General features: G+C 36.7%; 1 protein-coding gene across 2 annotated transcripts; it reads right to left on the bottom strand.

Moving 5' to 3' along the window:
* Nucleotides 1-466: 466 nt before the first annotated feature.
* LOC138336082 (mucin-17-like) lies at nucleotides 467-34,704 on the bottom strand. Of its 2 annotated transcripts, none has more exons than XM_069285375.1 (8): nucleotides 34,290-34,693; nucleotides 27,103-27,245; nucleotides 26,655-26,869; nucleotides 24,984-25,192; nucleotides 21,629-21,772; nucleotides 20,289-20,429; nucleotides 9,650-19,527; nucleotides 467-6,477 (listed from the first exon to the last, which is right to left on the bottom strand). In XM_069285375.1, the coding sequence occupies exons 1-8, from the start codon at nucleotides 34,398-34,400 to the stop codon at nucleotides 5,286-5,288; spliced, it is 12,033 nt and encodes a 4,010-aa protein (XP_069141476.1). In that variant the 5' UTR covers nucleotides 34,401-34,693; the 3' UTR covers nucleotides 467-5,285. The 2 variants fall into 2 exon arrangements, with proteins under 2 accessions (XP_069141476.1, XP_069141478.1); XM_069285377.1 differs by having other exon boundaries at nucleotides 6,316-6,477; nucleotides 9,690-19,527; nucleotides 34,290-34,704.
* Nucleotides 34,705-60,948: the final 26,244 nt, after the last annotated feature.

The raw sequence follows: 60,948 nt of genomic DNA, 5'->3' as shown, positions 1-60,948 counted from the left end.
ACATTTGTAGTGGCTTTAGATAAGGTGGATTCCTGTGTTTTGAGGATTCCGTCGGACAATTGAAAATTAAGTAAGCATACACTTAGGGCTTCACTCCACTACCTAGTTTTTCTTTATTGTGTAAAACTAGGTTATAACAAGTCTCTGTACGAGGACCGACATCAATAAGTTATTACTTATATACATTACTAAATACAAACTAGAACTATTATCCTGGAGGCCCAACTTGAAGATGGAGGTATCTTGTACCTATATAGATTACACACCTACAGTATAAGGATAATTGTCACCATGTTTTACTGAAATCCCCCGGTAGGTTAGGAGTAGTCAATCCTTGTGTCCACAAATGGACAATCTGAATAGTGATGGATAACCTGAATCCAGGCTAGTAGTCTACCCCACAAGCTTTGTTGAAGGAGTACACAAGAAACACACAGAACCATTAAAAATAAGAAGAAACAAGAAATGAATTTGTCCTTTTGTATTTTAATGCTTAAGAGTCTCAAGTAACTGGCATTATTTCTCTCATATAAAGCAAAATACAGCGACATGATTGTTACATCCATAGATATTAATGATAATTTACATGGTAACTTATAGGTTAACAAAGCCAATGAAAAATAACATGTAAACATGCTTTGCTCAACATAATTTCTGAACGAATTTTATTTACACAGTAAAAATATGAAAATGAAATTGCCATTTTTGAAATAATACCTATTAACAAAAATACTGGTAATTACAATATTTACAACACATCAAAAATTCAATACAACTTGGAATGCATATTTGTCTTGTTTTTGATGCAATGACTGTACATGACCTCATTTCGATAAATTGTTGCAACACATAAACTACAGGACATGTACATGTACTGCAGAAAGGCATATACTGTATATATGGTTATGATGGGAAATGATGTTGAACTTATGATATGAATTGAACAAAACAAATTGCATTTACACCACTAATATGTTTTTATAGTCATGATTTCACATACCTTTTACTAAAATATGGATTGGAATTGGCAATTATTAAGAATAGCATAATTTTTGCATAATATGTGCATCACTGCCAATATATTCACATTTAACTATTTATCTTACAAAATACAAAAGCACATTTATAGATCGTTAGTTACTTCTACTTTATTTCTATTTATTTATTCAACATCAAAAAATGTTTTATAGACATATATACTTTTCTAAAAATCAAAATGTCACGATTTTTGAAATTCATACTGTTATGAAAAAAAATACAGACATTGAAAATAGAATGAAGACATGTTTGTTACCTGGCAAGTAACAATAAAAGAAAAAAATATCAATACTTATAAAGTATTCAATTACAGTATGTTGCGCTATTTCACTATTTCACAGGTGACTTTCAACACAACGGTACAAAATATTCATTTATAAAGACATAAACCAGAGACTGATTGCACAAAAGCTGCCCTAGAGTTTAGTTATGGACAAAATACATTTTATACAGTACATTAACATTTCACCTGGAAATTGTATAGCTAGAAAAACATGTTCTATTCTTAGCATTGTTTTCCATCTAAAGCAAACTTAGATCAATTCCACCCATTATGAATACTGGTCCTAAAAAACACAGGCTTTAATTTAAACAGGGAAAATTGAACTTCATCAATCATTATCCAACATTGATAAGTTAGCATTGAAGTAGATCTAGATTAGTGGTATACAGCAGAAACCAGCCAGAGCAAGGTCTAGATCTACTGAATTGCCCTATCTATTCATTTAACCTGTTACACATGTACACTCAGAACATTGTAGGGTTTTACAGAATTAGTCCAGTGGAAGGTTCAAGACAGTCTGACAAAACAAATACAATCTAATTAAAATCAGACTTGTCATTCCGCTCCACTATGAGGCTCTACATTACGCTCCAATACAAGATCTAACAGAGCCCCGTTAAGGGTCACCTCAGCATGACCTCTGACCTAGAATCCGAACATCTCGGGACATACTCTTAGCCGTTTACACTTCCGAATGAATCAACCACACCGAAAATTCCGTAGGCGACACGCTGATTGGCTAACCATAGGGGTCATGCTGAGGCGACCCCAAACGGGGCTCTGTTAGATCTGGTATTGGAGCGTAACTTAGATTATTGTAGTGGAACGGAATTACAAGTCTAATTTTAATTAGATTGATTGCAAATATGGCACAAAACAAGTCATAACTGAACTGGAACAGGTGCTTGTCATGGACAAAAGCTGAGGTACCTTGGAGAAATGATGTATCACATGAAAATACCATTGCAGGCTTTCAACCAACAGATACATAATATACATGTCAAATAAACATGTGACAATCACAGGCCTTTCTTAGTAACAATCGTAATACATGTGCGCCTACCAGGAAACATATGTAAATTTGATATAGCATAAATTTCCTTAAAATCTTTCATACTTTCTTAAAGAAAAAAAATAAACAAAACAAAAGGCAAAAAAAATCCATACCAATCCAAAGTCAAAAACACCTAAGTGAAAAGTCACTTACAACTGTTACACATCTAAGTCACAACTGTTCATTACACATGTATACTATTATATGTCCAAGTCACTTACAACTCATTACACATGTATACTATTATATGTCCAAGTCACTTACAACTGTTACACATCTAAGTTACTTAAAACTGTAACACATCTAAGTCACTTACAACAGTTACACGTCTAAGTCACTTACAATTGTTTCCCATCTGAGTTACTTAATTCAAAGTGTTTCACATCTGAATCACTTACAACTGTTGCACATCTAAGTAACTCAAAACTGTTACACATCTAATTCACTTCAAACTGTTACACGTCTAAGTCAAAAACTGTTACACGTCTAAGTCACTTCTGTGCACATCTAAGTCACTTACAACTGCATATTGCATCCTTTTATACACATCACAGATCTACTGTAACATAAAATACAATTTGAAATAAATCACAGTCAAATATTCACTCAACATCATATACACTACCGTAACGATTAATATCCTTCCAAATGGAAACTTCCCCTAATAATCTCCATCAGCAGTTTAATATAGTGATATCCAGAATATTGCTATACTGCATTTGCTGAAACAATAGCAACCCCTATTTCTGTAAAAGCGCCCATCTCCCTTTCAGGGATGAAAATCTAACTATATATATACAGTATAACTGTAATTAGTTAGGGATTTTTGTTAGTAAAAAGTGGAAAAGCTGAACTTGGGTTCTTTACTTAATGTTGTTAAGTATCAATGAATCTAGAAATGTCAGTACCAAAATATGAATGAGGCGCAATACATTGGGAAGGGAAATTCTTGTCAAAAAAAAAAGATAAAATTTTTAGTATGATCTGTAGATTATTCTGAGATAGTGCTTAATATTTCAGAATTTTTTTCCCACTTTGTTAAACAGAATCTGCACTAAATAATGATATCCATAGAAATCTATCTCAAATCTATGCTGCATCAATGATTTAAATTGTCAGTGAGTGCATAAAACACAGAAACAATATTCTTGTACCGGTATCTTTCAAAATTAGCTTGTTTTCAAAGTGATTCCATTTCACTGCCTATTCAAAACACAAGTTCTGTAGTGATTTCCAAAAGTTGAGAATAAAAGTCTAGTTGGCTTGGAAGTTTTGATTCACATTTTCAGATACTATAATATGGCTTATAAACAATTCTGAACGTACTGGGTCTACTTGTTTCAAGCTACTTCAGAATAGCTTATAAACAATTCTGAACGTACTGGGTCTACTTGTTTCATACTACTCCAGAATAGCTTATAAACAATTCTGAACGTACTGGGTCTACTTGTTTAAAACTACTCTAGAATAGCTTATAAACTATTCTGAAGGTACTGGGTCTACTTGTTTATAAGCTATTCTAAAGTAGTTTTAAACTATTCTGAACGTACTGGGTCTACTTGTTTTGTAAAACTACTTTAGAATAGCTTATAAAATATTATGAACGTACTGGGTCTACTTGTTTCAAACTAATTTGGAATAGCTTACATGTAATTATAAACAATTCTGAACGTACTGGGTCTACTTGTTTAAAACTACTCTAGAAGTTAACTTTCCTTTACTCTTTGATATTGAATTGCTAGCAATTTTTCTCATTTTGAGATATATTCTATATATATATATATACAAGTAGATCCATGTATTTTGTATATAAACTCATAATAAACTTAGTTTAAAGAATGATTTACAAGTATCTACATCATAACATGAATAAATGAAGATTCATGATATCAAATATATGTAGCACTATATATGTGAAAAATCCTTTAGTATAATGTCAGAGTACCATATTCTACAGACAATAAGCCCCCTACCCAAGAAATAAATGGAATTTTAAGAATGTAGGCTTCCTTTTTTACCATTTTATATGTACAAACTGTATCTGTTAACGTTTAAATAACAGATAAATGAATTCTACAAAAAAAAAAAAAAAATTAAGATCTACATTGATTAATATAGCTCTACATTACAATTAATCACATTGTGCATTTTGGCTTCTTAATCATAGAAAAATACATTTGTAAATTTCAAAACAGTTGAAACTTTAAAGATGCTCCCCCGCCGAAAGAGTATAAATGATATTCATCATTTGAACAATAATTGGTGTTTAATCGTGTATATATATGCCTAATTAACACAAAAAATAATATAAAATAATTTATTTCGCATTTGGTGCATGCGCAATCAGTACTTCATTCCATATAGGATATAGTGCCACTGATTTTTTTCGGGATGCAATAAATTATTTTTCATATTTTTAACTTTAAGTAAAATTAGACGCTCAAACTTTTCAATGGTGGTAATGGCGTAAAGTAAGTAACTTTTGCAACTTCAGAAAAATACTAAATTGTCTGGTTCTGTTTTCGATAGTGAAAAAATACCATTTGTCAGCGGTGGAGCATCTTTAATGTTGGTTTGCTTTTAGTTCTGGAATCTGGTGTTTAAAGATACTAAATCCATCAGTTTCATTTTGTATCACAAAAATAATCCAATAATATAGACTGAGGTAGAAATTTTTCATAATTTACACTAAATTTGCAAACTTTCATAATTTTTTTCTATGTGAACACAATGTGTATAATGTTGACTTTTCTCAGGAAGCAAGATGCAGGACAAAAAACATGTCCATCTCAATTAATATTTTCATTAATGGCAAGACCCTGAACATCAGTATTTAAATTCCAGGAATTTCCGAAATTGTCTATAATAAAACCTTAAATCTAACATCTTAACTTTAATATGATTAGTTATCTACATCTTTCTGTTCTTTTTAAACACAAATGGAAATTCTTTCATGTTTGAGCTTTTGGATCGTTTTTCTGTTTTGACTTTCCACTTAGCACTTTTCTTTATATTTTCTGCCTTTGTAAGGGCCATATCCTCTGGGGTCACAGATGTGTAGGTATTCATTTTATCATATTGGTCTATTTCTGACTCATCCAGACGGACAAATTTATCTCCGTCATGTTTCCGGTCCACACGGATCATTTCCACATTTGTCGCCGGAATCTGTTCCATCTTGTGAGATGATTTAGACAGATGATGATGATCAGATTTTAATGCACGATTATCTCCCTTAGGTTGTTCAGTCCTAGGAATGTTAATAGGTTCCGATTTACCACAAACCTCCCCACAATCGGACATTTCACTGGCAGGGCTTGCTCTATCAGGTACAGAAATCACAGAGTCTGACTGAACAACTGAGACAGATTTAACAGAACCATGTCCAATTTCCCAGATCTTTCCATCATGGTAGATTCGGCGAACTTTGGTCTTTGAGGTGCAGTATTTTTGGGGTAAAGCACGTTCTACAGAGGACCTGGCGCTATGACTGGTCTCACTCTGACTTTCCTCTGTCCCTTCTACCTTACTACCACTCTCAGATGTTTCAGTCACGACACGTCCGAGTGTGGAAACCAACAGATCTATCCGCTCATCACCCGAGTCCATATCCCACGTGAAAGGCTTGCTGTTTTGAGATTTTTGTCCTCGTGATTTCTGACCGACGCCAGTATCCCCATCACACACAGAAGAACTACATGACTTCACATCCCCACATTCGGATGAGGAACACGAACCATGAGAAGTCTTTCTAATCTTTTCTGGTTTAGAGCCAAGATAAGTCATGAAGCTATCCTGAAATGTGGAAGCCATGGATTTGGAAATTTTGAGAGATTTTTTGGAGAGTGTTTCTTTGGAAGTAGTAGAGTCCACACTTGGAGTGGGTGAGGCCGAATTTGACATGCTATCTATGTAAGTCTGCAGACTTTCAAATGATGTCGGCCTGGCGGTGGCTGCATCGGTCTTACCGCCCTGCTCACCCGATTTCTCGTCCTTATTCTCTGTGATGCTGTTCACTTCCTCAGAACAATCCATATCTGCATCCTTGTCTTTTACCTCCTGTGGTTTTGGGTCAGACTTCTCCTTCACACACTTAGACTCACTAAATTTCAGAAACAAAAACACTTCATTAATTGTGAATAAGAAAATACGAAACTGAAACATTTTATCAATTGTGAATTAGAAATTATAAAACAACAATTTCAGCTCTAAAGATTTTATAAGGTTAAATTTGGAAGACTCATATTGGACAAGGAATGTAATGACTTAGAGTTCCTAACTGATTTTGTTGGTGTTTTTTTTTTATTATATGACCAAAAAGATCTGATGGCTAGGGAAAAAAACCATGAGAAAATACATATCTACAACTTCGCAGATGCTTCTTATACATGTAATCCTTGAACTAATGGACCAGAGGTTGAGGGTTTGTGTTGGAATTTTTGACACCTTAACCACTTAGCTATACAGCTCTTTCAGTATTTACAGAATGAGATTTTTCACTTTCTTGCACTTAATTGTACACTGTAATTCACATCTACCTAAAGTTTTTTAAGACTTTTTATTCACCACACAAAAATTATTTAAAAAATTCATTATTTCAACAAATTTGACCTTGAAGTCAAGGACACAGTTAATTTTTTTTCAACAATTCTATTAAGTCAGTTTATTTATTGACATACACATTCTGGTGTCCTGAAATTTTGGAAAATACTAGGTAAATAGCATTTACCAGATATGCATTACCAGTATGTGATAAATTAGCAAACCCTTTTTACGCAACACACCGCATACATGGGAGGCCGTCCTTATATGACCATAGCTGTTTATAGGACGTTAATTAATCAAACAAACAAACAAACAAACATTTGACATACCAAGATAATTAGCTATCTTGCTTCCAGCTCAAATTATATTAACTTAAGATTATAATTAGTATTTTGATTACTTTAATAATACATTTAGTATTTAATAAAGGAATGTATTGTTAATATTCAGTTACAAATAATGTATAAAAGTGGGTAAGTAAGGAGTATAAATGTTACATGATTAAGCAAATGAGAAAGCATTATGGTAAGCTATTTTGTTATACATACAGTGGAATTCAGTACCTGTACTTGTCATATAAGAACATTTTTTTCATAAAAACAAAACTATAAATATAAAGGATCTTAAATGAGGGTTCATTTCACATGAGATTTTTTGAAGTGAGTCTTAGAAGTTTTTATTTTTGCCAGCCTTGGTGAGACGTGTTTCATAAAATCTCGTATGAAATGAACACAAATTTAAGATACTATTTATCACATTACTACAACAAACTAAATTTGGAAGAATCCTAGGTAAAAATATTTTGCGAAAACACAGCAGTTGCCTATGTTTACATAATTATCCTCACATTGAGATGAACTAGGGGGGTGGGGGGGGGGGGGGGGTGGGTTTGAGATCCCAAAACAACGTGGGTAAAGTGCAATTTACAATTAGTTCCACCATCTAGTGACGTCATCATTTGACGCAAGTTTCACAATTTTATAATCACCTGAAGGTGGGACTAATCAACAGTAAATTGTACTTTACCCAGGTCATTTTGGGATCTCCAAATCCTCGTATTATCAGGTTAGAATTATCATAAATTATACGGAGATCAATATAAAACTTATATATATGTCACAGTGACATTTTTCATCTCTGACATCATTTTTTATAGGAAAATAAAATAAAAGTTTTCTTATTCTGAACTTGTCAAGCACCTCTATGTTTCCACTATATATATATATAAAAAGCAAGCACTATCTAGATAAGAAGCTGTATAAATATTAAATATAATGAGTAATAGAATCTGATAGGTACCTCTGGTGGAACTCTTTAAAATCTTCAAATTATGGTAAAATCAAGTACAAGATGGATAATTCAAAATTATCTCCCCTTTGTTTACAGATGTGAAATTTATAGCAAGTTGATCAAAAATAGGTTTGGATAAGGCGTGGGTAATGAATTTTCAGACAGAACTTTGAGAATACCAAACAATGGCAAATAAACAATACTAACAGTTACTTTTAACACATTTTGTATTACAAATGGAAATCAAAGCTTATAGCCATATATAAATATATATCATCCTATCTCAGGTAATGCACATCTATTAGATGCAGATAAATATGGTTAAATCAAAAGCTACTTTTTAACTGCACAAATGGTGCAAACATTATCTAAATAAAACAATTTAATAAGCATTGTCGAGAATGAAAAACCACAAAAGATACCCGACAGCATTTACACTTTTCTTCTTCACAGACCTTTTGATTTTGTTTCAAATACCACCTTATACAACAAACTTAAAACATTATAAATAACTTTCATTAAGATGTAGAACTTGTAAATGTTTTAATGAAAATAATTCAATCTCATAATGGTTACTTTTTTTCAACAATCCATTGAACACAGGAATGGAAGAAGAAAAGTGTAAAAGCATTCAACGTTGTGTATGAGGAGAATGTGAATAGTCTAATAGTACTTGTAAGTTGGACATATTGTAATTACTTCTGATACCTTTAAATGTTTTCATGTAAAAATAGTCAAAAGTAGCTAGTCAAATGCTACAGTCAAGGGACATTTGATGAAGTACTGTAAAATCATTTAATTACGTTGGGGTAAAATTTGGTAGCTTGATGTCTATAAACATTTTAGTTGGGGGGAATTTTCAGTTGTTCTTCTATCTAAGATAAAGATTTAGTTCTGGCTAAATTTTTGTTCGTGTTTTATTTTGTTGTTTTTTATGTACCCACAAAATAAACAAAATTTAATGGTTTTACAGTATTTGTCACAAATTTCAAGCACTTTCAAATTCTGTTTTGATATTGAGATTCCCTGACTTTCTTTTCTAATTCATTACAAAAATGTTCAATGCAAAGAAGAACGATTTGAAGAAAATATCAGCAATAGTTTTTCTGAATGGTCTTTTGACCAAAATTTAAAGTGATGATATATATTTGAGAAAGACTAAGAAGAAAATGGTCAAGTCTTTACCAATTTCACAGGACTACTAGCAAAATATTGTAATAATTGTTCATTTATTGCAAAAAAGATGGATTCAACACAAAAAACTAAATGAAGCCAAATGAGGAGGGAAAAAAGAAGATTTTTTTTTAAAAAGATGAAGTGAAAAAAGGCCATAACGACAATAATAATATCCCTTGACTGTACTCTCTAACATATTAAACCAGAATTCTGAATATTGTCATCACCTCCTCCACAACCATTGCAGATTCTATTATTCTCACCTTTGTCCCGAGTCCTTTGTAGGAGATCCTGGGACCTTACTTTCAGTGTTTGCAATAATCTTTTCTGGCTTTGAGATGACATCCGTCTTCACCTTATCAGGCTGCGGTGCTTGGTTTTTCCTTTCGCTCCCTGATGTCTTTTTGCCTTTCAGGACAGCCTCTAGTTTAGACTTTTTAGTAGTGCTTTCTGTAGGCTTAATAACAGCCGGCTCCTCATCATAATATCCCTTTAAGCGTGGACCATTATCACAGTGGTCTATGAAGGTATCCAGAAAGGATTTCTTCTTGTTACTGTTTTTGTTAGAGTTATTCACATCCTCATCCAGCTCATCATCAGCTTCATCCTCCGATGACAATCTTGATGAATTTACATTTTCCCTCCTTCTTTTCTGAACAAGCTTTGCCTGCGTACGACACACTCGTTGTTTTAGTTTTGATTTTGCTACTTTTAGATGAAAGGAGTTTGAATTTGGATGATGTCCTGGTTTATGGATGTATTTTTTAAAGCTATCTAAAAATGCTGCTTTGCCAGCCAGAGTTGCTGAGTTTGTTTTTTCTTTCCCAACTGGAGTGACACTAGGGCTAGAGAGTGGTGATTTGACATAGACAAACTCCTCATCCTCTTCACTAAGAACCAGAACAGACTTCTGATTCTCCACTGAAGATTCTTTTGTTTCAACTGTATCTTCCTTTTCATCACAATTTTTGGAATCAAAGTATTTTCCCTCATTTTCGGCTAACCTAATTTTTTTCTGTTCCTTCTCTTCTTGTTTGGATTTCATGACCATTTTTCTTTTGTTCTCAAAACTTTTGTGTTCTTCATTGTTTCGGTGTCTCATTGCATCATGTAACTTTACAACAGCTGTTCTTCTACGGCAGTTATCAATAACATTTCCTGAGGAGTCATTAAGCCTGGTAGATCTGCGGGTTGTCATACTGCTAGATGTGACACCATTGTCTTCCTTCACAGACAATTCCTTGCTGTCAGTTTTTGCTTCTTTCTTTGAATTTCGAAGCTGGCTAACCGAGTCACTGAAACTCTTTTTAGAATCAGATTCTGCCTTGGACTGATTACGTGTGACAGGAGTAGTCAATGATTTGTTTGTATCACCCTTACTAACTGAAGATGCCATTTTGTTTGTAGGTTTATTTTCAGTTTTATTTCTATCTAATGTCATCTGATCTGCATCATTGACTTTTGGGCCTGCTTTTGCTGACAAAACATTACCAGATCTTGTTCTGGTTCTCTGAGCTTTCTCAGGTTCTACATTGCTTCCGCTGAACTTCTTTAATTTCTTAGCAGCAGACTGACCCTCCTTCAGAGTTGGAGAAACATTGGATGCTAGTTGATGACGGGTGACTGGCCGATGAGATACTGAATCTTCACTCGTCATGGACTCTCGGTCTTCACTAAGTCCTCGCTTGTTGTTTTTCCCCTTCGACAGAGACGACTTGTCTGTAGCATGAGAACAGTTACTAGCCAAGTCATCATCACGGTCGAAGCTTGATGTTGACATGGAATCATTGTCACGTCTCCTACTTCTGGTAGTACGCAGATCCATCATCCCTGGGGACAGTGAACCACTGGATGGTAAAATGCCACTGACAGATATCAGATCTTTTTCTCGTGACTGACTCCGTTCCTTTTTGCCAGTATCTACTTTTAATTCAGACATATCTGTAGCAAGAGGAGGCTGTCCTCGAGCTCGCCTGCTTGTTCTCATACTTTCTACATGTTGTGACAATATTTCAGTCTCCTTCAATGGCGTTGACTCCTTTTTATTTGCAGACACGGTTTTATTACTTTTTTTAGTCTTATCGATGCTTGTTTTCTCGGTCTTTACACTTAGATTGTTCATGACTGTACCATGTCTTCTTAGTTGTCTGCTTGTGGAGCAGCTCCTCTTAAGCATTGCCAAGATCTTGTCCTTGTGAACCGGCACATGCTTTGAAAACTTGATGTATGTTGGAAAAGCATCTGGGCAGTACCAACAGGCAAACTGAAACTTCCGAGCCGTGCTGTTCCATTTCGATTTGCAAGGCGACATGTGAACACGGACAACATGCTGGATGAGGACATAACTACTGGAGAAAAACTGTCCACACTTTGGACAGTGTTGTGGTGATTTCCTCTTTAAGTTTGTATTGGCCACTTGCATTTTGAGGAATTCAGGAACTTCAAACTCATCTTGTAAGAACTTTCTGCCCACCTGAATGACACGTTTCTGGCGTATTGGTGGATCCATGGTATCATCTTTAGCCATATCTGTAACCTTAGACTTAGTAACAGAGTGATTGTGTACTTCTTTATTGTTAATCTCCTTCTTTTCAGACTTCACCTGATTTGATTTTGAAGCTATTACATTGTTGGAGTCCAATTTCTCTTTGGTTTCTATTACTGCATTATCTGAAAACACTTCTTTCTGTGTTTCAGACACATCTCTTGCAGCAGCCTTTGAAGATTTCTGTTGTGTCAGGAATTTTTCAACTGAATCTTCCTCTTCTTTGTCCTCTTCCTCATCCTTCTCAGCTTCCTTTTTGACAACTCTGTTCCTGAGACTATGATAATCCTCATGCCATTTGCGCTGATCTGCTCTCCTTCTTGCAGGATTTAACTTGTTCGAGAAATATTCAAATCCTTTCAGTCTAGATGAAGATTTAGTCTTGTTTCTCAATGACCATTGCTTTACAGGCAAACTTCTGCTTGATTCATGATGTTTGGCGCTCTTAACCTCCGTATGTTCAATATTTGAATCACTCTCATTTGTCCTCTCTTCGTCTGCTTTACTTTTACTTTTAGCTTCACTGAAAATTTCAGAATCTAAATCATCAACCCCAAGGGTTTGTTCCTCTTCGTTTTTCACAGGCTCCGTCACTTCTTTTTGTACTTTCTCTTTTGAATTCTCCTCTTTCAAATTCTCCTCCAAGTGTTTTTGTTCTTTACTGAACAAGTTCTCTACCATGTCTGACAGCGGCTTGGCAGTAAGTTCAGTCTTCCTGTCGAGTCTCTCCTGCTGTTGCTGCCTACATGACATGACTTTACTACAGAGCCGCGAGACATGGCTGTGTACATCGTCTTTATTGGTGAAGTATTCGCCACACATCTGACACATATATTTCACACTAAAACTGAGTGCCTGAATCACGTCATCGTCCTTACAGCACTCAGCCACATGAGTCTTTATGTCCTCTTTCATTGAGTATTCTTTCTCACATTTACGGCACAAATACAAAGTTTTATATTCAAAGTCTTTCAGGTTTGCTTCTGGCCGACTTGCATCCAGAGGACGACAGATATTTCGCACATGACATTTCAAACTTTCAACTGATCGAAATGTTTTTGCGCAGATCATACATTTATTTGCTACTTCTTTCGGTTGAGGTGGGTCAGTTGATTCTACAGGAGTTGTGGCAGGAACAAGTCTCACGGTAGACTTAACCTTAGCTTTTATTTCCGGTAGAGCATGAATTTGAATTGTAGCCAAGCTTTTACTGGGCCTCTTCTTACTTGATTTATGAGATGATGTAGCATTTGAAAAATACTCAAATCTTTTTACATCGTTATCCCTTCTCTGAAGAGGTAGTATCCTTGTCCCAGAACTGTCCTCATCCAGAGAGGATTTATGACTTCCACGACTGCTTAAACTACTTGCAACTGACCTTGAACTTGATTCACTTCCACTGCTGTCTTGTCTGGAGAAAACAGGTCTACCGCTAACTTTGGTATTGTCTGTTTTCACCATCTTCTTTTCACCCAGATTGTCAATGAAAGAAACAAATGCGTTTTCCCAATCTTTTTGTGGTAAGGTATCTTTTTCTACCGCATAAGAATTATCCCTACTTGAATACTCTTTCTTTTCTGAATCCAAATCTTTTACATCTACTTGCTTATTCAAATGGTCCTGTGGAGCCTCTTTGTCCTGTTCTGGAGGTTTCACCATTTGAGGCACATCTTGTGATAGTGGCATTGTCGTAACAGGGATAATATCTGTGGCTTGACTGTTGTACAACTCTGAATCAAGTTTCAATTCTGGTGTACTTTCCACAGTGTTGGCATTTTCAACGTTCATATCACTTTCCTCTATGGACGATTGCTTGACATCAGATGAAGAAGAATTCAACTCTGGTGTTGAGTTCTGTTCCTGTCCTTGCGAAGGCTCATCACCAAGCTCTACAGCAGGTGCAGATAAAATGGCAGTTGATTTTCCTGAAGCATCACCTAATGTTACCGCATTGTCCAAATTATCCTCTGTGTTATTGCTGCAATCTTCATTAGCTTTGACACAACCTCCACTGTTTTGTTCACTTTTTGACACTTCCGTCTCTTCACTTTCCTTAGAAATTGAAACAGAACCATCCTCATCAGGCACACAGGTTGGAACCATCAGATTTTCATCCTTGGTTGTGACTATCCCTGATATTGAAACTTTCTCAGTTTGTTCAGTACCAAAACTTGATATAATTGATAAGGAATTCGTTTTCTCATCAGTCTCCAGGGCGAATGACTGCGACATTTCTGATGTGTTAGAAGCATCGCCAGCTTTATCTGAGATGTTCTTTACTCCTTTCTCATTTAATGTAGTGATTTCTTCCAGTGTATCTGGTGCGGGTAAGTCTAACTGTGAGTTGACCACATTAAGTTGTTCATTGGTATCCTCATCCAAACAAGAACTACTGACGGTCTCAAATTCTGGTTTTTGTGACAGTTCAGAAATGTTATGTATGGCAGTTACTTCTGATGTTGGTGTCATTTGCCCAGTCAGATTGTCGCCTGCTGTGGTTGTCAGAATGCCATTCTGAGTCTGATGTACGTGTACATGTACTGTATCAAGCATTGAATTTAAAACGTTCCCTCCTTCAGATATTTTATCCGTCTTTTCATCACTGTTGTCTGCCTCGTTGTGGACACGTGTCAAACAGATGTCGATCACAGTAGAACTACTAATGGAGTCCTCCGCACTATCCCTCACCAGAGAAGTTGAATCTGGACTGATGGACCGATCTACTACTTCAGATGAAGCATCCGATTCTTTCACAGACTGATGTCCATCACATTTAGTCTCATCAATATAGCTGCTATTTGGGGACGGCAATCCAGCATCACCATGGTCTTTGTTAATTTCTGAACTAGAAGAAATGTTTGATTCAGAAGTGGTACTTTGACTAATAGGCTTTGAGTCGACAACAGCAGAATTACTTTGAATATCGCACAAAGTTGGAGTACTCAAGCTCTCAGACACATCCTTCACAATTTGTCTAGTGCTAGGCATGTCCTTACTAGTTGTTTCACTTCCAGCTGGTGAACTGAATGTGGTTGGTTGAGCACTGAGTTTGGTGTTACAAGACTCTTGCACTGTGGTTATATTTTCTGTCTGTGGTGATGTTTTGCTTTCTTCTGTCGTAGAAGGCACGTCGTTGTCAGAGCTACTTGATACAATTAGTTCACTACTGACTCCCTGTTGGTTCCCATTAGATGTCGTAACACTTCCAACATGTGCTGTAGAAGGTACATGGTCAATGCTAAGTTTTGCCGGATTCTTCAAAGTTGAGATGAGGTTTGGCTTCTCCACTACCTTCAGTGTTCCCAAAGGCATCTTCGGTATGTTTATTTCTTCTTCTGAAGACAATGTCTTTGGAATGAATGTTGGTTGTTTTAAGCCAGGTAGTTCACTAGATTTTGAACTTGTTTCAAGAGAAAGTTCTAAAGTCTTTCCGAGGTGAGCGAGCGGATCTACTGACAAGGATGTCGAATGGGTGGAAGGCCCATCCTTTGACACTGACAAGGATGTAGAAGGGGTGGAAGGCCCATCCTTTGACAAAGGTTTGGGGTGTAGAATTTTGGAAGGTGGATTGAATTGCCCTAGATACTGCAGTTCAACTGCTTTTGAATTCAGCATTAAAGTTTTTGATCCAGTAATTTGGAATGGTGTTGTGAAACTTAGCGAGGGCTGAGTTCCTAAAGAAGCGGTAGTTTGGATAGTATTGGCAAGTTGATCCATACTTGGCAATGATTGGCTGGCAGTTACTTGTAAACTGATTGGCAATGTCAAGGCAGGTGCAGAGGTCGAGCAGGCATCAGATGTTTGCTGAGCTTGAGAAGTCTGCACCAGTTGATTACCTGCATGTAGAACATGTGTTGAATTCTGTGTAGGATTTCCAGTCACTAATTCCATACTTTGAGACTGTTGAAAGGATTGACTATGAACCATTTCTGATGGTTGATTTCCATGTGTCAATGGAGAGACTTGACTTGGATGAGATAAGTATGGCTGACTTTGCTGATTTCCGTCTGCCAATAATGGTGGAATTGGTTGATTTCCAAATGATGATTGCTGATTCCCATGAGATGATGGTGGCTGATTTGGTCGATTTCCTTGAGATGACGGTGGAATTAGCTGAATCTTATGTGACGACGATTTTTGCCCAAGTGATGGTGTTGGTATAATTGGTTGATTTCCTTGAGATGATTTTGGTCGAATCAGCTGAATCTTATTAGATGATGATTGTTGAGTTGGTTGAATTAGCTGATTCGCAAGTGCTGAGGTTGGTTGAAATAGCTGATTAGTAGGTGCTGACATTGGTTGAATTAGTTGATTAGCAAGTGCTGAGGTTGGTTGAACTGGTTGATTTCCTTGAGATGATGTTGGTTGAATAAGCTGGTTCCTGAGAGCTAATGTTGACTGAATCGGTTGATTTCCCTGACCCAATGATGGTTGAATGAGCTGAATCCTATCATATGATGATTGTTGAATTTGCTGATTCCCAAGTGTTGGCGTTGAATGCATTGGTTGATTTCCTTGTGCTGGTGATGGTTGATTTAGCTGATTCCCAAGAGATGATGAAGGCTGAATGGACTGATTTTCTTGCGACAGAGATTTTTGCAGCATCAATTCTAAACTGAGTTGTTGCTCGGTTAATGATGACTGATTTTGGTTTTGTGACAATGACTGCAAAGAACTTCCATTTCCTGTTGAAGTCTGGATAAGTTGAACAACCTGTGTCACAGGAGGTTGGACAGTTGTTGGTGATTGTTGGACTAGTTGACCAACAGGTGTTGTTAATGGGAAAATCTGACCAACCTGTACCATAGATTGTTGAACATGCTGCCTGTCACTCGTCGTTAGCTGTTGAACAGGTTGGTTCCCACGTGTTAATGATTGTTGAACAAGATCACTGACATTTGTAACAGATGTAGAAGAAAATTGTGTTTCATTTGTTGTTAATGGTTGACTAAGTTGACCTACCAGAGGTTGAACGGTTTGCGTGTCAGTCAGCAATGGATTTTGCTGAACAAAGTTGTTTCCAGATTCAGCAGCCGAATTATTCCCTTTATTAAGTTCATTAGCCATAAGCTGTTGGATCTGTTTACTCAAACCTTTCTTCTGTTGATTTTTTTGAGCAGGATGTGTTTTTTGTTTGATTTTCTGGCGTTGACTTAATCCTGCCATAATCTTCTGCAGTTGTTCTGGAGTAAGAGATACAGGCTTAGAAGCTGTAGCAGTCGGCGATGTCACAATTGGAGATGACGATGTAACTATTGGAGTGACCACAGACGGTAATGTCACACTTTGGACAGTGGATGGGACCGAAGTGACTACTTGCTGTGTGGACAAACTAGACACTGGCGAATTCACTGGTGCTTTTTTCTTATCATCTTCAGTACCTGTCTGTAGCCAATCAACAATGCTCTGAAGCTCGTCAGCAGAAGGTCTACGGAATCCTTCAATCTTTGATGCTGTTGACGGCTGTTTAGTCACAGGTTTTTCTTTCGTATACATATTGTAGAAATCTTGATCAACCTGTGTTTGATTTGAAGGATTTTGGCTAGTTGTCACTACCATGTTAGCACCAACAATCTGTCCTGGAGATGGTGCAGTACTTGAAGCAGCTACCACTGAAGTAGAGTACGGTGCAAACTTGCTGTTACAGGTCGTCCTAACAGGAATAATTCGTGGACGATGATTTGATTTATCGTTGGTTTGCTGTAAATTTGTTGGTGGACGGACAGGAGGCACAGCTTGGGAAGGGTTCACTATGGAAGGAATAATATTGGCCGATCCAACCATATTGGACGATAGAAAGGAGATACTTCCATCTACCGTCTTGTAAGAGTGAGCAATTACAGTTCTGTTGCTAGTTGTTTGAACACTATTGAACTGTTCACTAATATTTGACGCTTGCTGGAGTTGTGCTGGGCTTATTGTAATGTTTTTTGATTTCTTAGGCGCTCTTGGTTTTTTGGGTGGTTTCTTTTCAGATGGCAGAACACTTGCATGTTCTAATGTTTGTGTAATCCCTTGTGAAACATCCGACAAAATGGCCGCCTGAGACTTTGGAATAAAACCAAGAACGGATGCGGCAAATGCTGCTTTTGTTGCCTGGACCATGTCCTTTGCACTTTGCAAGTTGCTGGGTGTTGGAACTTCTTGTTTTGATTTTTGAGGGATGTTTTTTGTAGCTCTTAAAAGATCTGCAGTGCTATATTGCGTCTGAAATGGCTTAGGTGCTACAGGTTTCTGCATTACTGTCAAGTTATAATCTCTGGCGGCCCTCAGCAGATCTGCAGAGGTAGGCAGAGACTGCTGAACTGCAGGTTTTGTAATGGTCATGGCAGCAGTATTATAATTAGACGAAGTTGAACATGGCATGACTTTTGTAGCTTCCAGCAGTTCTCCAATGCTATGTGGCTGACGCTTTTTAGGTTTTTGTACTTTCCCTTGTCCTGAAATTTGTAGTCCTGCAGATGAAGCTTGCAATGCTATGGCAGCATCAGCAATATACATATTTGGTTGCCTAGAGGCTCCTTGTGCAAGCACATGTCCACTTACTGTGGATGAAAGAGCAGGGTTTGCAGTTATTGGTACTTTTAACAAAACAGGCTTCCCTTTACTGTCCACTCCCACAGCTTGACACTTCACACTGGAGACCTGTGTGGCGGTCTTTTGGAGATTATTAATAAAATTGTTCGGTAGTTCAGAACCTGCTGCTGATACTTGCTCTTTGGTTATAGTGGACGATGCAAGTATGGGTCCACTTCTATCTGAACTCTTTCCTTTGAAGTTATACTGGAATAACTGTTTATCATGCTCAAACAAAGCACCAGATTTAGATGAAGCTGCAGCTGCTGCTTTCACTGGAGACTGTTTAGTTTTTGTTTCCTCGGGTTTTGGTGTTTGTGTGCATGAATTTGAACTAGGCGCTGATTTCAGTCTGAAGTTTTTATTTTTTGCTTTCGGAGCACTCTCCTTTGGCAGATAGGACACATTGTCATCACAGTAATATTTTATATTTCCTGGCGAAACACTCATCTCCTTTTTAGTGGACTTCTTTTGTCTAGGTTTGGACTCTTTCTTTTTTGGAGTTTTTGGAGGAGAGGTTTCATCTTTTGCTTCCACAGTAGCTTGACTTCTTTCCTTCATGAATTTCTGACACACAGGTAACAGTTCCTTCCAGGCTAAATCTGGATTGAGGTAGTATGGCCTCAGCATGTTCAGCAATCGTTCTACCTCATAGAGTGTTGCTGGGTTTATCTTCACATCGCCAACACAATGAGTCACACTACTGAACACTTTGATACATGCGGCACACTCCTTTTTAGAATGAGTACAGTACTTTCTGTTGAACATTCGCTCCACCAGACACAAGTTCACAAGTGATGCATCAAGTGAGAAAGCTGTCAATGAACTGATGCGAGATATCTTTGGGTTGAGCCCGTTGTAAAGGGCAGATAATTTGCGACACGTCTGTGCGATGGCCTGCTGTCTGTCTTTCACTCCGTCCATATTGCCCTGCAGCATCTGTTGCTCACAGCATCCTTTGTCAACATTAATGGCATACACACACAGGTCTGTGTAGAGTTGTATCATCTCATTACCACACTGTAATAAACAACAAAACAAGTTAGTACATTTTACACAAAACAAACTAAGGTCTACAGAAGTAAAACAATAAACCCATCTAATATTCATGGCACAATTCCATGGCAGAATGTGAAAACCCTACAACTATCATGTAATGGACCAATCCTTATACATATGTAATTGTCATTGTAATTACTCATAAATATTGGTCAAGACAAATCAATAGACACTAACAATATGATAAACGGTTACAAATAAGACTGCTCATGTAATAGTTCACATTTCAGCACTCTCAACACTTAAAACATTACTTAATATCATTTTGATATCTATATTGGTCAAGACAAATCAATTCTGTTATTTCACCTGCTTTAAAAATACACCAGTTCTCCACTGTGCTTACTATTAAAATATGTAAATGCACTAAATATAAATTGCTTTAAAAGTCAGTTAAAGATGTAAATTTACATTTGACTCATGAACACTTTTAGGCTCATCTAAATTGAAGGCTAGACCAGTCCATTATGACATTTCAGGGGTGAATGAGTTAATACTGTAAACGAACTTAATTCAATGTGCCATAAATTATTTCGTATTTCGCGGGCGATTAGAAATAATGAAAAACATTAGCTGCAAATACATTTAATAAAAAGGTACAGTAGAACTATTCAACTCTAAATCGCAAAATTAAATTATGGATTACAGTATGCCTTACAAGCTGTATTACACAATGCAATGTTAACTTGGAATTATCTAACATTTACAGCTTTGACACCTACCTCTCTTTGGAGCCCGCTGACAAGTAAGAGAATCTGCTGTGTACTGAGAGAGAGCTTGGCTATGGCCCATACGCTGTCCAGGAACTTCTCTTTGTTGTGATCAGCAATGTACTGGTGGCGAATCCACAACTTCAGCAATTCCTTTAAATAAAAATAAATACTTAAATACTACATATCTAGATATATCTAAAAAAGTATTTTGATAAGTTCTCAAGGGGCCCAAGCCACTTTGATGATAACTATAGGGCTCCCACCTAGAGAGGGGATACAGAGCCACATCCCCATCCAAGGTGTAAACTGTACAAACATTATTCACCTCTGGGAATATTGGTTACATTTGCTGCAGTATCTTAAATAGTTCATCACTAAAATCCTTCTAATTTGATTGATTTCAGCAGACAATGAGGCGGAAATCTTTGGTTTTGCCAGACAATGAGGCCGAATTGTTGTTCAATCAACATGACTATTTGGAACAATACAGACAACATGCTTCAATGGACACAGCCGTATCTTTTCTGTATAATGTTTTTTGGTTTTTCTTAATAAGTGTTCAAACGACTTACACACTTGTTCAGTGGTGTGCAAATTTATGAGTATTTATAAGAACTGCAGTTAATGCAGCCTATGTACCTAGAAGTATATAAATGTCAATGTGATTTATACCTAGGACCAAGGTTGGCAACATCGTAATTCTAAAATAGTTGCAAAACTAGTTATGAAGTCTTTGTGATAAACCAAAGATCATGTGTTCTGTTATTTCACTTTGACAAAAACTCTTCACATGCCAGTAATTTGATATGAATGATCCCTTGTGTCCAAATTTGATAAAACCATATATACTACCTGTTATGTAGGTACCATCTACTATGTAGTAAACACATAGTCAAATCAAACATACCTATGCACAAACAAACTTTAACTGGTTTATATTTTTCATGAAAAATTCATTGATACAAAGTCATTTTAATCCAATTTAGGATTAACAAAGGAGTTAACAAAGCAAGGGAGATAACTCTAACAAGCTTAAACTATAAACCATAGTGATAGAATTTATCTCAAATTGATGAAAATTCAAAAATTTCAAAAAACATCTAAGCAAAATATTATCCTGGGATGTGATTGATCTTTTAAGCAAAGGGAGGTAATATCTCAAGTAATGAGAGGAAACCCACCTCCTTATGTTTAATATTCTGTGATGTTTCAGATCACATCCAACATGATTTGTTTCTACTAAATATTGTTCAAATAGATGAAATCCTTTGCAAAGAGGAAGAATCACATCCGTGATTATAAACTTATCATCCAATATTTTGGATGTAACAACCTGAGTCCGTAATTACCTGTGTACAACATTTCTGTTCCGGTTTGATCCAGTCCTGTACTAGGAAGATCTGAATCAGTCGGACACTCAGCGCCTGGTTACACTCCTTTTGTTCCAGCTTCAGCACCAACTTCACTCCATCGTGACACACGATCTTCTCACACTGTTCACATAGACAATACCAACTGTCAGGAATAGGTCAACAAGCAAACAAATTTTCAAAACCTCTGTGAAAAGGTTTAAAGGTAGGTTTTGCCCAACCAAATAAATATTTTTTTGTGAAATGCGATAAACGGAAGATGAAAAAACATATTAAAATACCTCAATTTAATTTCTTAATATGTTTGAGATTGAGCAAATGTGTCTTGAATACAAAATTGAAAGAAATCCTTGATTTATTACTGTGTCCGTCAGGCAAAATAGTATGCAAATGAAGCTGTGTTGTCGTAGTTTCGCGCATGCGCATTGTCATGCACTAAAAGTAAACAAAATGGCTGAAGAAAAGTGTGTGAGATAAAAAACAAGAGATCCCAGAGGGATCTTGGCGCCCACCACAGAATGATCTATGTCTGACAATAGAAAGACGGATCTTTTCTCTGCTTTTCAACTTTTTACTAAATATTACTACATATGAAATTTGAGAAAGATCCTTTCAGTATCTCTGAGATATATAACACTGACAAACTTCAATAATCAAAATCAAAGATGTTGTTGACCGATCAGTCCCAATATGCAATATGCAGGTCCTAGGAGTACCTACATATAAAATTTGAGACAGATCACTTCAGTACTTTCTGAGAAATAGCGGTAACAAACTTCAATTATCAAAATTCAAAATGGTGGCCTGTCGGCCATCTTGTTGACCGTTCGGACCCAAAATGTAATTAGGGACCTAAGGGAACCTGCACATGAAATTTGAGACATATCCCTTCAGTACTTTCTGAGAAATAGCGGTAACAAACTTCAACTATCAAAATCCAAGATGGCGGCCTGGCGGCCATCTTGTTGACCGATCGGTCCCAAAATGAAATATGCACAACAAGGGCCCTAGGGGAACCTACATGTGAAATTTGGGAGAGATCCCTTCAGTACTTTCTGAGAAATAGCTGTAACAAACTTTAACTATCAAAATCCAAGATGGCAGCTTAAAGGCCATCTTGTCAACCGATCAGTTCAAAAATGAAATATGCACAACTAGGGCCCTAGGGGAACCTACATGTGAAATTTGAGAGAGATCCCTTCAGTACTTTCTGAGAAATAGCGGTAACAAACTTTAACTATCAAAATCCAAGATGGTGGCCTGGTGGCCATCTTGTTGACCGATCGGTCCTAAAATGCAATATGCACAACTAGGGCCCTAGGGGAACCTACATGTGAAATTTGAGAGAGATCCCTTCAGTACTTTCTGAGAAATAGCGGTAACAAACTTTAACAATCAAAATCCAAGATGGCGGCCTGGCGGCCATCTTGTTGACCGATCGGTCCTAAAATGCAATATGCACAACTAGGGCCCTAGGGGAACCTACATGTGAAATTTGAGAGAGATCCCTTCAGTACTTTCTGAGAAATAGCGGTAACAAACTTTAACTATCAAAATCCAAGATGGCGGCCTGGCGGCCATCTTGTTAACCGATCGGTCCTAAAATGCAATATGCACAACTAGGGCCCTAGGGGAACCTACATGTGAAATTTGAGAGAGATCCCTTCAGTACTTTCTGAGAAATAGCGGTAACAAACTTTAACTATCAAAATCCAAGATGGCGGCCTGGCGGCCATCTTGTTGACCGATCGGTCCTAAAATGCAATATGCACAACAAGGGCCCTAGGGGAACCTACATGTGAAATTTGAGAGAGATCCCTTCAGTACTTTCTGAGAAATAGCGGTAACAAACTTTAACTATCAAAATCCAAGATGGCGGCCTGGCGGCCATTTTGTTAACCGATCGGTCCTAAAATGCAATATGCACAACTAGGGCCCTAGGGGAACCTACATGTGAAATTTGAGAGAGATCCCTTCAGTACTTTCTGAGAAATAGCGGTAACAAACTTTAACTATCAAAATCCAAGATGGCGGCCTGGCGGCCATCTTGTTAACCGATCGGTCCTAAAATGCAATATGCACAACTAGGGCCCTAGGGGAACCTACATGTGAAATTTGAGAGAGATCCCTTCAGTACTTTCTGAGAAATAGCGGTAACAAACTTTAACTATCAAAATCCAAGATGGCGGCCTGGCGGCCATCTTGTTAACCGATCGGTCCTAAAATGCAATATGCACAACTAGGGCCCTAGGGGAACCTACATATGAAATTTGAGAAAGATCCCTTCAGCCCTTTCCGAGAAATAGCGGTAACAAGAAATGTTAACGGACGGAAGGACGGACGGACGACGGACCACGGACAAAAAGCGATTTGAATAGCCCACCATCTGATGATGGTGGGATAAAAAAAAAATATCTGAATCGGTAACAAAGTGGAGAAATTATAATGGATTCGGTAGCACCCTAGGATATCTATAGGGAATTAAATTCAGAGATGGCATGTAGCAATAGAAGAAACAGGAGCCACATCTCAAGTGGAACTTGCCCGGATCTGTTGGGACTAATGTAATGGCGTTGCACGTGGTGAGTTAAATTTCAACACATATGCCAGTGCACAAACAGACGCAGACGAACTACATGTATATTTGGTTTACAAAGCTAGCCAGCGTATGTAAGTAACATGAAGTGTTTTAGATTATATGACATGTATAAACAGTACATCGCACTTCGATTTGTTGTTGTTGTTTTTTTAAGTAAACATGCTGTATCAAGACTGTCACTTCTATCTGACATTTTGTTGCACGCTTCCGTTTGTTGCTGCGGCCTCGTTTTGGAAAAAAATATGTCATGTTCTATGTAAAGCTTGACTTTACTCTATTTTTAGAGGAGTATGATTTGTATTTTGTAACTTAAAAATAGCTTTAATCTAAAATTTTGAGATAATTTTACAAGAAAACACAACTGACTTCAAGTTTATCAGTAGCTTAGTGAAGTATGAAGGTGTCAAGACTTTTCTATTTTTAGAGGAGTATGATTTGTATTTTGTAACTTAAAAATAGCTTTAATCTAAAATTTTGAGATAATTTTACAAGAAAACACAACTGACTTCAAGTTTATCAGTAGCTTAGTGAAGTATGAAGGTGTCAAGACTTTTCAGAGTAAATCATTCAGTAAATTAAACTTTTATTTCTAAAAGTGAGCAACTTTTAGAAATATTCATATTGGTGAAAATTTATGTAATTATTGCATCGATTAACACTCTCTGCAATATATCTACCACATTAGGTAGCCACTAAATACTTGAGTGACCTCGGAGGCACTCTGGTTTGACCTACCACTTCCTGTAGCTTGTCCATGTGGTTGAGTTTGTGCAGCAGTTTAAGTTGTGTCTCGCGTAGCTCTATGTCCTTGACAAACACCTCGTGGCCCATCAGAGTGTTACACAGATTGAGAGCGAACTCTTCACAGTTCTCTTGCATTAGCATCTCCACTCGCAGTTTCAGGATCAGAGAAGACTCCTTCCTTACGTACTCTTGGACAGCATCTATAATACAAGATTTCCATCATCAAAACGTATTAACAGGATTGAATTCTTTTTGTTTAATTTCACAGGACATTTTGGTGTTGAAGCCAAGTCTATCAATACCTGGAGAAGGTCTTGACAGATGACACAGTGATAAAGGAGGGATACTGTAAATCAACTTTCTTTAGTGTATTATCTATTTTCACAATTTCATATCTTAAACAATTATTGCATAATTAAATTTTATTCAAATACACCTCTTGTCAATTTTAATTTTGTGAAACTTAATCTCTGGAAAACTGTTTTAAAACGGAACCTCAGAATTTTTTGTAGTCATGAAAGAAAGTTGGTTTCTAGTATGAAATATTATACTTCAAACCTTAATCATTCAATATCTGAATTTTAGTGACATGAATTGTTGTTTTGTTTATATTAACCACAAATTAAATTGGAATAGTGAAAAGAATAGTCATTAATCTCTGCATTTGTTTTTAAGTGCAGATTCATTTTTCTCCAGACAGGGATATCAGCAATATCTTATCATTGTGTGATTTGTGAGATTTTCCTATCTCACCCAACTGTAAGACAAGCTACACCAGATCTTTGCATGTGAAACTCAAAGTGGTCACAGGTTAAGAGAAAAAGAATCATTCACTCTCTGAGTGGTATGACAGGAGATCTCAACTCTCTAAATAAGATTCTTAAGCCCTTTGAGTTGAGATTCTCCTTTCTCTTACCCCAGACAGGGATATCCAGAGTTTTTTTCTATCTCACCCTTGGGTAAAGCCAAGCTACACAAGATCTTCGCACATGCCAAACAATGGTATGACGTCACGATAACAGTATCATGACGTCGCGGCAATAGTATTATAACGTCACAACAACTATAAAATGACGTCACAAAGACGGCGACTCATTGAGGTCATGTCATCCTTGCTTGCATAAGTGACAGGTCTATTAGAGACACAAAGTAATACACTGGGTAAGAGAAAAAGAATCATTCACCCTCTTTGGGTGAGACAAGAGATCTCAACACTCGGGATAAGATTCTAAAGCTGTCAAACACTCGGCAAAGTTTCGTGTTTGACAACTTAAGAATCTTACCCCTCAGGTTGAGATTCTCCTGTCTCACCCCAAAGGGAGTGAAAGATTCTATTAGTCTCGCCCCAAAAGGATGAAAGATTTATTAGTTGATGGAATGAACCAACTGCTAAAACCTCACTGCTTATTATCTATTACCACTCATTAAGGGTCCAAAGCAGAGGACTAATAAACAATGTTGATAGAACCAAGATTATTGTCATCAATGCAGGCTACCTATCAAAAGGCAAAACCGTGTAATATTTAGGTTGTGGTAGATGAATTTTAAGAATAGCCATGTACAATATCCTGAGTCCTGGAATAGGATACATGTTTTGATGGAATCATAATCTCATGATCATATTTAAACAAAGACATCATCTTCCCGATATATCAAACCTACCTTTCTCATTATCTGCCTCTCCCGACATGATCTCACTGAGAGTAGGGTCAGTCCAGGGGTTTTCCATCAGATGGAGGAGAAGAGTGAAGCGGTCAAAACCTGTGGTCACTAGCTGGACATGAGTAGCCTTTACCGTCTCAATGAAGTTCTCCTTGCTTTGGTCATCTTCTGCCAAATTCTGCCACTTTATGTTCAGAACTGTTTTTGCACATTGCCTGTAAATAGGAATGAGAGAATCAAAATCTTATCAATATTTCTTTAAAGATGTATAGCTAAGAAGTGTTTAGTATTCTAATCATCCGTAATTATCAAAATAATCCTTACTGGTAACATGTTAAGGTCGATTAGAGATGTGTTGAAAAATGAAGTTTTTAGTGTATTTTGACAAGTACTAATTGAACGATAGAAGAGACACTTAAATTACCTGCGATGAAATAAGAATACTTACAAGAAAATGTCCTGGTAGAGTTCATCCCTGGCTGGACATGGGGCCAGAGTGTTGGCTGTGTTACAGAGCTGGGACAGGGTCATCCACAGTATCACAATCTGGTCGGCATAGTCATGTACTTCAGTCTCCGTCTTTTGAAGGATCTGAAGACAGAAGAAATTTCTTTTCTTTTAAGTAAGTCAATAGAGTTGTAAAAACAGTACCAAGTGCTAGATTTCATATGTATAAAAAATAAAACTATATATAAGTATTTTTTTTTGCATATGCTGTAAAAGTTAGATAAATAGTTTCCAGGTAATATTTTAGTTATTTAAAGTTCAGCCAAAAAAGTGATCTGCTAAATTATGGATTTGCTACATTGTAATAGCGGTTTCTATGAAGCAATACACATTGCTTTCTCAACATTAGTTTAATTTGTGAAAGAATCCAGTCATCTTGTATTTTCCTGTTAAAATTCAGTTGTGTCCTGAAATTTGAAATTAACTGTAACAAACTCAGTGAGTATGATCTCAATCGTTTGAACCTTCATTTCATTTTATGTCTGTGATTCATCAATAAATGAGTACTGTGGCATATTGATTGTACTGACATACTGTAACAAGTGTTAAACGAGGTCTGTATTCAGAAACATAACTTAAATGTGGAAGATAACACTGGTACTGAAGAATTTAGTAACGTTAACAAATTCATTTTCTACCAAATAAAGGTACCTTTGAATCCCTTTGTATGAAATTACTGTTCAATTGCATTTTATTTTATTTTATAAACTATTTTATCAAATAAGTGGCCCGTCCAGCCCTGTCATATGGCCATGTCATACATATCGTGAGACACATGTGTAATAACACTATTGTGACGTCATATTTAGTCTTGACGTCATAATCTAGATATGACGTCACATGATGGTCTCTGTAGACGGAAACATCACACCCCTACCGGATTTCTACTGTTTTATATAGAGACAAAATCGAAAGTTTTAATTATATTTCTAGTAATAACAGTTAAGTGATGAATAGAATTTTACACTCCTGACTATATCATATGAAATTTATCAAACTCCTTAAATAATTTGATATGTCACTCGCCTAAAGGCTCATGGCATATCAAATTATTGAACTTGTAGGATGAATTTCATATCGCATAGCCACTCATGTAAGGTTCTTATAATTTGATACATAAAAATATTTGAAAAACAAGACAAACCATGAAGGATAAACAACTATCATGTTGATAAGACAGATAGTTTGAAACAAAATAAATCACTTTTAATATTTAAAGATGCTCCACCGCTGACAAATGGTATTTTTCCTCTATCAAAAACAGCAGCAGACGATTGAGTAATTTTCTTGAGTTACAAAAGTTACTTACTTTACACAATTACCACCATTGAAAAGTTTAAGCTTCTAATGTTAAGTCAATATAAAAATATCAAAAACAGTTATTTGCATCCCGAAAAAATTCCATGGCACTATGTCCTATATGGAATGAAGTACTGATTGCGCATGCACCAAAAGCAAAATGAATTATTTCATATTATTTTTAATTAGACATACATATCCACAATTAAACACCAATTACTGCTCAAAAGACGGGTGTCATTTATGCTCTGTTGGCGGTGGAGCATCTTTAAAACCTTATAATTGATGAAAATTGTTCTACTATCCATGAGACAAGAATTTCCCTTTAAAACTTATGAAGTTAGTAATATTAACAATGTTGTAAGATGAGTGTCGACGTCTCACTCTGCAATTTTAACCTGACATTACTTAAGGGAGAAACAACCTTTACATCTAATCCTAACCACGGGAAACAGTATGTATTTAATCATACTTAATACTATTAATATCTAACCCTAATTGGGGAGTCTTGTATGCTTAATATTTACCGTATTTGATCCAATAAGTGCCCAGAGCATTTGAAAAATTAAATAAAATGAAAAGGTACTAATAAGATGAAATTTAGCAAGTCTATACAGTTTTGTGTAGTTTTGGTCTTTATTTATGCCTGGGCAATTAAAATTGAGGCCTCAAAAATGGGGAGGGGTGTTATAGGGACATGGGCAATTATTGAGTCGAATACGGTATCTGAAATTCCAATGAAAATCTTAGGGTCAGGTGATCCTGGCCAATCTTTACTAGATGCTAGCTCTGATGACTGGGATTTACTGTTGTGACCTAAAAGTCAGCAGAATTGTAATAATATTTTCCACTTCATGAATAGCTGTATGTCACACTTTCTAATAGCAACATATATTAGCAGGTTCCAATTACCTCTCTTGTCCACTGAATTAACGGCAATATTCTACTGTAATCATATGGTCACTATACCTGCTATGTCTTCATGTAGTACAGACTGCTGCAACACAAGCTTTAATTATTTTTTATAATGTGTCTGTTCTCTATTACCTATTCATACATGACAGTTTAGTATAATGAACATCTACGGTTGAGTGATTTGAACAAAGTGTCCTATTAACAGAGTTTTAGCCCATGATCATGGTTTGGTTTCTTTATGTCCTATTAACAGAGACTAGAAATGTTTTAGCCCATGATCAATCAGTCTTTACAATATAATCTTGTGTTACAACAACAATAGTAGAATTTGAATAAATCCTTAAAGGTAAAGGTGCTCTATCACCAATAAAAGACAATTTCTATCTTTGAAGAACAGTAGCAGACCAAATAACTAATTTTTTTTCAGTAGCCAAAGTTACAATATTTTACATTCTTTACACTGGCTCATTGAAATGTTTGAACCTCATATATCATTATTTCACTTCAAAACAACGATTTTCAAAATAATATATGGAATTATACTGATTGTGTATGCATTGGAAATAAAGCACAACATTTTATTTGTACTATTATAAGATCTTATGATATCTAATGGATGCAATGTAATTGACAAGAGGCCCAAGGGCCTTAACGGTCATCTGACTACCATGGCAATAGCTGTATTGAAAATTACTTAGATATGGTGTCATGGTAGCCATCTTCGATTTGGGATCAACCAGAGATGTAACAACACTTTGTCAAGATCATATCAGGGTCATTCCAGGCAAGTTTCAGCCATTCATTTTCACAACTTTGGTAGCCATTCATCCCAGCATACCACAGGCTAAATATGAGTTCCCTGGACCTTTCGGTTAGTTAGAAGAAGTCATCCAAAGATTGGGTGTTTTTTTTAGTACAATTTTGTGCAATATTTTGAAATATCCGTACTAAATCTAATGTTTCATTTGATAATAACCCTGTTACTGGTAACATATGCTAAATGATCTCAAACTGATGGGACAGCATATTATCAACATAAACTGTGCGACTTATACATGGTCAAGTTCTAGATGAATGGTTGCTTTTTACAATTTCCTTCCTGTTATGATGTCGGGGTAGCCATGTCAGATAACCTTTCAAACATTCCACTAGGGCAAAGCGGCATAGTTAAACTAATCAAAAAGGCCCATGGGCCTTAACGGTCATCTGACTAATAGTACAATACAACATAGTCGTTTAAAGATTTTAGCCTATTTGACCCCTATGACCTTGAATGAAGATCAAGGTCATTCATTTGAACAAAATTGGTAGCCCTTCATCCCAGCATGCGACAGGCCTAATATCAGGTCTCTAGGCCTCTTAGTTATTCACAAGAACTTGTTTAAAGGATTTTAGCCTATTTGACCCCTGTGACCTTGAATGAAGGTCATAGGTCATTTATTTGAACAGACTTGGTAGCCCTTCATCCATGCATCCTGCAGGCCCAATATCAGTACCCTAGGCCTTCTGGTTCTTGAGAAGAAATCGTTTAAAGATTTTAGCCTATTTGACCCCTATGACCTTGAAAGAAGGTCAAGGTCATTTATTTGAACAAACTTGGTAGCCCTTCATCCCAGCATTCTACAGGCTTAATATCAGGTCTCTAGGCCTCTTAGTTATTCACAAGAAGTTGTTTAAAGGATTTTAGCCTATTTGACCCCTTTGACCTTGAATGAAGGTCAAGGTCATTCATTTGAACAAACTTGGTAGCCCTTCATCCCAGCAAGTCACAGGCCCAATATCAGTACCCTGGGCCTTCTGGTTCTCGAGAAGAAGTCGTTTAAAGATTTTAGCCTATTTGACCCCTTTGACCTTGAATGAAGGTCAAGGTCATTCATTTGAACAAACTTGGTAGCCCTTCATCCCAGCATGCGACAGGCCTAATATCAGGTCTCTAGGCCTCTTAGTTATTCACAAGAACTTGTTTAAAGGATTTTAGCTTATTTGACCCATGTGACCTTGAATGAAGATCATAGGTCATTTATTTGAACAGACTTGGTAGCCCTTCATCCATGCATCCTGCAGACCCAATATCAGTACCCTAGGCCTTCTGGTTCTTGAGAAGAAATCGTTTTAAGATTTTCGCCTATTTGACCCCTATGACCTTGAAAGAAGGTCAAGGTCATTTATTTGAACAAACTTGGTAGCCCTTCATCCCAGCATTCTACAGGCCTAATATCAGGTCTCTAGGCCTCTTAGTTATTCACAAGAAGTTGTTTAAAGGATTTTAGCCTATTTGACCCCTTTGACCTTGAATGAAGGTCAAGGTCATTCATTTGAACAAACTTGGTAGCCCTTCATCCCAGCAAGTCACAGGCCCAATATCAGTACCCTGGGCCTTCTGGTTCTTGAGAAGAAGTCGTTTAAAGATTTTAGCCTTTTTGACCCCTTTGACCCTGAATGAAGGTCAAGGTCATTTATTTGAACAAACTTGGTAGCCCTTCATCCCAGCATGTCACAGGCCCAATATCAGTACCCTGGGCCTTCTGGTTCTCGAGAAGAAGTCGTTTAAAGATTTTAGCCTATTTGACCCCTTTGACCTTGAATGAAGGTCAAGGTCATTCATTTGAACAAACTTGGTAGCCCTTCATCCCAGCATGCCACAGGCCTAATATCAGGTCTCTAGGCCTCTTAGTTATTCACAAGAAGTTGTTAAAAGGATTTTAGCCTATTTGACCCCTGTGACCTTGAATGAAGGTCAAGGTCATTTATTTGAACAAACTTGGTAGCCCTTCATCCCAGCATCCTACAGGCCCAATATCAGTACCCTAGGCCTTCTGGTTCTTGAGAAGAAGTTGTTTAAAGGATTTTAGCCTATTTGACCCCTTTGACCTTGAATGAAGGTCAAGGTCATTCATTTGAACAAACTTGGTAGCCCTTCATCCCAGCATGTCACAGGCCCAATATCAGTACCCTGGGCCTTCTGGTTCTTGAGAAGAAGTCGTTTAAAGATTTTAGCCTATTTGACCCCTGTGACCTTGAATGAAGGTCAAGGTCATTCATTTGAACAAACTTGGTAGCCCTTCATCCCAGCAACCTACAGGCCAAATATGAGTACCCTGGGCCTTCCGGTTATTGAGAAGAAGTCGTTTGAATGAAAAGTTTACGGACGGCGGACGGCGGACGGCGCACGACGACGGACGGTGCATGATGACAATAGGTCATCCTGACCCTTTGGGTCAGATGATCAAAAAGCCATATTCTATATTATCACAATGATAAAATATACATGTACTTATGTATTAAACATCAAAGTTAAAACAAGTGATCAATTTAGTCTTGCAACTAATCTGAATAACCTCCTAAACCAATTCAGATTACTCAGATATGCAGACACTAAGACAGGTTGACAAGAAATGTACTCAATGTCCATCTTTCTATCACAACAGCGTCTTGATATCAATGCTGCAGCTAACATATACATGTATATATATATTTGTCGATATGCACATCATAAGTATCATGATGTAATGGTATATATAGAACCAGATGCGTCTCAATTATATTTAGTTGAATTTACAAATCCATGCTAACTGTATTTATCTTATTAATTAGAAACATCATGCCAACTGTATTTATCTTCTTAATTAGAAACATCATGCCAACTGTATTTTTCTTCTAAATTTAGAAACACATGCCAACTGTATTTATTTTATTTCATTCGAAAAATGAATTGGTCCATGTTCATGGTTACTGAAATTCTTGTAATCACGTTACAGTACCTGTCATATCAAATTATAACACGTTGGTGTTTATTTAAACATAACAGTTATATTTCAAAATAATAATAAATATACTTTTGATAAATAATGTAACTTCAAGGTGCCATATATATATATATATATATACAATAAAAAATATGATTTTTAAATTAATTTATTTACACACACAAAAAAAATCACTTATATTCTTGTTCAATTAATAAATATGATTCACTCATAACAGTATTTAGATTTTTTTTCGACTTTGCTGTACTTTTATTTTTTTCATCATTACAGTATAATTAATATATTATTATTAGTTTTTATTTTAGATATCTACTTGAAATTTCATTTTTTCTCAGTGTTTTTTAATACCATCGATAAAAAATTATAATTTACACTTGAAATTAATAAAATATATATAAATACAAAACTAAAATAATATAGATGAGTGACAAATTAAATTTTAATCTTAAATCCAAACACCTCAAGAAAACTTTAGTATTGTATTCACGATCACCATGTGCACAATCGACAACTGGTTGTTCGACTCGCTTGCCCCGTAATATGATTTCGCTGCAGTGTCGGTTTATTATATGGCTGGTTGTGCCACCTAACACCGATCCAGAGTCGGTACATAACACACATGCATACCACAGCAATGTTGAGCGCGGCTGTGTGTAAGTGTGTATCGACGTCTATGTGCTGTGTATTGTGTCCTACGCACTGCTCATGGCAAGCGTCTGTTCAAAATATCCACATCCTCTAAACTCAAATGATAATTATGAAATCGAAGCGAGATGAAACATAGCACAACCAAATTAAATAGTTTATCAAAATATGAGTCAAAGGTGGATGCACATGTCATGAAATCGACTGGAGACCACTTTTCGCGTGAGTCGTGAAATCGAAGTGGCCCGTGCCCTAATTTTCCTTTCAACAGGACATTAGGACGACCGACGAAGTAATATGCCAAATAAATCGTGACAGTTCATCGAGAGTGTTTAGTAAACCCACAACACCACATGGTTTAATATATCTGACCACAGATGACTGCTATCGACCAGTTTTGGATGTCATACGTGCCGAACTGCAAGACCGCAATGTCATAAATGTGAGAATGATGGCCGATCGTGGGAGCCCCCTACCCACTTCTGGCACTAATTTCACTCACCTTATGGAACATTTCGCAATACATTGTGGTGGAATAGGCAGGATCGGTGTCCCGTCCATTGTATCTGCCTGCAATGTTTTGCAATTCGGAACTAAGTGCCGAAAAATCCATTGCAAACTCGAGTGAACTAGGCGACTACATGTGTACTGCACGTAAACAGTCTTCCATCAATAACTTCTGCCGCCCTCAACGGCACGATCTGAAACTAAGGGTAGACAACTCTTGATGACAAAAATTATCTTTTTTCCCGGACGAAATAAATATTGAAGAAGAGTTATTAAAATGCTTCTTTAAATTTATTGATACATGTTTACATCATAATTTCAAAATTTGAATTACCTGAAAGGGCAATATATAACATCTCAATAAAATATCATTTTAGGTATATTCTTATTATCTTTGTAGATAACTAACAAATGTTTTAAAACAGTTAGGCCTAAATTACAAATTTTTGTTTTCTTAAAATATGAAATGCCAAAAAATGGTTTTCTTAAAATATGAAATGCCAAAAAATGGCACGATCGTTTAAAATTAAAAAAAAAAAAACTAAAAAAATGTTGGTAAATATTTCTTGTATGTAGTGCTTGTAACTGCCAGGGAACATTACCGTATATATGCGTTTTGGCATCATATATTGCAGGGGCGTAGGAAACGGGGTTCCCAAGGACAGGGGGGGGGGGGGGGGGGGGGGGGGGGGGGGGGCCAAGTGAAATGTTCTAAAAATGCACATTTGAAAAAAAAAAATGGTCATCCTGCACTTTTTTCGTACTTCATTTTAGAAAATTTTCCGCTGCGCGTTTCCTTTTAAAACGTTCAAGCACGTAATGTTCAAACTTTAATAATCAAAATTCAATATACACAAACCAGATTTGATTGATTTAAACATATTTTATTTGCAATTTTTACAATACAAAAAGGATTGGACACAAGTTAAAAAAAACTTATATTAAGCCCGTTCCAGTTATTTTTTAACATATACAAGCAAATGGATGACCTAAGTTTGTGCAGCTAAACTTTATTAGAGAAAGAGAGAAAGAAAGAGAATGGGAGGAGGGAGAGACAGAGAGAAGGGGAGAGAGATTATAAGTGTTTTGATATAAAATATACAAACATATAATAAAATGATAATGATTATAATACTAGAGTAATGGGTTTTTTCCAGCTCAGGTGACAATCACATCTAGAACACTAATCCTCACAAACTAGACTAAAATGTCCATCAAGGGATTATACTATTTCAAAAAATATCTCTTAAATGATTAATTTGTTTATATGTCTTAGCAAGATAATTAATTCATTATTATTTTGAGTTACACAACAATGTGCCGGTGTGAATCCGGTATGTTCAGATCGAGCAGGGTTGCATAATGGTATGACGACATTCACAATTGTCATTTGTAAATGCTGGTAGCTTTAAATCGAAAAAATAACCGAGTTAAGAACACTTTAAAATCATCAAAATACATCGTTAAACTCATATTAGCCATTCTAAATCGTAATATTTTTTCCTGGAGGAGACCCCCGGACCCCCCAAACACCAAAATCTCGCGCTCGCAAATTCATCAAAGTACACCGCAAAACTCAACTCAGCCATTCTAAATCGTAATATTTTTTCTCGGGGGGAGACCCTCGGACCCACCAAACAACAAAATCTCGCGCCTTCGGTTCTCGCAAATTCATCAACATGCATCGAAACTCATATCAGCCATTCTAAATCTTAATATTTTTCCCGGGGAAGACCCCCGGACCCCCTCCCCCCTAACACCAAAATCTCACGCCTTCGGCGCTCGCAAAATCATCAAGTTACATCGTAAAACTCATCTCAGTCATTCTAAATCGTAATGTTTTTCATGGGTGATACCCCGGACCACCAAACATTCAGCGCTCGGACGCTAATTGACGTAATTATTAATTTCCTTTTAGTCTATAGATATGTACAAGGATTATATGTAATGATATCTCCTGTGGGTGCTGGTGCTGGGCGCGGGGGGGGGGGGGGGGGGGTGGGTTACAAAATACTGAGGACCTTTGCCCCCCCCCCCCCCATTACGTTTCATCTTCCAACGCCACTGTATTGTGACGCCACAATGCAAATCTTGTCCAGTAACTCAGTTTTTGTAGTTGGTTCATCTGATTTACTAAAATTCGAAGATCAAACTTTGTCCCATATTGAGATATTGCCCAACATGCAATATTACCATATTTTCTATTTTCGGATGTCACAGTCACTTTCCATCCTTGTTTTAAGTCTGAGTTTCAAATAATAGTTTTAAATACTGACTTGATTATTTCTTTTGGTGCTATTAATAGGCCCTGCTTTGCTAATGATGAATTGTTCTTAAAGACCCACTCCCCTAAGCTTTCCGGAGCAAACATAAAGATTTATTAAAGATGTGAATAACATCAGAAAATATATAGCGATGGCCTAAGATGAGGTTACAACACCAAACATATGCATGATTGCCTGTGACTTTTACAAAACATCTTCAACAGATATTCAATAAAGGACGCCATGCTCAAGAATAAAAAAAAACTCGCTTTTCGAGGTCGAGTTTTATTTGCCTCGGTCATTTTATTTAAGATAAATGATTATAAGCATTTCATTTGCTCTTAAAGAATACTAAATATTTCGTTTTATTAATCTAACCATCAACCGACCAACCACTTGACGACTTATTGGTAATAATAAGTTTTGAACAGTATAGTCATTCAATTATACTATTTGTATAATACTATTTGACTTTTGTAAAGTGCGATATACATGTATACATTTTGTATATCAAGTTGGTTGGTTGGCTGGAAGATTGGGCCTATTTTGGTTGCACATGAGAAATTCTGTATGTTTTGGGAGACTTCAGTATGTTTTTGATTTGTTTCCTTGTAATATTCAACTTCTGATTAAAATAACCGTTCATGGCTTATTCGATGCCTTACTTAGATAATTTGAGACTGTGTAGTAGTTGGACTATTGCCCTTTTTATAGTGCTATCTCACCGAAGCATGTCGCCAAAGATACCAAGCAGGATATACCGCGGTCACATCATACACTGACCACTGGCAAACCAGTCGTCCCGATCCCTTATCATGCTGAGCGCTAAGAATGAGCAAAAATAGAACAGAAACTACAACTACTAGGTATGTCTCAGCCAGGGAACAGAACCCAAATCTTCCTCACAGAGACATATTTTTGCTTGTCGATATTTTCGCTAAGTCACAATCATCTTTCAAACATTTAGCGGTATGATGATTTTCGCGCTGTCCCTCTTTAGTTTAAATATTCACATGTCTAATATTATTTTTTATTTGCTGACATATTCGTGAGGATTTATCGAAAGCAAAAGAAGCGTTAACTTCTCGCCGCTTATTATTCCGATTTTACAGAATATGTTTTGATACCTAACAAGGATAAATTTATATTTCTACACATTCGTGAAAAGGGATTTGAATTTGAGGGAAAAGTCAAGAGTATAAAAAAATTAACGAGAAAGTTGGTAGTAATTCGTAATTTTGAAAAGGTTTCCATTTTCCGCTACGGATGAGATATTTTCATGAAGAAATTCTGAAAATCTGATAAACCACTGCATAATTTGAGCGTTTCGTTTTGTATAAAGGAGGGCTAGTGCATGCATACTTGCAACTGCCTATGGCCACACAGCCACACTCAAAGAAAACTGCAAGTGGATGTTCAGCTTGACGCACTATTATTCTCAGAATTTTCATACATCTTTTGATACTTTGTTTCATGGAAATAATGATGTAAAGGTGCCGTTTAATGTTTTAGAACCTGTTTAAACTAGTGATGTTTTACGTACCTATGCGTACCCGACCATTATCGTTCTTGATGTCTTTTGAGCTACAATATTGCAGCTAATGTTTTGTATGCCTATGTATCACTTCCACATATACTTGAACGCCTCCATATATGCCATATTTGCATGATATAATCTATAACCCCCATATGCATGACAATGTTAAAAAGGACTCGATGTGTATGCTTTTGTAAAGTCAAATCTGGTCAAAACAAACGCCCCTTGTTCATGCTATAGACACTAGTAAACATAATGCAGGAGCGTAGCTGCCTGTAGGCACTGCAGGCACGTGCCTGCACATTTTGCTAATGTTGTAATCATTTTCAGTATTTCAAACACGCTTTGATTTATTCATTGAAATCTGCAGCATCCAGTTCTTAATATTTACTTCCATGCAATAAAAGAATACAAAAAAATAAGTCCTTTATGATAGAAATCTGCACTATTTATACTGATATTAGTGGACTCTTCAAACACTTTAATGACGATGATAGCGACAAGTTGCGTCTTGCAAAAAATTAAAAATTATTATAAGGCACACATAGCATTAAGTAAGCCGATATCGTTTACAGCTGCACCTCCCCATCCAGTCATCGGTTCGAACTTGTTTTCGAAGACCGACAAAGAAACAAAGAAGGGTTTACTGCGAACAAAATGGACGAATGCACATAAATTTACGTTTTCTTCGAGGTAGGCCTGATACATAGTTACTTAGGTTACTGATTCGTTCCTGCAAAAACAAGTAGCAACATACTTCAGGACTATCCGAATAAAAATCAATTAATACATTAAATTTGTAGTAGATTGATAGTTCATAATGTTGCAAACAATAGTTTCCAAGACTGTATAACTATTCCCTTAAATGGGTAAGCACTACTTTCCGGATTTACGACTTTCTTGTCACCAAGTCCAGGACAGTTTACGCAATTTTAAGCACATATTACTCTTAAATAGGCACTTAAAATACCAACTTACTATCACTGTTGTATTGTTTCGTTTATTGCCATTTTAACTTCCATCTAAAGTCTAACAGACTATCCCAGATTCAAGGCAATTTGATTTGAACAAATTATCATTTATAAATTATCAATTATAATACTTGAATTTTTTCTGCTACACCATTTACGCATGGAATTTAAATTGTAGTTCATTTGGAGACAAGAGAAGAAAGTTCAACTCGAAATGGTTGACGAATATCCATTGGCTCAGGTACCCGGCCTGTAATGATGCCGTTAATTGTGCATACTGCATACTATAAAGGCTCCCAGGGAACTCTAACAAAAGTTTTATCTGTCGACATATATAAAATGTCACTAACTCTAACAAAAGTTTTATCTGTCGACATATATAAAATGTCACGAACAGCAGAAAACTCATACTGACTGTGTTGTTTCTACCGAACACTACTTGGAAATAGTGGATGGGAAAAAGAGCCAATAAATAGAAAACTCTCTCTGTCCTCCTTAACAACTGTTCAAAATAACAAACGCATTTTTGGTAAGATCATAAATGCTCTTGGCATGTGGGGGGGGCATGTGGGGGGGTGGTGGTGGTGACAGAACATTCCCATACGTGGACATGTGGAAGGAAGAAGCAATTTGATGGCTACTGCAGTATGTTTCGCGAGCTTGCAAAGGAAGATCGTCTACTTTAAGATTATTTGAATAACGCTTCAGCAAACGCCAAATATACGTCACCGGACATTCAAAACGAATATATTTCCATTTGTGACGCCCAACTTACAGCGCAAATCGTAGAAAATTGTAAAAGGAAAAAAAGTTGTCTTTCTGCGTTCGACTTGTTGATTTTCTCTGTGCTGATGATGTTTGCGTACGGGAAGAGTTTCTCGGTTTACTCCATTGTCAGTCAACAAAAGGTTTAGAAGTTGCCAAAATAATTCTGACCTACGAACATGAACTTGAGCTAGACATGCTCAACATTTGTGCGCAATGTTATGACGGGGCAGCGAACATGTCGGGGAAATCTAAAGGCGTGCAAGCACGTGTTCGCGAGCGTGTACCGGAAGCAAATTATGTCCACTGTCAGGGGCATTACTTGAACTTAGCAATAGTACATAGCTCTAAAATTCAATGTGTGCACACAATGATGTCAACTGTGCAGAATATTGCATTTTCCTTTGAATATTCAGCAAAAGGTTTGACAGTGTTCACTGACGAGCTTGCCGGCGATGTTGATACACAGGATCTATTGCAGCAGCGCCAAAAACTTCGGACACTATGCGAGACGAGATGAACAAATCGTGCAGATGCACGTTCTACATTTCAGAAGGCAATCAACGTTGTAGTGCATAGTTTAGGATTGTTGCAAGAGGATGGAAATAATAAGGCTGTGTAGTATTTGGCAGCTATTCTACGATTTGATTTCATCATATCTCTGGTCGTAGCCGACCATGTGTTGAGCTCCACTGTGACATTGCCAAATTGCTGTATCAGAAACCAAACTTTTTCTTTACATTTTACGTGAGGAAAGAAATGACCCCGACCTGTGAAACGCGCTAGTTGAACGTGCATCAGAGATGGGAGCAACATTTGATGTTGATCAACCAGTACCTCATTGGGCTGCAAGACAACAACACAGGACTAGTTATGACATCATTGACCATTTAGTTTATTGGAGAGTGTCTCTTTACAATGTCTGCCTCGACCACCTTGTGCAAGAAATGGATGAGAGAATCATAAAAAATGAAGCATAATTCCCAGCGGAATATCTTCCAACAAAAAACTGCTGATTTGACTGATGGAACTAGAAATGAAATTATACCAAGCCTATGAACACGACTTGAGTGGAGCACAGAATGAATTCAGAAATGCAGTTGCGAGGAGGAAGGTTAAGTGGGCAATGTCTGAAAATAAACCAAACCGCTCAAGGACCTGTACCCTACTATACACACCATTCTCCTCCTCACCGTGCCACCGACCTCTGTATCTTGCGAAAGATCCTTCAGTGCGATGAGGAGAATAAACAAGAGGCCCATGGGCCTAAACGGTCACCTGATATTTGATACAAATTAGTCATGTAATTTACTGATATCTTTTGTTAATAACATAGGAACATACATCTAATAGGTCTACATACAAAGTTTCATTAAACTTGGTGCATATTTACTAACATTACTGTGTTCACAAGGTTCAATAATTATCATTACAAAGGACAATAAATTCGTAAATAAGTAAGAGTCGAATCAATCTTATTTTCAAACTTGTTTGAGATATTTCCAATGTTAGTCTACATAGAAAGTTTCATAAAGCTCGGTGCAAATTTACTCAAGTTATCATGTTCACAAGATTCAATAATTATAATTTCAAAGGGCAATAACTCCGTTAGTTACAATCTAATCAGGTTGATTTTCAAACTTGTCCGAGATCTTTCCAATTTTAGTCTAAATACAAAGTTTCATGAAGCTGAGTGCATATTTATTCGTTATCGTATTTACAAGGTCCAATAATAATTATAAGTGCAAAGGGCTATAACTTTGTAAATTATAGTCGGATCAAGCTGATTTTTGAACTCGCTTGGGATATTTCTAATGTTTAGTCTACATACAAAATTTTATGAAGCTCGGTTCATATTTACTCAAGTTATCGTGTTTACAAGGTTCAATAATTATTATTGCAAGAGACAATAACTCCGTAAGTTACTATCGAATCAGGTCCATTTTCGAACTTGTCCAAGATCTATCCAATGTTAGTCTACATACAAAGTTTCATTAAGCTCTGTTTATATTTACCAAAGTCATCGCGTTCACAAGGTCCAATAGTAATTATAAGTGCAAAGGGCAATAACTAACTTCCTGTTGAATCATACTGATTTTCAAACTCGTCCGAGATCATTCCAGTTTTAGTCTACACACAAAGTTTCATTAAACTCGGTTTATATTTCCTAAAGTTATCGCATTCACAAAGTCCCATAGTAATTAATAGTACAAAGGGCAATAACTCCGTATATTACTGTGAAATCGTGCTGATTTTCGAACTCGTCCGAGATCCTTTCAATGTTAGTTTACAAACAAAGTTTCATTAAGCTCAGTTATATTTACTCAAGTAAACGCGTTCACAAGGAAATGTTAACGGACGTCGCACGACGGACGACGCCCGGCGCTTGACGACGGACAAAAGACTATCACAATAGGTTAACATGAGCTATGGTCAGGTGACCTAAAAACTACTTGAGATCAAGGATGACAAGTAGCCGCCAATCATCGCTGGCAATGTTGCATATTCATGGGGATATCGAAATTGACGTCAATAAGGCTTCTTTTGCATCCGCCAAATGTCGCCAGTTAGATTTTGTGTAACACATGATAGGGGTTGGGACCGAAAGTGTTTAAGACACTCCGTACTGTTCTAATGTATGAATGTTTACAAGAACAAAGACAAAGGCAATAATAATTAAACGTAAATCTTGAAAGTATTTTAAAAGTTTCATGTAATAAATTCAACCTTCCAAATGCACCAGAATAAACGAAAGTTCCTGAAACAAGAGGCCCACGGGCCTTAACGGTCATCTGACTCATTGCACAAAACAACAAAATCACAGTATAAAGTATTGGTTAACGATTAATATAAACAATACAAGGAACTCCTTAGTTGAATATGTAAGTTTCTGAAATAGGTAAATGTCATTTGTTGAACAATCTTGGTAGCCCTTCATCCATATATGGTTGTAACCCATTCACGGATTAATATAAGGAGGAGTCAGATCTTGAAACCAAATTTCAGCAAAGTTCCATTTTGGACATCCGCCGTACTATCCTCATGGGTCTTAGCTCGGTCCTTTATAAAATATGGTTGTCCGCACCTAGTTCCCCCTCCTGGATCAATTAAAACCCCTATAGACCAATTTTCCTTGAGATTGGAGACTGAAACCTGAAAACAGGAAGTGGGCCAGCTAAAATTAAGAAAATTTGCCCTTTTGGGGCCTCACCCCTCAGCCCCTAGGGGTCGGATCTATCTCATTTATATAAAATATGATTGTCCTTCCCCAATAATGTTTCACACCAAATATGGATGAAATTCATCCAAGGATAAGGAGGAGTAGGATTTAAAAGCTTAAATTAAGAAAATTTCCAATTTTAAGGCCCCGCCCCTCTCCCCTAGGGGTCGGACCTATCTCATTTATGTACAATATGATAGTCCATCCCTAATGATATTTTACACCAAATATAGATGAAATCCATTCAAGGATGAAGGAGGAGTAGGATTTTAAAGCTAAAATTAAGAAAATTTGCCCTTTTGGAGCCCCACCCCTAAGCCCCTAGGGGTCGGACCAAACTCATTTATATTAAATATGATTGTCCATCCCTAATGATGTTTCACACCAAATATGGATGAAATCCATCCAAGGATGAAGTTAGAGTAGGATTTTAAAGCTAAAATTAAGAAAATTTCCCCATTTGGGGCCCCACCCCTCAGTGCATAGGGGTCGGACCAGGCTCATTTATATAAGATATGATGGTCCTTCCCCAATGATATTTTTCACCAAATATAGATAAAATCCATTTAAGGATAAAGGAGAAGTAGGATTTTAAAGCTAAAATTAAGAAAATTTGCCCTTTTTCGGGCCCCATCCCTCAGCCCCTAGGGGTCAGATCTATCTCATTTAAATAAAATATGAATATCTTCCCCAAAGATGTTTCACACCAAATATGGATGAAATCCATCCAAGGATGAAGAAGGAGTAGGATATAGAAGCTAAAATTAAGAAAATTTGCCCATTTGGAGCCACACCCCTAAGCCCCTAGGGGTCGGACCAGACTCATTTATATAAAATATGATTGTCCATCACCAATGATGTTTCATACCAAATATGGATGAAATCCATCGAAGGATGAAGTTAGAGTAGGATTTTAAAGCTAAAATTAAGAAAATTTCCCCTTTTAATTTTGGGGCCCCACTCCTCAGCCCCTAGGGGTCGGACCAGGCTCATTTATATAAAATATGATTGCCTTCCCCAGTGATGTTTCACACCAAATATGGATGAAATCCATCCAAGAATGAAGGAGGAGGATTTTAAAGCTAAAATCAAGAAACTTGCCCTTTTTGGGCTCCACCCCTCAGCCCCTAGGGGTTGGACCAGGCGCATTTATATACAAGAGATCCCAGAGGGATCTTGGCGCCCACCAAAGAATGATCTTTGTCTGACAAAGGAAAGAGGGATCTTTTCTCAAACTTTTACTACATATTACTACATATGCAATTTGAGAATGATCCTTTAAGTACTTTCTGAGATATATAACAGTAACAAACTTCAATTATCAAAAAACAAGATGGCTACCTGTCGGCCATCTTTTTGACCGATCTGAATATGCAATATGCGGAGAAATAGCGGTAACAAAATTAAATTGTCAAAATCAAAGATGGTGTCCTGTCGGCCATCTTGTTCATCGATTGGTACCAAAATGCAATATGCATAACTAGGGACCTAGGGGACCATGCACATGCAATTTGAGACAGATCCATTCAGTACTTTCTGAGAAATAGCGGTAACAAAATTCAATTGTCAAAATCAAAGATGGCGTCCTGTCGGCCATCTTGTTCATCGATTGGTACCAAAATGCAATATGCATAACCAGGGACCTAGGGGACCATGCACATGCAATTTGAGACAGATCCCTTCAGTTATTTTTGAAAAATAGCGGTAACAAACTTCAATTGTCAAAATCCAAGATGGCGGCCTGTCCACCATTTTGTTGATCTATAAGTCCCAAAATGCAATATGCACAACTAGGGCCCTAGGGGAACCTATATGTGAAATTTGAGAAGAATCCCTTCAGCACTTTCCGAGAAATAGTGGTAACAAACTTTAATTGTCAAAATCCAAGATGGCAGCCTGTCGGCCATCTTGTCGACCAATTGGTCCCAAAATGCAATATGCACAACTAGGGCCCCAGGGAAACCTACATGTGAAATTTGAGAAGAATCTTTTCAGCATTTTCTGAGAAATAGCGGTAACAAACTTTAATTGTCAAAATCCAAAATGGCGGCCTTTCGGCCATCTTGTTGACCAATTGGTCCCAAAATGCGATATGCACAACTAAACCCCTAGGGGACATGTGAAATTTGAGAGTGATCCCTTTCGTACTTTCTGAGAAATAGCGTTAACAATTTTTAACTATCAAAATCCAAGATGGCGTCCTGTCGGCCATCTTGTTCACCGATTGGTACCAAAATGCAATATGCATAACCAGGGACCTAGGGGACCATGCACATGAAATTTGAGACAGATCCCTTCAGTACTTTTTGAGAAATAGCGGTAAAAAACTTCAATTATCAAAATCCAAGATGGGGGCCTGTCGGCCATCTTGTTGATCGATCAGTCCCAAAATGCAATATGCACAACTAGGGCCCTAGGGGAACCTATATGTGAAATTTGAGAAGAATTCCTTCAGGACTTTCCGAGAAATAGCGGTAACAAACTTCAATTGTCAAAATCCAAGATGGCTGCCTGGCGGCCATTTTGTTGACCGATTGGTACCAAAATGCAATATGCACAACTAGTGCCCTAGGGGAACCTACATATGAAATTTGAGAAAGATCCCTTCAATCCTTTCTGAGAAATAGCGGTAACAAGAATTGTTAACGGACAGAAGGACGGACGGACGGACGGACGACGGGCGAAAAGCGATTTGAATAGCCCACCATCTGATGATGGTGGGCTAAAAATATGATTGTCCTACCCCAATGCTGTTTCACACCAAATATGGATGTAATCCGCTCAAGGGTTAAGGGGGAGTAGGCTTTTGTATAAATAGTCTTACGCACGACGCACGGCGGACGGCGCACGACGACGGACGAAACACTATGACAATAGGTCATCCTGACCTTCGGTCAGATGACCTAAAAAGGCCCATGCCCCCACCTGTGGGAAAGCCCTTCTACACGGAGGTGTTTCTTTCATTGTGGAGATCGGGGGCGCAACAGACGGACCCTATACGCCACTACAGGTACAGCTCCTACTCAGTAGAGGCGTATCGAGCCGGGACAGACTGCCCTTCTCGGCGACTCCTGCCGATTGACAAGGCTACTTTGGGACCGGGAGAGGAAGGCGGCGGAAAGGAGAGCCAAGTGGGCCAGGAAATGCATAATTTATCAAAAAACTAACTTAAGAAAAAATAATTCAAACTTATAGATTTATATATCGAAATTTATTTAAATTATTAGTAACATTCGTGTAAATGTAGTATTCATATGCTCTGCTCAAATACGATATTATACAAATATTGACTTTTTGTAGGTTAATACGAGGAATTGTTAAACCTGAGAAAGGTGATATTCCCCGAGGTCGAAGGCCGAGGGAAATATCACCGTTCGAAGGTTTAACAATTCCTCGTATTAACCTACAAAAAGTCAATAATTGTTTTGTTATATGAAACAATACAATGATACAAAATTTGCTACTTGGATCAATTTTGAAGCAAGGACAGCGTAATGACTAATTAATTTTATTTTTAAACCTTCATCCACGTATCCTTACCTGGTCGTTTTAGTACTTCTTCACAATATAACTTTCGAACATAAAGCTACAATTCAAGTGTGTTAAAACATCTTTCCTAATCCTACCTCACTGTTGTCTGCCATGTTGGATTTGGCTTTTGCCCATGATCGGCAATGCTCTATTTTGATTAGGCAAAAAAGCGGAAGAGACAGGAAATTCCCTGTGTCTATTTATAGCCAGGTTACCTGATTTGTAATGTCAACCTCTGAACAGGTGTTCATCGGTCTCAGGTTGACATTGCATTTTGTCAAGATCTGTCTGAGCGGCCTAGACCAATCAGAAAACGGCAAAACTCACAGTCATGTAACAAATTAAAATATTTCATTTTAATATTAAAATTATTTGTAAATTTTTGACCATGTATTGTAATGTAGTGCATACTGTAACAACATCAAAAACAAGAAAAACACCACCACAATCACAAAAAGATATATAAACATAAACAAATCACCAAAATAGACCGAAGATGTAGGGTGTGGAGCCCTGTAAAAGTCCAGAATTATAAGTCCGTTTTAAGGAAACGTATAGTTTCAGATGTGTTATCCGTGTTTCAATGCTCTTTTAATATTTGATGAAACATGAATAGATTTCTTTGTCATTTGAAGCAGATATTTAGATAGTATATATATACAAGTCTTGCCTACATTATGCAGAATGTATATACAGTAAAACCCCGTTATATCGCCACCTTCTGTTTCCATAGATGTTGGCGATATATCGAGTTTGGCGGTATATCGCATTTGTCGTTGACTATCTTAATTAGGCCTCAATATAGGTAGTCCCTCAGTGCCGTACTGGAACAGACTTTCTAATCAGTCTGTGTACTATACGGCCACTTCGTATTTTGTAATATGAATAGTTCTAAAATCAAAGTAAATTTCGATAGTTGTCATTCAATAAATATGTCAGCTTTATGTGTGTAAAATACGAAAACCGAACTCGTATTAGTTTAATTCGCTACACCTGCATATATCATGAGGTATTATTTTCCCAAATATATATGAAATATTCTATATAAGTAGGAATAAAATGATATTCTATTTGACATTTTTCTGAGTAAGCTTCATTCAGGTATTTTCTGATAGCAGATAATAAACCCTGATATTCTAAAAAAATTAGTATTCAGCTGATAAATTTGTTTGAATTCATCAAAACTATAAAAAAAAATGCGTGTGTCACTATTCACGAAGTCATTTACTAAAGTAATGTTTTTTCTTGAAACAAGCCTTATAAAAACAGTTTTACCACCAATATTCAAATTAGTATAATACCACAGAGGAAATTTCCTGATGTTCTTTTTCTGTTTTTTTATTATATCATCCTTAAGATAAAACCTTGTCTGCGCTAGAAAAAACATCTTTCCAGAATATATTTTAATACCGGTTTTACATAGCCTTACAAAATCAGGACCACAGTGTGAAAGCTTGTATAAATCAATGTGTGCTTTTAAAATAATTTGCCATCTGCCTGACTTTTTGAGTAATAACCTAATCCATCCCAATTTCAACGCATGTATAAATGACCTTATATTATCCATTTTGAGGCCCCCTCCCAGTAATTTTTGATGAGCGTGCCTCTCTTTATCTTGTCAGTTTTACTGTTCTACAAAAAGTTAAAAAGAATAGTGTTTAGTTTATTTATAAACTAATCATCAGGATATGGTAATGCTATAAATAAATGGTTAAACTGAGGTATCATTAAGGATTTTATCAGGAAAACTCTACCTATCGGAGTCAGTACTCTCCTACTCCATGTCTTAATAAGTGATTTCAGTTTGACCAGTTTTTTAATCAAAGTTCAGTTTTGGAATTTCAGATAGATTAACACTTAAGGCTATTTATTCCAAGGAGTGTAAATTTACTCTTACCCCATTGAAGATTTAATTCTGGTAAAAAAGTATCTGCACTATATATTTTGTTTCCTATCCAGACTACCTGTGTCTTATCAATATTTAATTTTAACCAATTAAGAGACTAGCAAATATAATTAATTCTCCAAAAGATTCTTTCAAAGATCTTTCCGTCCCATCTAATATTAGAGAAGTGTCGTCAGTATATTGAGAAATAAGAATTTGATGATCTTTTTATTATTTCTAACTTACTCCTAGAATTTCTACACATAGGATAAAAATATATGGGGAAATAGGATCCCCTTGTCGACAGCCTCTTTTGATATTAAGAAAGGATGATGAATTGCCTCCTTGATTGATGGTTGATCTAGTGTTACTACAAAATACTTTGATCCAATTTCTGATGCTAGGACCAAAATTAAAAAAAACCTCCAAGACCTTACCTATAAATTTCCATGAAACAGAGTCGAAGGCTTTTTCAAAGTCGATCATTAATAACATACCCATCATATTGTTTTCATCAGCGAATTGCATAACATCATAAACTGACCTGGTATTTTCGCCAATATATCTACCTGAAATGAAACCTGTTTGAACATTATTGATTAATTTGCTTAATACAGTATTACTTCGATTTGTTATGGACCCTGAATTTTATAAACAATATTTAATAATGAAATCGGACAGAAATATTTTATAAACTGTTTGGGTTTATCTCCCTTTGGAATACATGTAATTATACCTTCTCTTTGTGTAACCGATAAAATCCCGTTGTTATAAGGGTAGTTAATTGAACGAATAATAAAAACGCCTAGCTGTCTCCAAAAACATTTAAAAAATTCAACTATAAATCCATCCGAGCCAGGACTTTTATTATTTTTCATATTTTTTAATGTTCTGGCTGCCTCTTCTAAAGAAATTAAACCTTCATGACTTTTAGATGCAGTGTTGTCAAACTTTGGTATCTCAAAATTGTTAAGAAAATCGTTTATATTTACATCTTCAATATCATGGCTATCATCATATAATTTTTCATGAAAAAGACCTAGCTTCCTCTAAAATTTCATCCTGGTCTGTTATAGTTACATTAGCTCTATCAGCATTATTTTAGATGTAAAATTCCTATTCTCTAAATTAAAAAAATAATTGGTTGGCTTTTCTCCCTCCTTCTGCTACTTTGCCCTAGATCTAATAATACTTCCCTTAATTTTGCTTAACCGTAATAGTTCTAATTCTTTTTCTTATTATCTAACACATCCATATCTATAGTTTCCAGCTCTTCCAATTCTTCTATTGTTTTCTTTAAGTTAACCTCTTGCAATTTTCTCTGTTTGTTTTTGTATGATGAATATAATATACTTTCCCCTCTAATTTCCATTACAACAGTTTCCAGAAAAAGTTGGTCATCATTTACAAACTCTAACTAGGCATCCGGAATATTTAGAATATTGTTAATATTATATACTGGTAAACAGTACTGTGCTTTCACCTCTAAAATAATTTTTCTGATAGTGTCTATTTAATCCTTATCATATAATAGTTATGAATTAAATTTCCATAAGCCTTTTCCTCTTCTGAATTCATTCAACTTTAAGACAATTATAGGACAAGAGTAGTCAGACCTATATCCTGAATCAATACCTCACTTACAAATACTAGACACTAAATTGAGCCCTGCAGGTAGGGCGTTAGAATTGTACCTGCTGCCCCTATTGCATGATCGTAAAAGGCGACTAAATTTAGGATCTTATCTTTTCTTTTCTTCCTAACTGACTTAATCTTTCCTAATGCCTTCCTTGGCACCGCCTCACTTTTGGCCTTGCGTTGAGCGTTCGCCCCTGTGAGGAAGGCTCTGGGTTCTGTCCCCTGGCCGAGACACACCAAAGTCTATAAAACTGGTAGTTTCTGCTCCTGCTTAGCGCTCAGCAAACGGGGAGTGGGACGACTGGTTCGCCCGTTGTCAGTATAATGTGACCGGGTGGGGTGTGTTGCTTGGTGTCTTCGGCGGCATGCTTCAGTGATATAGCACTATAAAATGGGCAATAGTTCCACTATACAAGAAGACATAACATGAATTTACCGCAGTCTCCCAAAACACGCAACTCGCACAACATACACGCAACACACCGCATACATGGGAGGCCGTCCTTACATGACCATAGCTGTTAATAGGACGTTAATTAATCAAACAAACAAACAAAATTCAGAAATGGGAAAAAATCTAATCGAGCCTGTTTAATTGGTGTTTTCTTCCTCCATGTGTTAAAATTTCCACATACTATACACTTATTACTACCAAAATCATCAAGGGTGCCAGATCAGATGTTGTTAAAATTTGGCGTATCTGTATTTGGTCCGTATAGTGTAACTACAGTAAAGTAATTCTTGAGCTCTCTTACTCTGTATACAAGGCTAAAAAATTACCTGATTGGTCTTCTCTGCGCTTAATCTTAATTTCAAAAATTACCGTTTATCAAAATGGCTACCCCTCTAAAATTTAATTTAAACGAGCTAAAATAACAATCAAATCCCCATTCACTTCTAATATTGTGATTATCTTTTATGAAATGAGTGTCTTGTAACCAATGTATACTGTAGTTTAGATTAGTTGTATATTAATATTTTCCAACGATAAATTATTTATGTGAACTAATCAATTAATACGACGGATATTAAAGTCTTTAGGTTTTACACATAGTTCAGCATACGGCTAACGGGAGATAACCCCATACTAGAAAATCTGTTGGATTACAATTACCTCCCTTAGACCTGGCAGCAGGCTTCTGCCCGAGTTCAGATGTTTGTTGCGAAGTCTGCAAATTGATTTTTGTGTCTGAGATCTGCGATACAATTTTTTTTTACTGTAAATTAAACCTGTAGCGTTGCAACCAGATAAAGTGGCCCAATGTGCATTAACCGTCATCTGACTATCAATACAATACACCATTTAGAAGTACACGTATAGTTATAGAAAATTGGATTAAATACAAAACAGCAAATGGGCAAAAAAGTTGACATTTTTTCACAAGTAATTAAGACATTGTTTACTAAAGAACTTTTCAGATGACGTTGTAGTTTCTCATATTTTCACAATTAGGCTAGGGTAATGAATTTGAAGGTGGCTGATTTTGAGCTTTTATTTGTGTCAGTACTAAAATTAGCAAAATGTTGGTAACTTTTGGTGGTGAGTAACATAACATAACATAAAAACATGAATACATCAAGGTCAAAGTAACAATCATTTAAGTTGAACTATTAATGGAGCTGCATTGAATGGTTTAGGAGTCAGAAATAAAAAGAAACCGTAGTTTGATATTTTTGACTAAGTTTCCATAATAAAAGGGGAAAAAAACCCACATTACATGGAATAGTAAAAGGGCATTGTCTGATATATTCAGAAAGTTTCACGGATCTGCATTGCACGGTTTTGGAATTATATTCCGGAAACAAAAGGAAGCAATAATTAGGTATTTTACTAAGTTACCATGGTAACAGAAACACACCTAACATGGAAGGTCCTAAATAGCAAAAGACACCACTAGGGTACTTATCTGATGTATACATAAAGTTTCAAGGAGCTGCTTTGAACGGTATTTGACTTATAGCCCGGAAAAGGATCTCAGATGGACGGACGGAGCCCAAAACAATATCCCTCGCAAACGCGTTTCGCGGAGGATAATGAGCAAATAGCAAAAGTTGCAACATGCTGCCGAGCAAGGAGGGCATTCGAACAATGTGGAATGAACTTCTTTATCAATACGGTGGACATGTGTCAATTTATCTACCCGAGCTATTACCCACAGAAAACTATAACATACATGGATATCTCAGCCAAGAACAGAGATGGTTTGGAAAGGAACTGTCACGAATCTATTGGACAGATAGTGAGATCGAGGAAATTCAGACCCTAAAAGATGCTACGAAAACTCACTAACAGAACACAGTTGAGCTGTGGAAGGACAGGAGTAGAACTTTGCTATTATTTAAAGTGATAGTCTATATAAGATGGTAAAATGTCAACTGCAAAGATTTACATGAGCATGTTATTTAAGAATAATTTGTAATATGTAAAAGTTATTTTTAATGAGAATAAATGATCATCAACCGTATTTAAATATTGATATTCTTTGATACATATATTATTTAGAAAATTGATTTCCATAAATACTCGAGTTTGGAGTATGGAAGTTAAGAGGCATAAAAACGAGCGTTTACACCGGGGTCCGAACCGGAACCCAAGAACACTGCAGTTGGATACTCTTCAAACTTAGCCTTGCTATAGTTTATAGCACAGACATTTTTAAGCATTTGAAATTAAATGTAAAATAGAAAAGGTCGTGCCAGGCGAAAACCACACGTTTTGCGATGTGTTAATGCCTATAAAGTGAATGTTTTTGGAGTCTGCGGTATATTCAAGTTGTTTCTTGTGTAGTGACATTTTTGCCGTTTTACTCTGCTCTCTCACTGAAGCATGCTGCCAAAGACACAGATCAAGATTTTGTTTGAATAAACAACGTCCTACTAACAGCTAAGGTCATGTAAGGACGGCCTCCCATGCATGTGGTGTGCTGTGTGTAACTTATGAAGTGCGGGTGTTTATTTCTTGTGTAGTGGAACTCTTGCCCTTTTTACAGTGCTAAACACTGAAGCATGCTGCCGAAGACACCAAGCAACACACCCCACCCGATTACATACTGACACGAAGCAGTTGTTCTACTCCGTGTGTGACGTGTGCTGGGTCGAGCGATCAACAGAGACACTAGGAAGGAGAAAGCCAATAAGGAAAAAGATCCTAAATTTAGTAAACTTTTACGATAATCATGCACTAGAAGCAGCACGTATACGATTCGAACGACCTACTGGCAGGGCGGCGCCTCTGTGAGAGGGGCTCTGGGCTCTGTTCCTTGGCCGAGACACATTAGGCCTATAGTCTATAAAAGTGCTTCAGGTTAGTGCTCATCATAAATTAGTCTATAAAAGTGCTTCAGGTTAGTGCTCATCATAAATAGAGTTAAATGACTTGTTCGCCCGTTGTCAGTATGAATTGATCAGTTGAAAGTGTTTTATCCGTTAACTTTGCAGGTAGGGCTTTATAATTGTACCTGCTGCCCCTTTTGCACGATATCGTTAAAGGCGACTAAATTTATGATGATATTTTTCCTTTCTCCCTAGGGTCTCCTATTGACACCAATCTGATTAAAATACAGATCCTTATAACCACTCCGTTAAATGAAGGATCCCTCTTATCAAACGTAGTAATAATAAGGATCTGTATTTTAATCAGATTGCATTGACACCACCTCACTTTCGGCATTTGGTTGAGCGCTCGCCCCAGTGAGGAAGGCTCTGGGTTCTATGCCCTGGCCGAGACACACCGAAGTCTATAAAATTGATAGTTTTTGCTCCTGCTTAGCGCTCAGCATAACGGGAGTGGCACGACTGGTTCGCCCTTTGTCAGTATAATGTGACCGGGTTGGATGTGTTGCTTGGTGTCTTCGGCGGCATGCTTAAATGATATAACACCATGAAAAGGGCAATGGCTCCACTATACAAGACAACACGAATATACCAGTCTCCAAAAACACGCACCTCGCACAAATACACGCAACACACCGCATACATGGGAGGCCGTCCTTACATGACCCTGGCTGTTAATAGGACGTTAATTAACCAAACAGACAGAACTGTACTTGCTGCCCCTATTGCATGATCGTAAAAGGCGTCTAAATTTAGGATATTATCTTTTCTCTCATTCTAAATTTAGGATATTATCTTTTCTCTCATTCCTAAAGTCTCCTTTGACACCGCCTCACATTTGGCCTGAGCGCTCGGCCCTGTGAGGTAGGCTTTTGGTTCTATCCCCTGGCAGATACACACCAAAGTCTATAAAAATGATAGTTACTCTTCCTGCTTAGCGTCCAGCATACAGGGAGTTGAACGACTGGTTGACCCGTTGTCAGTATCACGTGACCGGTTGGGGTATGTTGTTTGGTTACTTCGGCAGCATGCTTAATGTTTTCTTGTGTCGGTTGCTTCCTTGCTTAAATTAACGTCATATTAACAGCCAGGTTCATGTAAGGGAGGCCACATGTATGCGATGTGATGCGTGTATGATGTGTGTTGTGTCTTCTTGTATAGTGAAACTGTTGCCCTTTTTATAGTGCTATATTACTGAATCTCACAAAATAATGATGTAAACTAATTTAATAATATTCTAGTTGAAACAATTAACACACAAATAAATGACCATGTACCACAAAAAATAGTTACAGTGCGACCGAATGATAAGCCTTGGTTTACAAACACGATTAGATTAAAAATTAGACACAGGAACCGCATCCACAAAAAAAGCTATTAATTCAAATTCCCCTACTCAATGGGAAAGGTACAGATTAGTTCGAAATGAAACTATTAACCTAATTAGAGAAACAAAACAAAATTATTTCATGAAACTTGAATCATCGTTAAATAATAATAGCTTGTCTCCAGATAAATGGTGGAAAATTGCTAAATCTTTGTTAAAAATTGATAATAAGCAAACGTCTATCCCCCCTTTAAGGCATAATGAGTCTTTTCTCCAACATCCTTTTGAAAAAGCGGAACACCTAAATACATACTTCTCTCCAATCTCCACTTCTTCTAATGATCTTGATCCTCTTCCCCCTCCTCCCGAGTTTCCTTTTAAGATTGACAATATTGTATTTACTGAACAGGATATCAAAGATCAGCTTTCTAATCTTAATGAAAAGAAACCTGCGGGACCTGATGGTATTGTCCCAAAATTCATAAAACTATTGACACCCTCTATTTCTATTCCTCTTACCCTTCTCTGCAATAAAACTATGGAAACCGGTTGTATTCCCTTGCCATGGAAAGCTGCTAACATCAATGCCATATACAAAGAGAAAGGTGATGTAAATGATATTTCCAACTATCGACCCATCTCTATCACCTCTTGCTTCAGTAAAATAATAGAAAAAGTAATTTTTAAGTATCTTTATAATTACCTACGTGATTGTGAAGTAATCACCAAACATCAGTCCGGCTTCATTCCCGGTGATTCAACTGTTAACCAACTTCTTTCGATATACAATAATATCACTGACTCATTAGACAAAGGAAAAGAAGTTCGGTCTGTTTTCTGTGATATAAGTAAAGCCTTTGATAGAGTGTGGCATGATGGACTATTATATAAATTAGAATCTTATGGTTTTAAAGGGAAATTATTAGGGTGGTTTAGAAATTATCTTACTGATAGGAAGCAACGTGTTTTAACTGAAGGCATTTTCTCTACATTTAAAACTGTTAACGCTGGAGTCCCCCAGGGATCTGTCTTAGGCCCTTTTTTATTTCTATTATATATTAACGACATAACTAATATTGTTACTAGTGATTGCAAATTGTTTGCAGATGACACTTCGATTAGTGAAGTAATTGATAATAACCAAATCTATGCTGCCCATACACTTTCACAAAATCTTTCGAATATAAGTACCTGGGCTCTGAAATGGGACATAAAGTTTAACCCCACTAAAACTGAATCACTAATATTTTCAAGGAAACGAAACGTCATTCATCCCGATATACAGCTAGCACACATAGACATTTAGGAGTTTTACTTTCTGACGATTGTAAATGGACTCATCACATAGATTATGTATACCAGAAAGCATTTAAAAGGATAAATATTTTAAAAACATTAAAAAAAAGAGTGTCACGTAAAACTCTTTTAAACATTTATAAAAGTTATATTTTACCTATTTTAGAATATGCTGATGTTTTATGGGATAACTGTACTGAACAATGTAAACTTCTGTTAGAGTCTGTCCACCTAGAAGCCGCTAGGATTATAACGGGATTGCGCAGAGGTACCTCCCATGATATACTTTATAAAGAACTAGCTTGGGAATCTCTCTCTGATCGGCGTCAAAAACACAAACTTATTCTTATGTTTAAGATACTCCGTGGATTTGCTCCACAGCATTTGATTGAAACTGTACAACCATTTTTATATCAGCCTGAAAATGAGAGATATCCACTAAGGATGACAAGATATTTTAATATTCCTATGTGCAGAACTGCAAGTTACTATACTAGTTTTTTTTCCAAGTACCTTTAGAGAATTTAATTCTTTCGCTTTAAACTTTGACTTATCGAATGTTAATACTGTTGCACAATTTAAAACACTCCTTTTTAACATTAATAAAATGGAACCTAATATAACAAATACCTTTATAAACAAAGGTTCTCGAATTATAAATATTACTCTGTGCCAGCTCAGAAATTCCTCTAGCAATCTAAATTCTGACCTATTTCGCGATCATCTGAGAGATTCTCCAATTTGTTCTTGTGGCCTTGGTAATGAAACAGCCGAACATTATCTTTTCATATGTCCTTTATTTAATGAACAAAGATCATCACTCAGAACCAACATACATAATTCTAATATCCCCCACTCGCATTTTAACACAAAAAATCTACTGCATGGTTGTGACAATTGTGATGAAGAAAAAAATACATATTTATTGCAATGCATATCAGAATATATATCTGAAACTAAAAGATTTTTTTTTAGATTTTTCTACTATGATAGGTTGGGGAGATACACTAATAATAATATTCATTTATAACGTAATGTTAAATGTTAAAATATTTTGTTGATAATTGTACTATACCGGATTTGTTTGGAGATGGCTAATATAGGCTTTGCCTGTTGCCAAATCCATTTGTATATTTTTTTGCAATAAAATTTGTTGAAATAAATAAATAATGAAGACCGAAGACACCAAGTAACACACCCGATCCGGTCACATTATACTGCCAACAGGCGAACCAGTCATTCCTCGCCTTTTATGTTTCTCTCGTGCCTGTACATATTCCGGAATCCCACATTCACAGCACCCGTATCGTTTGTCTGACACCAGTAGGAGGGCCTTTATGTCTATCAAGTCTGACCTTTGTTTTGAATTTCGAACAAAAAAAACAACACACCCAGACGCTGGATCAGACTACCACACTGAAATACGCCAATCAAGGTCGGAACTGTTGGCAAATTATTTGTTTGATTAAATTAACGTCCTATTAAAGTGAATAGTCGGCAAAGAAAACTAGTCTAAATGCGTTCATTGGCCTTCCAAAAGTTCTCACATATTAATACGACGGTCAAGTTCTGCTTAGTTTCCCAGTTCTGACCATTAAAGTAAAGAAAAGTTGAAAGCATTGAAAGCGAGGCTGTGTGGAAATATGTAACCACGGACATAGTGAGCCGGGAGGACGTTTTAGAATTCCCGTACTTTAAATTGATTTCTTCGTACGCAGACAGATTTTAACGAGAGATTTTTATTTTTCCATTTCATAAGAAATTATACTGGATACATTCACACCATTTTTACCGACTTTAGCCATCCTTGCCCGACTGTTCACTTTAACAGTCAGGGTAAGGACATCCTCCCACGTATGCGATGTGTAGAGTGTATACAGTGCGTGATTCGTGTTTTGAGGGACTGCTGTATATTTTTGTTTTCTTCTTGTATACTTGAAATGTTGCCTTGTTTTTAGTGTTTTATCATTGAAGCATGTCGCCGGAGACACCAAGTAACACACACTATACTGACAACGGTGAATCAGTCGTCCCAATCTCTTGATGCTGAGTAGAAGCAGAAACTATACGTTTACCTCTTTTATAGATTATCGCGTGTCTTGGAGAGGGAAGAGAACCCAGAGTCACCACAAGGACTAAAGGAGACATTGGGAAAAGGAAGAAATCCTTTAGAGTCGCATTTTATTATCGTGCAATTGGTGATTGTTTAATTCATTAATGTCCTATTAACAGCCAGGGTCATGTAAGCCTTACTTTTGGCCGTTGGTTGAGCGCTCGCCCCTGTGAGGTAGGCTCTGGATTCTGTCCCTTGACCGAGCAAGTCTGCTCATGTTTGCCGACGATCCTCTCATACTCTCCGAGACCCCCAGGATTACAATAGTTCCTGGACAATTTGAATATGTATTGCGAGAAATGGCATCTCTCTGTATATCACAGTAAAATGAAATCAATGATCAACAAAATTAACAATAACTTAAAGATGCTCCACCGCTGACAAATTGTATTTTTTCACTATCAAAAACAGGAGCAGACGATTAAGTATTTGTCTTCAGTTACAAAAGTTACTTACTTCACACCATTACCATCATTAAAAAGTTTGAGCTTCTAATTTTACTTCCAGTTAAACATATGAAAAATAATTAATTGCATCCCGAAAAAATTCTGTGTGCACTTTATCCTATATGGAATGAAGTACTGATAACGCATGCACCAAAGGCGAACTAAATCATTTTATACATATGTATTATTTTTTGTGTTAATTAGGCATATATATACACGATTAAACACCCATTATTGTTCAAATGATGAATATCATTTATGCTCTCTCTGCGCTGGAGCATCTTTAAATTTCATATCGGACCTAACGATATTCTTCCAACAAAGGAATAGAAATACCTTGAAATTATAATTAATGCATCAGGGAAATTAACGCCGTCAATAACGGATTTGTCGAACGCAAGCACAAATATTCCCTATTTATTGAACAATCTACACTAAAAAAAACCTTGGTAACATTTATCAAGTATATATATAATGTAAACAATTTATTTTACTCTCAGTATAACTTGTCTAAACCGGATGTGAACGGGACCAGTCTATTAGTTCGGTTTATACAGGTGTCCGGTTTATAGAGGATACTTATCAGAATATGTTCACATGGAAATCATCAGAAGAATTTTTTTTATTACAGCACAAACATTTATTCTCACATATGTACATGGTAGAACACAGAATTCCATCCTACGTTTTCGTGGTTTCTGAGGTGTATATGTACGATCCATTTCTCTCGGTGTGCTACATTCAAATGAACTCTCAGAAGTTATGTGTATGTTTTATTGTTAGAATTGACCGTGAAAAGTATTCACAAATACAATGTACATGTAACAATACCGTCGAATGAAAAGTGAAAAGTTGTCACTATCTAGCCCTTAGTATACCGGTACAGGTAAATCCCCTTAGGCACCTCAAGATCAGTCCCATGTTGTGAAAACATTGCTGCCGGTTTGCCCAAGTTAATTTTACAAAGAAAGGTATATTAACATTACATAGACAGTTCCGGTTTTCAGAGTAGACAGGTTCCGGATTATGCAGGTTTTGGGTACTATAGTTTATTAAGAAATTTTCCGGGACCAAACAAATTAATCGGTATAGACAAGTTTCCCGTTTATACAGGGTACGGTTTAGACAAGTTATACTGTATACCAACCCAGTAACTTGGCATAGATAATTAATAATAATAAACCTCCCTCCTTTCCCATAATTACTTGCTCTCGTCAAACTCCTTCTACGTCTCATCAAAGCCATACAATACACACTCACTCTTGGGCACCAAATTCCTCTCTAATCTCTCTATATACCTTCCAAATCTTTGATTCTCTCTTACTCTTCAGGCTCTCCAACTCTTACTCCAGTTAATATGCACCAATCTTAATGAAACTTTGTATGTAGATCTATTAGATCTATGTTCCTTTTCCATGAACAAAAGACATCAATTGGCTAGTAAATGGCATAACTAATTTTAATATCAGGTGACCGTTAAGGCCCTTGGGCCTCTTGCTGATTTTGGAATAGGATATGCATTCATCCATCTAGTAAAATGAACCTCGATCACAAGTATATATTTATTATGTTTCCTGGATGTTGGCAGTGGTTCTATAATGTCTATACCCCATTAGATTCCCGACTCTACAGCCTGTCAATGCAATCTTCGGTTAAAGACGTTAGAATTGTACCTGCTGCCCCTATTGCATGATCGTAAAAGGCGACTAAATTTAGGATCTTATCTTTTCTTCCTAACTGACTTTATCTTTCCTAATGCCTCCCTTGGCGCCACCTCACTTTTGGCCTTGAGTTGAGCGTTCGCCTCTGCGAGGAAGGCTCTGGGTTCTGTCCCCTGGCCGAGACACACCAAAGTCTATAAAAGAGGTATTTTCTGCTCTTGCTTAGCGCTCAGCATACAAGGAGTAGGACGACTGGTTTTGCCCGTTGTCAGTATAATGTGACCGGGTGGGGTGTATAGCACTATAAAAAGAGCAACAGTTCTACTATACAAGAGAGGAGGAGGTCATATTTACTAAAGTTTAAATAGGAAAACACATTTATGAACATTTTTTGTTTAGTTTTCATAGGAAATGAGTCAAACTGGGTTAGAATAATTAGCCTGATATAGCATACAACGTCGTCTCAATATTGTAACTGGATCACGCCCAGGGGCTAAAAGGGGTCAAAATGGCTGAAATAAAAAAAATTCTGAATTTACAGATTTGATGGAACCAAATAATCTTCATAGATTAAAATGTCAAACTGATAAAATCACTGACCGACTTCAGGGCCTGATGGGCCAATATTTATTCTTTATATACATTTGTCATTCTGTATCCGAATTCA

Source organism: Argopecten irradians, chromosome 12 (genome assembly GCF_041381155.1).
Source record: "Argopecten irradians isolate NY chromosome 12, Ai_NY, whole genome shotgun sequence".
NCBI lineage: Eukaryota > Metazoa > Mollusca > Bivalvia > Pectinida > Pectinidae > Argopecten > Argopecten irradians.
Note: the sequence above shows the minus strand (reverse complement) of the source record. Positions and strands in the feature narration are given on the sequence as shown.

Excerpts from the sequence above, each read along its gene's own strand:
- LOC138336082 (XM_069285375.1), bottom strand. The coding sequence starts at position 34,400 with ATGGATTTTTCGGCACTTAGTTCCGAATTGCAAAACATTGCAGGCAGA. Across the intron at positions 25,193-26,654 it reads AGAGGCAGATAATGAGAAAG|ATGCTGTCCAAGAGTACGTA; the intron begins GTAGGTTTGATA and ends CTTGTATTATAG. Across the intron at positions 6,478-9,649 it reads ACAAAGGACTCGGGACAAAG|TGAGTCTAAGTGTGTGAAGG; the intron begins GTGAGAATAATA and ends TCTGAAATTTAG.